The 62841-nt window shown below is 47.6% G+C and overlaps 3 protein-coding genes across 5 annotated transcripts; 2 read left to right on the forward strand and 1 right to left on the reverse strand.

The window, feature by feature from the left end:
* Positions 1 to 13930: 13930 nt before the first annotated feature.
* On the forward strand, positions 13931 to 30414 carry Mief1 (mitochondrial elongation factor 1). Of its 2 annotated transcripts, XM_027404041.2 has the most exons (6): positions 13931 to 14090; positions 15634 to 15986; positions 21588 to 21738; positions 24400 to 24577; positions 24771 to 25033; positions 26277 to 30414. In XM_027404041.2, exons 3-6 carry the CDS (start codon positions 21595 to 21597, stop codon positions 27081 to 27083), a joined length of 1392 nt encoding a protein of 463 aa, XP_027259842.1. In that variant the 5' UTR covers positions 13931 to 14090; positions 15634 to 15986; positions 21588 to 21594; the 3' UTR covers positions 27084 to 30414. The 2 variants fall into 2 exon arrangements, with proteins under 2 accessions (XP_027259842.1, XP_027259843.1); XM_027404042.2 differs by lacking the exons at positions 13931 to 14090; positions 15634 to 15986; positions 21588 to 21738 and having other exon boundaries at positions 24435 to 24577; positions 24857 to 25033.
* Positions 30415 to 33486: 3072 nt separating this feature from the next.
* Positions 33487 to 34619, forward strand: Atf4 (activating transcription factor 4). The gene is given in 2 exon segments (NM_001246812.1): positions 33487 to 33712; positions 33800 to 34619. Coding segments are annotated over 2 exon segments (1046 nt in total).
* Positions 34620 to 37614: 2995 nt separating this feature from the next.
* Rps19bp1 (ribosomal protein S19 binding protein 1) lies at positions 37615 to 40706 on the reverse strand. 2 transcript variants are annotated; one of them, XM_027404043.2, is made up of 4 exons: positions 40592 to 40706; positions 40336 to 40470; positions 38322 to 38419; positions 37615 to 38123 (listed from the first exon to the last, which is right to left on the reverse strand). In XM_027404043.2, the coding sequence occupies exons 1-4, from the start codon at positions 40641 to 40643 to the stop codon at positions 37986 to 37988; spliced, it is 423 nt and encodes a 140-aa protein (XP_027259844.1). In that variant the 5' UTR covers positions 40644 to 40706; the 3' UTR covers positions 37615 to 37985. The 2 variants fall into 2 exon arrangements, with proteins under 2 accessions (XP_027259844.1, XP_027259845.1); XM_027404044.2 differs by having other exon boundaries at positions 38052 to 38134.
* Between the last annotated feature and the right edge of the window lie 22135 nt (positions 40707 to 62841).

Raw genomic sequence — 62841 nt, forward strand, 5'->3', positions numbered from 1 at the left:
GCTATCCTCATGGCCCACATCTTTCTGCCTCTGTCTGATATGTAATTTTGCCTCCCAAAGGCTCTACACAGTGGCAGGCTCTTCAGGCCTTTACTAGGTTACTTATCTCAGCTACACCCTCCAGAGCATGGGATAGGCTGATGCTCTGGGCTTCAATGATGTCTCTAGTACTGTCTCCATTGGCCTTTCCACTTGGCCTAGAATTGCCTGTTTTTGTGTTTGTCTCTTACACTTGAGGACAAACAGATCCTGGTACAATTCAGTAGCCGTTTGTGGAGTGAATTGCCAAACAAATGAGGACAGACTGAATTTCAACACAGATCTGTCTCCAATGTAGTCCAGGGACAAATGCCCTAATACTGTTTCCAGAATGTTCCAACCCACCAGCTATGAGGCTGAGGTTCTGCCACACAAAGCCTGTAAGTCCACTGAGGGAAGTGGTCTTCTGTAGGCCATGTCTTTCCCACAGCATCAGTGGTCTCCAGTCCTCACTGGCCTAGACTTGGCACTTATGTTAAGCCTCATCCAGACTTGCCTAGTAACCTGCCTTTCTGAAGACTATGCAAGCCTCATTCTGGAAGGTTACAAGAGACACAGCGGATCCTCCTCCACACAACTGTTCATCAACCAATCAAACACCTGTAACTATCATTACCACCCATGAGTTAACCCTCCCCACGCCCTCTCTTCTCCTCTTTCAGTACTGAGGATTGAACCCATGGTAAGCAAATGATCTACCACTGAGCTACATTCTTGGCCTTTTTTTTCACTTTTTATTTATTTATTTAGGTTTTTCGAGACAGGGTTTCTTTGTGTAGCCCTTGCTGTCCTGGAATTCATTCAGTAGGCCAGATTGGCCTTGAACTCAGAGATCCGCCTGCCTCTGCCACCAAAGTGCTGGGATTAAAGGCGTGCGCCACCATTGCCCAGCTATTTGTTTTTAATTTAATTAAATTAGTTGGTTATTTTATTTTATTTTGAGACAGGGACTCAGCATGTAACTTTGGCTGATCTATAATTCACAGAAATGGGCCTGGCTCTGCTTCTCCTATGCTGGGATTAATGGCATGCAGCACCATGCCTTAATTACTTTATTTTGGATGTAGCCCTGATTGACCTGGAACTCACTGAGATCCACCTGCTTCTGCCTCTGCCTCCTGAATTCTGGGATTACAGATGTGTGTTACCATGCCTACCACACTTCTTTATTTTGAGACAGGGTCTCATTTGTATAGCTCAGGCTGACCCTAAAGTTGTGACTCCTACCTGAATGGCTGGGATTGCAGTCTGAACCATCAGGCCCAGACCCCCTGCATCTCTTGACAAGTCATCCATCAAATGTCCTTCTAAATTTTGTGTCAAACTTAACATAAGCTAGTCATTAGAGAGGAGGAAACCCTAATTGAGAAAATACTTTCATAAATCAGACTGTAGGCAATCCTGTGGGGAAATTTCTTTATTAGCTATTGATGGGGGACGACCCAGCCCATTGTGGGTGGTGCCATCCTTGGGTTGGTGGTCTTGAATTCCATAAGAAAGCAAGTAGAGTGGCACATGCCTTTAATCGCAGCACTCGGGAGGCAGAGGCAGGCGGATCTCTGTGAGTTTGAGACCAGCCTGGTCTACAAAAGCTAGTTCCAGGACAGCCTCCAAAGCCACAGAGAAACCCTGCCTCAAACAAAACAAAACAAAACAAAACAAAACAAAACAAAACAGAAAGCAAGTAGAACAAACCAGGAGGAGCAAGCCAGTACACAGTACCCCTCAATGGCCTCTGCATCAGCTTTTGTCTCCAAGTTCCTGTCCTGTTTGAGTTCCTGTCCTGACTGTTCTCAAAGATGGACTATGAGATATGGGAAGTGTAAGCCAAATAAACTCTTGCCTCCCCAACTGTTGGTCATGGTATTTCATCACTGCAATAGTACTCTGACTAAGGCATCTCTATTAATGGATCTTTTGATTCAACATCAGTTGGAGGTTAGGGCAGAAGAAAGGGGCCCTAGCAGTGGAGCAGTGGAGACCAGTTCCTAAGTGGGTTGATGTAGTGGGTACTGAAGTGGGCACCAGACTCTGTGACATTCTTAAAGGGTTGTAGGGTCCCTTGTGCATGGGGCACCTCCCTTAGAAAGTTCTCACACCAGTACAGTTGGGCATCACCCTCACCTCAAGGCATTGTGTCCTTTTTGTCTGACACCCATGGGTCCTACCTAACCTCCTTTATTCCTGTCTTTTTTTTTTTTTTTTCAACTCATGCCTGTGTTCAGTACTGGCTGCTGACTGTAAGACCAGCTCTGAAAGCAGGTCATGGTAGCATACATTTGGAATCTCAGCCTTGGAGCATCTGAAACCAGAGAGTACAATGCCAGCCCGGGCTACATAGTGAGATTCTGTCTCAAGAGAGAGGGAGGGAGGAAGGGAGGAAAGAAAAATGGGGCTGGAGTGAAGGCACAGTTGGTAGAGCGCTTGCCTAGCGTGCAGCAAGTCTTGGTTTGATCTCCCAGCAATGCATAAGCCAGGTATGAGGGTGCATGCGTGCAATTCCAGCACTCAGGAGATGGAAGACAAACAGGGATCCAAGATCATCCTCAGCAAGTTTGAGGCCAGCCTGAACTGCCAGGTTAAGCTCAGCCTGCAGAACCTTGGTACTGCTGTCATTATGGGCCAAGCTCACTCTTTATCATGGAGCTGTCAGGTGGCAAGTTATTAGCAGTGTCCTAGCCTCTGACGGCTAGATGCCAGTGCAAGACCGCCCCCCTGCCCTGCAGCATGACAACCAACTCTTGTCTTTAGACATTGCAAAATGTCCTGTCCAGTTTAGAGCTGGGTAGAGTGTTAAGCCTTAGGGAAGTAGCTCTCAACTATGGGTTGTGACCCCTTTAGGGAGGGGGGGGGTTGGCTAAGACCATCGGAAAACACAGATATTTACATTATGATCCAAAATAGTAGCAAAATTAGTTATGAAGTAGCAACAAAAATAATTTCATGGTTGGGGGTCACAACAACACGAGGAACTGTATTAAAGGGTCACAGCATTAGGAAGGTTGAGAACTACTGCTCTAGAGGGAACCAACAATATAGACAGGCAGAAGCTGAGGCAGGAGGGGCCAGTTCAAGGCGAGCCCTGGCTACAGTGTGAGTCACTGTCTCAAAACAAAACAAACAGCAGGGTGTGGTGGTGTCTGCCATTAATCCTAGCACCCAGGAGGCAGAGACAGGTAAATTTCTGTTGAGTTCTAGGCCAGAGAGGGCTACATAGAAAGACCCTGCCTCAAAAAACCAAAAACAGCCGGGCGTTGGTGGCACACGTCTTTAATCCCAGCACTCAGGAGGCACAGGCCTCCTGAGGCACAGGTAGATCTCTGTGAATTCGAGGCCAGCCTGTTCTACAGAGCGAGTGCCAGGATAGGCTCCAAAGCTACACAGAGAAACCCTGTCTCGAAAAAACAAACAAACAAACCCCAAAATACAAAAGCCAAAACCAAACCAGAAAGGGGAAGCGGTCTTCCAGGTGCTTCGCACAAATGGTGAGCTAATTATCTCTGAGGGAGCCTGGGCACTGAGTGGGGTGGAGCAGGTTTCTCCATTTTCCAGCACAGACAGCACACACTAACACAACTGTGGCCTCTTCCCTCTGTGCTGTGCTGCCTCCTGGTGGGGAGTAGAGGCCTCAGGCAGCATACCTGCTTCTGCCAGCTCCCTCTCCCTTCTTTCTTCCTTGTACCAGAAGGACTTGAAGCAGCTCATTCAAATACATAGCCAGTGGGCCGATGAGATAGTTCAGTGAGTAAACACACTTGCTGCCAAGCTGGACAGCCTGCGTTCCATCCCTGGTACCCAAATGCTGGATGGAAAGAACTGACTCTTGCAAGTTGCTCTTTAGCCACATGCAAGCAATAAATAAACAAATAAACATAGTATAAAAACAAACAGTAGCTGGGTAGTGGTGGCACACACCTTTAGTCCTAGCACTCCAGAGGCAGAGGCAGGCGGATCTCTGTGTCTACAGGAGTTCCAGGACAGGCTCCAAAGTTACGTAGAGAAGCAAACCCTGTCTCAAAAACAAAAAACAAAATAAAACAAAACAAAACAAAACAAAAAACCCAAACAGGACTGGAGTGGTGGCCCTGTGGTTGGGCTGTAAGTGGAAACTCAGAACTGTCTGAAGCCAATAAGATCAAATAGCAACAAAATAAAATTGTGTATAGGTATACCAGTATCTCAGTTGTAACCACTTTGTGGCTTTAAGAAAGCACTTATATGTGTGGATATTTAACTGTATTTAAAAGAAAGATTCATTTCTTTTTATTTTATGTGTATTGGTGTTTTGCCTGCAGGTATGTCTGTGTGCCATTTTCATGCAGTACATGTAATGGCCAAAAGAGGGTGGGACTGGAGTTGCAGATGGTTGTCACACTCCATGTGGGTAGGCGCTGGGAAATGAACCCCTGTCTTCTACAAGAGCAGCCTAGAGGAGCAGCCAGAGCTTTTAACCACCAAGCCATTTCTCCAGCCACTTTAAGTGTTTTTTGCTTTTTTTTTTTTTTTTTTTTCCCCAAGACAGGGTTTCTGTGTGTTAACAGCCCTGACTGGGTGAGAACTGTTGTGCCCAAGTTTCAAAGATCCCCAGAGACCACGAGGGAGACAGACCCACTGAACTGTAAAAGCAAAGTTTTATTGTTCATCCAACCCTGATAGGGACCCCCATCTGGCTAGGTGACACAGCCAGAGGGAGGGAAGTTCCCTGTCTACTGCTAGGTTTTAAAGACAAAAGTTACAGGATTACATCAGTAGGTACAGGTTGGTTTCTGATTGGTTGACATTTGGGAACAATCAGGAGAATTTTTCATAGTCATATTTTGGTACGAAATGCCTGTGTACCAATTATTCCTATTGGTCAGTACTGAGAGGGAACATTCTGTGGTTTATATGGCTTTGTCTTGTTACTTCCAGGTGGCCTGTTGTACATAGATACCAATACTTTTCAGAATTGTATCCTGGAGACTATAGGGGAGGTTTTGGTCTATCCTGGAGTTTCTTTTGTGGCCAAACAGTTCCTAGGAACCAAGTATCTAGGAGGCAGGGGTGGGGGCTGGGGGGCATCTGGAGTTTCCTTGTGTTCAGTTTTGGCCCTAAGCTTTGGGAGGCCAGAGGATCTGGAATTTCCTTGTGTCAGAGGCCTGTGTGTCTTTTCTGTAGCCTGTCATGGCTGCTAAAGCAGGGGGTTGAGTGAGAGTCTTGTCCCTTCAGGAACTTGGTTTGTAAATTAGACTGGCCTTGAACTCACAGAGATCCACTTGCCTCTGCCTCCTGAGTGCTGGAATTAAAGGTGTGTACCACCACTGCCACTCCTGGCTATATATAATTTATTTTTATGTTCATTAGTGTTTTACTTGAATATATGTACATTCGAGGGTGTCGAAAGCTCTGGAATTTGAGTTACAGACAGGTGTGAGCTGCCATGTGGGTGCTGGGAATTGAACCCAGGTTCTCTGGAAGAACAGCTCTTAACCTGTGAGCCATCTCTGCAGCTTCTTTTAAATGTATTTTAATTACATGCACTTCAGTGGCCAGCCCAGATTATTCAATTTTTAAACATGATCATTTTTCACCTCCTTTGACTGAAATAAAATTAAACCTAGATTTTCAAATACAAAGTGGATATAATGGGGGAAAAAACAGAAAAAGCAATGTAAGTAAATGCAATTAATACATAATTATATTTTCTATAATTTGTAACTATCACTATTAGTACTTCCAAACATTTTACTCATTGATGTTTATATCTGACAAAGAAGGGTAGTATTGAAGTATTATTTAGACATAAACTGATGGGGAATTTAATTTATAAATAACAGTGGGAGCCAGGCAGTGATGGCTCAGCCTTTAATCCCTGCTCTCAAGAGGCAGAGGCAGGTGGATCTCTGTGAATTCGAGGCCAGCCTGGTCTACAGAGGGGTTCTCCAGGTCAGCCAGGGCTACACAGAGAAACCCTGTCTCAAAAAAAAAAAGACAGACAGACAGACAGAGAGAGAGAGAGAGAGAGACAGACAGACAGACAGACAGACAATGTACTGCTCTCCTAGAGGACCTAAGGTTGGTTCTCAGCACCCATGTGAGATAGCCGGAACTGGTTATCATTCCAAACCTAGGGGATCAGATGCCTCTGCCCTCATAGCCACCTGCACTCCTGTGTACACTGTCTCCCCATATACTTACAATTTAAAAATAATAATAATAAATATGGCTGGGCGGTGGTGGTGCATGCCTTTCATCCCAACATGGGGGTTGCAGATGCAGGTGGATCTCTGTGAGTTCAAGGCCAGCCTGGTCTACAGATCAAGTTCCAGGCCAGGCTCCAAAGCAATACAGAGAAACCCTGTCTTGAAAAACAAACAAATAAAAGTAATCCTTGCCGGGTGTTGGTAGCACACAGCTTTCATCCCAACATGGGGGTTGCAGAGGCAGGTGGATCTCTGTGAATTCGAGGCTAGCCTGGTCTATAAAGTGCACAGCCAGGGCTGTTACACAGAGAAATCCTGTCTCAGAAAAAAAAGCTATAAAAAAATCTATTCCCCTCCCCAAAAGCCAAATAGGTAGGGAATATACAAATACTTGAATCATGGAACCCTAGGAAGCTCAAATAAAACCAAGCCTAGGAAATAATGCAGAATGAAGAGGTAGAAAGAAAGGATTTGTCTTCCTTTCTTCTTTCATAGATAAGAAAGTTCCAGAATTTTCTAGGAGATGGCCAGTCTTTGAATATATTCAGCAATGGTATCCATCCATTCAAGTGTGTTCTTTCCTTGGTGCTGAGCTCTAGTGGCAGGAAGCGCCCAGGGCTAGTCACTGTCCCTTGGAGGACCTGTCTCCAGGATCTGGAGCTTGAATGGTTAGTAACCTTGCATGTTGACTTCTACCTTTCCCCTGGCCTTGCCTCTAAAGAGGCTCTAAGAGCCCTGCTCTCTGGCAAGCCTAGGGCAGCCACTCTCCTGAAGGATTCCTGAGGGTTTGAGTCCAGCTGGGCAAAGGGCAGTCCAGGTTACATATCGAGATCCTGGGAGGGAGAGAGAGAGAGAGAGAGAGAGAGAGAGAGAGAGAGAGAGAGAGAGAGAGAGAGAGAGAGAGAGAGAGAGAGATTCAGTTTTGAGACAAGGTCATATGTAGCCAGGCTGCTTTCTGCTCTCTGCTGTGGATGTAACTAGCTACTTCAAGTGCTTGTCTTGACTTTCTTACAACAATGGATTGTAACCTGGAATTGTGAGAGGAAATAACCCCTTTCTCCTCTAGGTTGCTTTTTATAAAGATTTTATCATAACACCAGAAATGAAACTAAGACATAAGGAATGAAACTAAGGAAAGGACAGAGAACATGTGTAAACCTCACAGTTGATTACATCTGCTTTACATTCTGGGATCCCCACATCTTGTCCATTCTCTGCAGTAAGCTGTACCTCAATTCCAGGATCAAATCCCTTCAGTCCATGTCTTTTCCCTCAGTCTTCTCAGTCTTCCTGTCCCTTTCTTTCTTACTTCCATTTATTTTAGATCAGGTCTTTCTATGTAGCTCTAGCTGGTGTAGAACACACTCTAGCCCATGCTGGCCTCTCAGTGATCCTCTTGCTCCTGTCTCCCAAGTATTGGAACTGTAGGTGAGCCTCTATGTCTAGTCTTGTCTTCTAGTCTTGACTGACACACAGGGCAGCCACCAGTTCACACGAACTTCTGTGCTGATTAGGAAAGGCTATCTCCTCCAAACATTTGATTTCTGTCTATTGTAATGTTGGCAGTGCTATTCTTAGAATAGCAAACCCCTTCTGCTAAACAAATACCTTAAGAAATATACAAGACCACATGGTCAAAGTTGTGAAAGGGGTCCCTTGGGTGTGAAGTCCTTGTGTAATATGTAACATGAACAACATACTCAGTGACTCTGTGTCTCCACTCTACCACACAGACTCTCCTCCTTTGTGTAACAGCTCTGGCTGTCCTAGAACTCACTTTGTAGATGAGGCTGTCCTCAAACTCACAGAGGTCTACCTGCCTCTGCCTCCTGAGTGCTGGGATTAAATGCATGTGCCTCCATGGACTCTCCTCCTCAAAGTAGCCAATGCTCTTTCCTTCACCACAATGCCAAGGCAGTCATTTGTACAGCCTCAGGGAATCCCTGGTATCCCATCGTGATGTCAGGCTGCCCTCTTGGACTGAGATGAACTACTGACTACAAGGCAGGCAGAGGAACACTGGCCAGGAAATGGAGCCATGTTGGGGGCAGAGAACTGTGTGCCCATCAGAGGAGGAGAGGGATGGAAAGCTGTGAAGACACCAGGCTACAGCACCTGGTTCTGAAGGGTCCCTGGGACAAACCCAGGCCAAGAAGTCTAAAGAGCTGTTGTCATGAACTTCGGCAGTCCTGCCAGTGTGTGACTTTGGAAGTCTGAGGAATCAGCAAAGTTAAGTTTTGCACCATAGTCTCAAGATATAGAAAAGTTTTTGCTTTTCCCTGATTTGTTTCTGTCAAGGGTATGTGATGGTTTTACTGTTTTTATTGTTGTTTGGTTTTTCAAGACAGGGTTTCTCTGTGTAAGCCTGGCTGTCCTGGAACTCTCTCTTTAGACCAGGCTGGTCTTGAACTTCAAGATCTGCCTACCTCTGCCTCAGGAGTGCTGAGACTAAAGGCATGTGCTGCCACAAGCCACCTTTTAATTTTCTTTTCTTAAATGTACTCCTGGCTAGCTTGGAACTCAGTGCATAGGCTACGGTAGCCTAAAATGTACACTTGTGCCTTCTGAGTGCTGGGATTTTAGGTATATGCCACCAAGCCTGGCACTGAAAAATTTAAACCGGAAGAAAGATAATCTGTGAAATACATTGGGTTTGTCAAAATTAGCAGCTGATTGACTTTAAAATATTTTGAAGTAACAGTATTAGTATTGTGTTAGTATTGCTGTATGGGACTGAACCCAAGACATTACCATGGAGCTACATCCCTAGTTCTGATCCCTCCTTCCCTCCCTCCCTCCCTCCCTCCCTCCTCCCTCCCTCCCTCCCTCCCTGCTTCCCTCCCTCCTTCCCTCCCTTCTCTCCCTTCCTTCTCTCTCTTTCTCTTCCTTCCTCCCTTTCTTCCTTTTCTTCTTTCTTTTCCTCTCTCCCTCCTTTCTTTTTTTCTTCAGGTAAGATCTATGTAACCCAGGTTGGCCCTGAACCTGACATCCTCCTGCCTCAGCTTCCTGAATGATGGCATTGCATGTGTGTATCTCTACACTTAGCAGCAATTCTGCCAGTCCTTATGTGAGGGTCTAGTGCTTTGTGACAGACACTGGTGGCCATCACTCTGGCTCCCTTACCTTCTAGCTGGAAGAGAAACCCTACAAGGTCTTGGATGATTACAAGAGTTCCATGGGCTACATTAAAGATTGAGCATCAGATGGGGAATGGTGGCGCATGCCTTTGATCCTGGTACTCAGGAGGCAGAGGATTTCTGAGTTCAAGGCCACCCTGGTCTACATAGTGAGTTCCAGGACAGTCAAGGATACATAGAGAGACCATGTCTTGAGGGAAAAAGGAAAAAAAAAAAAAGAGTGAGCATCCCCTGAGGGGAGCATAGAAGGGCAAGATGTGGGCTGGAGAGATGGCTCAGAGGTTAAGAGCACTGACTGCTCTTCCATAGGTCCTGAGTTCAATTCCCAGCAACCACATGGTGGCTAACAAATATCCATTATGAGATCTGGTGCCCTCTTCTGGCATGCAGATATACATGGAAGCAGAATGTTGTATACATAATAAATAAATAAAATCTTTTAAAAAAAGAGCCAGGAGTCAAAGGTGCAGGAAGTCCAAGAATACCAGACCCTCTAATGCAGCAGTTCTCAACCTGTGGGTCGACCTCTTTGGGGGTTATATATCAGATATTCAGCATATTAGATATTTACATTACGATTTATAATAACAGCAAAGTTACAGTTATAAAGTAGCAATGAAATAATCTTATAGTTGGGGTCACCAGAACATGAGGAATTGTTTAAAGGGTTGCAGCATTAGGAAGCACTGCTCTAGTGATTTTAATGAACCTGGAACACTGTCTCAGTTATTACTCTGTGTCTAACCAATCTGCTTGCATTACCAGTGGCAGTCTTGGAGCATCTCAGTATATAGGTGTTTTATTTTTTTATTTTTAAAGATTTTATTTATTTATTATGTATACAACATTCTGCTTCCATGTCTATCTGCAACCATGTCTATCTCATAACGGATGGTTGTGAGCCATCATGTGGTTGCTGGGAATTGAACTCAGGACCTCTGGTAGAGCAGTCAGTGCTCTTAACCACTGAGCCATCTCTCCAGCCCGCATATAGGTGTTTTACTGGCTGGTTTTTATCAACGTGACACAACTAGTGTCATCAGAGAGGAAGCAGCCTTGGTTGAAGAAATGCCTCCATGAGATACAGCTGTAAGGCATTTTCTCAATTAGTGTTCAATGGGCCCATCCCATTGTGGGTGGTGCCATCCCTGGGCTGGTAGTCCTGGGTCCATGGTCTCCGCATCAGCTCCTGCGTCTAGGCTTCAGCCCTTCTTGAGTTCCTGCCCTGACTTCCTCCAATGATGGACTATGACCTAGAAGTATAAGCCAAATAAACTGTTTCTTCCCCAACTTGCTTTTTGGTCATGGTGTTTCGTTGCAATAATAGAAATCCTAACTAAGGCCGGGCGGTGGTGGCACATGCCTTTAATCCCAGCACTCGGGAGGCAGAGGCAGGCAGATTTATGTGAGTTCAAGACTAGCCTGGTCTACAAGAGCTAGTTCCAGGACAGCCTCCAAAGCCACAGAGAAACCCTGTCTTGAGAAAAAAAAAAAAAAAAAAAGAAATCCTAACTAAGACAGGTGTCCAATTTGCCCTCTGAGGAGGCAACACAGTAAGGCCTCGTCTAAAAAAGATATGCTCTGGTACCTGGTCCTCTCAGGACTACAGTGGGGACAGAGGGGATGGAGAAGGAATAAGAAAGCCATCTGTCATTCATGCAGCAACCAGTGTGGTCTCTGCAATATACAGCCTTTCAATCCTCTCTTTGGCCCTGAATCTCACAGGAGTTGCACAGGTAGGACGGGGGTATGGGGTCTGGGGTTTGGGACCAGAGCCTGCAGCTGTGCCCACACCAGTTCCTCTATCTGCTTGTCCTAACATGCCTGGGCACAGTATAGCCAGCAGATTTCTCTCTCCTATCGGTGGGTACTGGATCTAGTGACTACAGAGTTGATGACCTCTAATGACAGCAAGCAGATGGCTCTCTCTGTGATAGTGATGTCTGGGTCCTAGGCTGACTCACTCTCCAGAGCATCACTACTCTGGTTATAGCCATTTCCTCCATTGCTCCATCCACCTGGGTCATCTCCTGAGAGGGGTGGGGCAGCGGGCTGGACTGAATGTTCTGTCTTGTCATTCGTATTTCCTAATTTCCCACTATTTCAGGTCAACAGGCATTTCCCGAGGAGCTCAGTTTCATAAGACAACCTACTAGGCACAGTAAAGGAATGTGACATTTAAACCAGAGACTTCTGTCCTCCATGGGAGCAGGGTTGCTTTTCCAGGAAGAGAACCTGGTTGTTCTTTCACTCTTCCCCTGTCCCCTATGTGCCACAGAAGTTCCCCTCATTCTAGCTTATTCAAACTTCCTTCCCAAAACTGGCTCCTGTGCCCTTCCCCGCAGTAGGCTAGAACAAGAGTCACTAACCCCAAGCAAAAATCAGCTGGGCACAGGATACACATTTGGCTCTTGTCCTTCTCCATCTGTCCTTTCATCCTGTTCTTTTACTTCCCAACACAATCTCCAATTCCCCCTGGACTTCCTATTCATTCTGCAGCCCCCAGGCTTCCACCCCTTTCCTCTCTGAATCAGCTAGCTACAGACAGGATATTGTCCTATTGAGGAGGACAATATCCAATGCCCAGGGACACTTACTTGCCTTTGTGACCATACCCACATCTCCCTTGGAGACCATGCCTCCCTTTGTGACTATGCCTCCCCTCCCTCCTCCAGCCTTTGATAGTCAGTCTTCTGATTGTCCCTTCTCAGTTTGTCTCTTCAGTGTTAGTTCAGTCTCTCCTTGTCCTTCCCTGTCCTGAGTGACTTCATTTGTTCTGTGGATCTTTCAGAGCTCCAGATCTGAGTTCGGATCTCACTCCTACTATTCAGAGCTCCTTAATGCCAGCATTGTACTTCCAGCACTGGGGAGGCTGAGACAGCAAGAGCTGGAGTTTGAGGCTGGAGCTGGGGAGGTGGTTCAGTTGGTAAAGTGTTTGACACATGGAGGACCTGCCTTTGGATCCCCAGTACCCATGTAAGAGCCTAGCACACTGGAACACTTTTGTAATCCCTTTGCTGGGGAGGCAGAAAGAAGGACTGGGGGGGGGCTTGCTGGCAGCCCATCAAGCAGAATAGCTAATCTTCAGATTTAGTGAGGAACCCTGTCCCAAAATAGAGAATAGTTAGGAAGACATCTGACATTGACCTCTGGCTTTTCTGCACACATGTGCATTTGCAACTGAACACAGCCCCCTTGCCACCCCCACATGCACACGTACACACAAGGCTATATAACAAGACATTGCCTTACATAAAAAATTTAAAGGTCCTATTTCCTGGATGTTTTGGGGGATGATGCCAGTTCTGCTTGCAGATCTGTGTTGACGACTAGACAAACTGCTGCATCTGAGTGCCAATCCCAGGTAAAGTGTGCTGTTGTCACTCAAGTCCTAGGGACTGATCTCCTTCAGGGCTCAGCCCACCTATCCAGTCCTCACAAAGCAGCCAAGGCTGGTCTTTTCTAGACACAAGCCTGGCCATGGCAGGAATTTCTCACTGTTGTTAGGACCAGGGCCAACATTGGGGCTATGGTCTGGCAAGGTCATGTCAGCACTGCACCTTCACCTGGCACTGGAACCCTCGGCCACAGGTGTAATCCTCCTTGCAGATAGTCCCATTGTCCTGCTCATCTCTCCTTTAGTTGTCATGAGTCAATTTCAAATTCTGATGACGTGGGTGTTCTATCATTTTGAGACAGGGTCTTTTGTAGCTCAGGCTGGTTTGGGACTCAGTATGTAGCCAAGTATGACCTGAATGTCCAGATCCTGCTGCCATCACTTCCTGGGTATGTGGGTTACAGGTATGTCTACCAAACTCTAAAGGTGTACAGACTGAGGCCTGGAGCTACTGAGGACCTTGCCAATGTCACCTAGCTGTCAGGTAGCAGGGTTCATCTCCAAGACTGATCCAGAATGAGCCAAAGCACACCCAGGTAGTTAGTTATAGATCGCTCCCCCCCCCCCCAGCAACCTTGGCCCGGGAGGATGTCCAGCTCATGTCTCACCCCTCATCACCCGCCCTGTACATACAACATTGCCCCGAGCCTCTGTATGGCTCAGCCCTCAGTACAAACGACCCAGCCTCTCTAGACCTTGATTTTCCCATCTGTAAAACTGGAATAATGATGCCTACCAAACAGGAAGGTTGGGTTGGACAAAATGCAGTGTGAGGTATCCAGTCCAGTGTCTGGAACACAGTAGGTGTTTCATGAAGGCATCTCCTGATGTTGGTCCAGTCTGAGTTTGTTAACTACTGAACTGTCATCTCACCAGTCAAGCTGGGGCGGGGGCAGATTGCTAAACTCCCGAACTCCACATCCACGTCTGGTCAGAGTCCCTCCCAGGCTAGCGGAGGGCGAGGACTCGCAGCTCCCTCCCTTAGCCCGTACCCACCCAGCGCATGGCCTACACAGACCGCACAGCGACGCTTTAGGAGGCGGGGCCCACAGGGGTTAGGTGACGTCACTCAAGGAGGCGGGGCTACTTCTATGGGTGGAGCCCCGAGAGGGTCAGGGCCCGACTAAGTTCCCGGCTCCGCCTCCGGAGGGAGGCTGCGGAGGGGCAGACCGGAAGTCCTACCGCCTCCGCCCGCCTCCGTGATCACTACCTCGTCTCTGTCGGCCCGATGAACGAGGTCGTGCCCCGGAAGTAAAGGGGCCATGTTGATGGGTGACCCCGAAAGAGGTACTGGGCGAGTGGAGAGTCCTGAGGAGAGGTAGCGCGTGGCCCGCGGTGAGTGAGGGAGCGAATCAGGGCGGTCGGGGATCGCCCTCTTGCGCTCGGGCCGGCCGGGGCTACCGGCTCCCTACGGAGCCTCCAAGCCTCGCCCAGCCCCAGACCGGGGTTCATCAAGCCTGCCTGGCCCCGGGTCCCCGTCCCCGCCCTCCGGGAGTTGTACCCCGGCCTGGCCTATAGTCGGTCACTCAGAGATCTTGTTCTAGCCCCTGCGTGACGCTCTCCTTCCAGCCCTCTGTTGTTTTTCTGCATCTCTTGCATCACCGGAGACCCTTAGGGCCGAGGGGAGCTGCTCTACACTTACCGGGAAATAGACAGACGGTGGCTTGCCCAGGTTCGCGCTGGAAGTTAGCGAGTCGAAGGCTGTTGCTCCTGTCTTGGGCCCAAAGTCCAGATCATTTTTTCTTTTCCAGCCAAATACTCTCTTCACTCCTCAAAACACATTTAAGCTCATACAATGATCGTTTCTTCCACGTAGGGATTTCGGGAGGATTCCTCCTTCCAGCATAGTTATGAGCCGGGTGTGCCTTGGGCCCTGGCTGGGAAAGTTTGCCGAACACCCGGAAGTGCTGTACACATATAAGACCCCCTCATTCCAGAGGGTTAGAGTCTGGATGGTTGTGGCCGGTGGGCAAATTACTTTCTTTTGGGAACGTCGTCAGTTATCTGTCGAACACCTTTAATCTCAGCTTTCAGGAGGCAGAGGCAGGCGGATCTCAGTTCAAGGCCAGCTTGGTCTCCAGAGTGAGTTCCAGGACAGCCAGGGCTCTACAGAGGGATCCTGTCTCAAAAAACAAAACAAAACAAAAACAAAAACAAAACAAACCTAACAGAAGCAAAAACAAAAAAAAAATTTCAAAGGGATAGAGGGATGGCTCTGTGGTTAAGAGCATCAGCTGCTCTTCAGAGAACCCGATTTCAATTCTCAGCACCTACATGTTGGCTCACAACCACCTATAACTTCAGTGTCAGGGGATCTGACACAGATTCTGAAGGCAGCAGGTATACAGTGGTGTACAGACAAACATTCAGCAAATACACATAAAGTAAAAAATAAAAACTAATTAAAACAACGAAGAAAGCCTTTCAAGGTAATGTTCCTCATATGGTGTTGCCCGGGTGCAGATATGGCTGAATCCTTGTCTTTAACCATTCTCGGCCATACCTTCTGGTTGAGTTCCGTTACAGGTTCTTTTCAGAAGCACTTCTTAAAATAACCTTATATAGGAGGTATTCTCATGATGTCATCGATATCCCTGTTTTACAGTGAGGAAGTTGATACTCAGTGGGGTTATGTATTTTGTACTAAGTGCCTTGGTAATGGGATGGCACAGCCAGGACTCAGGCAGCCTACTTCTTCAGCCCTGGTGAACCATATGAGCGTCCCTAGGAGGGGCTGTTAAGAGATAGGAGGAGTCTGATCCTAGCCACCATGAAATCCTTAGAAGTCACCAAATCTGACATTAAGACCCACACAGTGTCTAAGGCCCTGCTGTCATCAATTCTGATTCTAGGCTTCTGTGTTTTCTCTTTTGTTTAGAGTGTTACGGTTAGTACTTGTCAGTCCCCCATGGCCCCGTGGAGCCGAGAGGCGGTTCTGAGTCTATACCGGGCTCTGTTGCGCCAAGGCCGAGAGCTTCGCTACACTGATCGAGACTTCTACTTTGCTTCCATCCGCCGTGAATTCAGGAAAAATCAGAAGCTTGAGGATCTAGAGGCTCGGGAGAAGCAGCTGGAGAAGGGCCTGGCCTTCCTCCATAGCAAACTTGGAGGCCTTATTTAGGGTCCTCCCTTTTCCCTTCCTACCCTACTTCCAAGAAGAGGACAAAGGTGCCTTCAGTAGACACTTGTGGCTCCCCCACCCCACCTCACAGATGCATTAGGAAGCCTCAGGTAGGTAGATCCCTTGATCCTGGAGGTTTTTCTTTTTCTGATGCAAGAAGCTAGGAAAGGGGCTACCTTTCCTTTATCATCAAAGTGTGTCCGTTACTCTCTAAAACTCATTGGATAAGATAAACATGTCCATAGAAGTGGGTCCTATTACTGAGAAACATGGGCCTTGGAGTACAAGCCACACCAAAACAGATTTGGCATCATTTTATTTCATACACAATTTTGTATATGAGAATATTAGAAAAGGTAGTGGTTAAAGTCATTAGAGTTCAGTTCCGAGCCAGCTTGTCTACTTAGTTTATATTGTATTACACCATGTTTCCTGAAACAGAAGTTTATCAAATGACTGAATAATTAGTATAGCAATCATGATACTTGGTGTCTGCTTTCAAATTCTGGTACTGCTAACTAGTAGCTGTGGATAACAGGGCAAGTCTCTAAGCCTTCCCAGGCCTTCATTTCATCATTTGTGAACTAGAAGTAATAGTACTTAATCTCTTTAGGTTTGGTGAGAATTGACCTAGACAGTGTACACACAGCACTGCAAAATGGTACTTGGCAGGTGGAATATTAGTCCTTTATTTTCTTAAATTAAAAGTTACATTTGTTTATTATGGGTGTGGGTACATGTGCTATAGCATTCATGTGGAGGTCATAAGACTTAGGGGAGTTGGTTCTCTCTGTCTATTTTGGGGGTCTTGGGGATTAAACCCTGGTCTTCAGGCTTGTCAGCAAATGTGTTTATCCACTGAGCCGTCTCACTGACCCTAGCTCTATTTACTCTTGAAGACATTGACATCAGGGAGCTCCACTGCGGCATAATAGCCATGTTTAATTCAGGAACCTTTTGGAGGTTCCTTTTTATACCTAGGCTCTGGGGATAGAGAAGAAAGATAGGTCCACTAAGAACTTTAGACTAGGGCTGGAGACATGGTTCAGTGGTTATGAGAACTTGTTGTTTTTGCAGAAGATGCAGATTCGATTCCCAGCACCCAGAAGATGGCTCATTACTATCCATAACTCCAGTTCCAAGGGATCCAATGACCCTTCTGTTATAGGCACCAGGCATGCACATGGGCCAGAGACATTATATTGCAAAGCAAATGCACATATATAAAGTAAATCTTAACAACAACAACAACAACAACAAAAACCAATCTAAGGAGGAGTTTTGTGGGAAATAATTCTAGTATGAATAGTGCTATGCTAAACACTGTATAAAAAGCTTTGGGCCAGGCGTTGGTGGCGCACGCCTTTAGTCCTGGCATTTGGGAGGCAGAGGCAGGCAGATCTCTGTGAGATCGAGGCCAGCCTGGTCTCTAGAGCGAGTGCCAGGATAGGCTCCAAAACTACACAGAGAAACCCTGTCTCAAAAAAACAAAATAAATAAATAAATAAATAAATAAATAAATAAATAAAGCTTTGGAAGCCAGGTGGTGGTGGTGCACAGCTTTAGACCCAGCACTCAGGAGGCAGAGTCAGCGGATCTCTGTGAGTTCAAGGTCAGCCAGAGCTGTTACACAGAGAAACCCTGTCTCAAAAAACCAAATAAACAAACAAAAAAAGCTAGGAGACAGGAGTGAAGATGGCTTGCTCTTGGTTTGGATGGTAGGAGAGAATTGTGTTGGTTACAGAAAGGACTTTTGAGGTCTGCCTCAAATGAGAAGCAGAAACTTGCTGCAGTGGGAATAGACAAATACCTGGATGTGGGAACTGTACGCTAGGAAACATGTCTGGTGTGGCTAGAATGGTGTAGGGAGTGTGACTGGAGCTGACGTTGGGCTAGGGATGGAAGGACAGTGAATTCCCTGTTATGGAGCCAATAGCTGACTAAGACGGGAATGATGGGGGCATTTGTGTCTTGGAATGTGCCAGGGTAGTGTGGAAAATAATTGAGAGACACTAGAGGCAGAGAATTTGGTCAGATGATAGAGGTACTGAGGTGCCACATGTAACTAACAGTGTAAACAACTGTAGGGCTTGGTGGCCACTGAGAGAAGGGGAAGAGGCTAAAACATAATGTTTGGGCATGGTTGTACATGCTGGTTAATTCCAGCACTCAGAATACTGAGGTAGGAGTTTAGTTTAGCCTAGGCAACATATTTGTTTCAAAACAAGGAAAAGAAAGAAAGGCAAAGAGTATGGCTATGGTATAAGGCTTGCTAGTTGGGTAGAGGGTAATGCTTACTGAGACAGAAACAGGAACCTTATGTAATGACCCTTAGTGCTCAGTCCCTTTGATTGGAAGACCTCCTTTTGCAGTACAGGGCCAGAGTTAGGAACCCTTCATGCACAGGGAGGGGCAGTGGGTCTGAAGAAGTGGGGAGTTACCAAATGCATTCTAATGTTTTGATTGTGAATTGTTAAATCTTGCCATCAAGGGAAAATAAAAAGCTAGGTATGGTGGTACAGACCTGCAAACCTAGTACTCAGGAAGCTGAGAGCAGAGGACCACAAGTTCAAAGTTAGCCTGGGACAGGTAGTCAATTTCAGGTCAGCTTGGGCTATACAATAGATTATGTCTGAAAAAGTTTGGAACAGGTATTAAATTTTTCACCCTGGGCTAAAGAATTGCCTGTGTCTGGAAGAAATGACCAAACAAAACTCTCAAATGTCATTCATTACAGTAGACAATGTGTCAAACATTACATTCTTTTTTTTGTTTTTTGAGACAGGGTTTCTCTGTGTAGCTTTGGAGCCTATCCTGGCACTTGCTCTGTAGACCAGGCTGGCCTCAAACTCAGAGATCCACCTGCCTCTGCCTCCCGAGTGCTGGGATTAAAGGCGTGCACCACCAAAGCCCAGGAGAACATTACATTCTTGTAGCAGTGAATGTGCCAGAATGCTCCCATGAAGCTATAGTGGTAAGAAGTCTAGTGGGTAGAGATGAGCCGTGAGATGGTGGTGCAGGCTTTTTGCAATTCATGGATTGGTTTTCCCAGCAGCATAAGCTCTGGGTTCAAACCCTGGGCGCACACTTTATTGATGACTAAGATATTCTGGGCTAGTTACTGAACATGTACTTCAATTTCTTCATCTTTAAATTGGAGATACAGCCAGGTATGATCACACATGCCTGTAATCACAGCGCTTAGAGGAGGCAGGAGGATTAGGAGTTTGAGACCAGCTTGGGTGACATGGTTCTAGGGAGGGACTCATGGTTGATACCCTGTAAGAAAAAGATTAAATAAAACGTGCTTGAAGTGTTCAGAGTGTGATTCTTCCCAGCCTTCTGCCAGATCAATGTTTTCTTTTCTCTCCTTCCCTCCCTCTCCCTCCCCTCCCCCTCCCTCTTTCTTTCTCTCTCTCTCCCTCTCTCTCTCTTTCTTTCAGCCATCTTAGGGGCTGGAGACATGGCTTAGCAGTTAGAACACTGGCTGCTCTCCAAAGGACCTGGGCAGTTTACAACTGTCTTTAACTTCCCTTCCAGGCGATCTCATATAGACATACATGCAGGCAAATCTCCAATGTACATTTAAATAACTAAATAAGTCTTCAAAAAACCAAACAAACCCAGCCATCTTGGGTGGTTTAAGTGCACAGATCAGTTGTATCATACAGGAGGTTTCCAGAACTTTATCTGGCTAATCTCAAACTGTACCTGTTAGAAATAGGGCTCCTCCTTGCTTGTCTTGAGGAACCAAGCCTGATTCTCCTTACCAGGGGAGCTCATGTCTTCTGGAGCTTGAAGGCATCAGAGTCCGTAGATGCTGGAGGAGGAGTAACCCAAATAAGGAAGGTTTAGTATAAGGACCTGTCTCTCTGTTGGAGCTTGTGAGTGCTCTCTTCCAGGTCATCAAGTCTATGATGCCACTTGGTCCTGGGGTAGGGATGAGAGTATTGAAGTAGATTGTCAGGGAAGCCTTCAGCAAGCCTGCTCTGCTTACCAGTTCTGAGCTCAGGCACAGGAGAGTTTCAGTGTGTTTTGGAGGCTGTTTGAGCTTCGTTCCCAAGACATGCAGTGTAACTGGACAGTCTGTTGCAGCCCTTCTCTCTAGTGGATGGAAATCTTGATGTAATGACAGCTGGATTTACAGTGGATGAAGTAGCTGCATTCAGTGTTAGAACCAATGCTCTTTCTCACTACAACCCTGTGATTTGGGCCATGTCATGATCCTCCTTTCATAGCTGAGGGGATAAAGGATTCATTTGGGTCACCCAGCAAATTAGCTCAGGCCCAAGGAAGGTACTCAGCTCTCAGAATTTCTGTCCCTAAAACTCATGTTGTATTGTTACCCTGTTCCCACCTTGATCCTTCAGTCATCAGCAGGGCCAAGGACTGATAGGCTCAATAAGCCTCTGCTGGCTTCAACTTGGAAGGAAGAGGTACCCTCTGGTCCTGCTGTTAGTTTAAAGGATGTTTTAGTGGGTTCTGCCTCCAGTGCCTCTCCTTGTCATAAATCCATCCATCCATCCATCCATCCATCCATCCATCCATCCATCCATCCATCCATATTTTCTTTTTTGAGACAGGGTTCCTATGTGTAGACCAAACTGGCCTCCAACTCAGAGATCCGCCTGCCTCTTCCCCCCAAGTGCTGGGATTAAAGGTGTGTCACCACTGGGCCTTGTAAATCTCTTTGGAAAGGTTTTTCTTAGAACAGAGGTCATTGTAAGTTGTGTGGAAATGTGAGAGTCCTGCCTTTCCTGATAAGAATCCTCTGCCTCCACTGGGTTTCTGATACCCATCTCTTTTACAGTGGCAGCTGGAAGGATGGTTAAGATCTGTCTTACCTGACCCCACACAGACATACTTGTTTAACCCTTGTTTGGCTTGCTTACTCTATGCATTTGAAGTAGGAATATATATATATTCATATATATATATATATTCATATATATATATATATACATATATATATATATATATAGTTTTTTGTTTTGTTTTGTTTTTTGAGACAGGGTTTCTCTGTGTAGCTTTGGAGCCTATCCTGGCACTGGCTCTGGAGACCAGGCTGGCCTCTCAGAGATCTGCCTGCCTCTGCTTCCCGAGTGCTGGGATCAAAGATGTGCGCCACCAACGCCCAGCGGAAGTAGAAATATATTTTAATTGACCAGATAATCCCTCATTATATCCCTGAACCTGCAGCTTTAATAGAAAGTAAAAGGTAGAGAAAAGCAAAGTGCCACAGTGTGAGTACAGTGAGGGAAAGAACAGTTTTGGATTTGCCATTGAGTTTTTTTTTTTCATGTGGCTTCTGTTGTGCTGACTATAAGCATGTGTCACATGCCTGTCTGTTTCTTCTAATATTCCCAAAGCAGTGGCTAAAGAAGGAAGACCCTATCTTCCTATCGACACCACAATGTAAAGGAGTAGGGAGGCTTGTATTGTATGGTAGGATACTTTACTCCAGTACAAAAATAGGATTGATAATGAACTTAACGTTTGTTATAGTCTCAGGTCTGTTGAAAGATTTTTCTACAGCATACACTAGCATTTCTTTTCCTGTGTATCAAGGTGAGTCACAGGACATGGTACCCTCCCCCTCTGGACTCCAGAGTGTGCAGTCCTAGATTTTGCATGCAATAACCTTGACTGTGGTGCAAAGGTACAGAAAGGAATGGTTCTTGTGGTGATGGCTGTGTTGTCTTCATTCTCAGGTGAGCAATGGCAGGCGCTGGTGAGCGCAAAGGCAAGAAGGATGACAATGGCATCGGCACTGCCATTGATTTTGTGCTCTCCAATGCCCGGCTGGTGCTGGGTGTGGGTGGAGCAGCGATGTTGGGCATTGCCACCCTGGCAGTTAAGCGGGTAAGTTTGTGCAGCTGGGTCCCAGAATGGGAGGTGGTGAGTTGCCTCTACAAAGTGGGACTCTCGTGAGGGAGACTCTGACACACTAATGAGAGGATAATTTGCTCATCTGGCAGTCTGCTTCTAGACTTCTGCCATAAAGAGTTCACTGGAGATGTAAAGAAATGTATCCCAGCAAGTAAAACACAGCAACTAACCCAACTGCCCTTCCCCGATGACCTGATTTAAAATACTAACCACACATATACTTCTGTTTCCTTTTCTTTTACTTTTAAAACATTTATCTCTGTCTGCATACTTTGTGTTGAACTTCACCATTTGGGTAGACTGGACACACCTAGAAACTTAGAACAGTGCTTAGTGTATTCTCTTACATACAGACAACCCTCTTAGTCTGTGAGTCCATAGCACAGCTTCAGCCAACCAGATTGAAAATACTATATTTTAAAAATTGCATTTGCAGGCTGGAGAGGTGGCTCAGAGGTTAAGAGCACTGGCTGTTCTTCCTGAGGTCTTGCGTTCTAATTCCCAGCAACCACATAGTGTCTCACAACTGTGAGATCTGGTGCCCTCTTCTGGCCTGCAGGGATACATGCCAACAGAACACTGTATACTAAATAGATAAACCTGTTTAAAAAAAAAATGGTAGGGTAGTATATATTTTTAAAAAATTGCAGTTGCATGGCCAGGTGTGGTGGTGCACAACCTTTAATCCCAGTGCTCAGAAGGCAGAGTCAAGCTGGTCTCTGAGTTCCAGGACAGCCAGAGAAACCCTGACTTGAAAAACAAACAAAAAAATTGTATTTACACTGAATAGGTACAGTTTTTTTTTTTTTTGGGGGGGTCATTCCTTAAGCAATCAGGATAATTATTTCTATAGTATTTCTATTGTATTAGATAATATAAATAATATAAAATTTAAAATACACATAAAGCTGTGCACAGGTTATATGCAAGTACAATGACTTTTGTTTGTTTGTTTCTCGAGACAGGGTTTCTCTGTGACTTTGGAGGCTGTTCTGGAACTAGCTCTTGTAGACCCGGCTGGTCTAGAACTCACAGAGATCCTCTGGGACTAAAGGCGTGCGCCACCACTGCCCAGCACAATGACTTTTTAGAAAAATTATTTTATTGGTGTGATACTTGTGTGTAGCTGCACAGGACAACTTTGTGGAGTGGGTTTTCACCGTCTGCCTTGCACTGTTGGGGAGCAGGTGCCTTTACCCATTGGATATTCCCTCCCTCCCCTGTTGTTTTGAGATAAGGTTTCACACTTATAGCCTGCCTGTCTGGGAACTCATTATATAGTCTTGAACTTCAAATCTTCCTGCCTTTGCCTCCTGACCACTGAAAGTTTAGACATGGATCACTATACCCAGCTACAGTGCCATTTCATGTAAGGACCTGAGACATCTAAGGATTTTGGTATGCTTGTAGTGTCCTGGGACTAACCCTCTGGTGATACTGAGGAACAGCTGGTAGTTACTTCTGGACTGAATAAACCTATGTTCAACATGGAGTGTTAGGTAAGCACTCTGCTGCTGAACGACATTCCCAGCCCTTTCACATGGAATATTCTTAAAGAAAATGTTATATAATCAGAAAATACTGAAGCATCTTTGGTGATTGGAAGAAATGACCAAAAAAAGGACACAAGGTTTCAGGAGTCTATAGAGTCTGGGCTCTCTAGGTAAAGGTGCTTGCTCCAAGCCAGATAACCAGAGTTTGATCCTGGGGACCCATATGGTGGAAGGAAAGAACTGACTCCTGAAAGTTATTGTCTGGTGTTCACACACATGCTGTGGTGTACATATGCACATACATATACCCACGTACAAAATAAAAAACTCAGATCTAAGGGGGAAAATGTCTGATCATGATGGCATAAGTATCTCCAGAAAGAAATATGACATACATTAATAGTTTTCTGTGGATTTTAGCATTGTGGATAAATTATTTCTTGTAGCATTTGGTATTTCCTGAGCTTTTCTGTATGGATCAGTATATTCTATAGTTTAGACTAAAACAAGTTATTTAAAGAAAAATATTGGCTAAAGAGAGAGTGGGATGCCTGTCTTTGGATCATGCCATTTGTGGTGTTCAATAACCATGATCGAATTAAAAATGGGTGGTTTGAAGCTACACAGAGAAATCCTGTCTTGAAAAATTTAAAGAAAAAAAAAAGATGGTCTGTTTATTATTTGTTTATTTGTTTTGTTTTTAAGATGGTTTTTCTGTGTAGCCTTGGCTGTCCTGGAACTCGCTCTGTAGACCAGGCTGGCCTGGAACTCACAGAGATCCTCCTGCCTCTGCCTCCCAAATGCTGGGATTAAAGGCGAGCACCACCACCTTCTGGCATGTGTACTATAATTCATACACCAGAATTCAAATCATGAATGGCTAACAGTGATTTTGTTAGACAGTCCTCATTTAACTAAAACTGAATTGTAGTAAAGTGGAAAACAATTGTCTGGGATGTAATTCAGTGGTAGAATGTTTACCCAGCATGTACAAGGACCTGGGTTTCATCCCCAGTACCACCATCAGCTAAAACAACAAAAAACTTGTTGAACTTATTAATAGGGCAGAGAGTTTGGGGGACGAGGAGTGTCAAGAAGGAGGAGGGCTGGTATATGTCCTGGGTCCTCTCTGGTATTGCAGATGTATGATCGGGCAATCAGTGCTCCTACCAGTCCCACCCGCCTGAGCCATTCTGGGAAGAGGAGCTGGGAAGAGCCAAACTGGATGGGCTCCCCTCGACTGTTGAACAAGGATATGAAGACAGGCCTGAGCAGGTCTTTGCAGACTCTTCCCACAGACTCCTCTACCTTTGACACAGGTAAGACACTCTTTGAACTTTCTGGGATTATTTCTGGACTTAGAGAGATACTGTGGTGGGGAGACACTTCCCAGCACTGAATGTCAGGCAACTTGCCCTTTGTGCCAAGTCCTTTTCCTTCCTGGGACTAGGACTGTTGTGGACTAAGCAAGCTTGGGCAGAGCTTACATGCCTCTTTCTCTTGCCTTGGCAGATACATTCTGCCCACCCCGGCCCAAACCATTGGCCAGGAGGGGCCAGGTAGACTTGAAGAAGTCACGACTCCGCATGTCCCTGCAGGAGAAACTTCTTTCTTACTACCGGAACCGGGCAGCCATCCCTGCTGGAGAGCAGGCTCGGGCCAAGCAAGCTGCAGTGGACATCTGTGCAGAGCTCCGGAGCTTCCTGCGGGCCAAACTGCCTGATATGCCACTTCGGGACATGTACTTGAGTGGCAGCCTCTATGATGATCTGCAGGTAACACAGTCCTTATGAAGGGTGGGGCTGGGTACAGACAGACACTTCTCAGTATTGTGGTTGTTTAAGAAAGTCATTGTGGGGGCATGGAGAGATTGCTCAGCGGTTAAGAGCACTGGCTGCTCTTCCAGAGGTCCTGAGTTCAAAATTCCCAGCAATCACATGGTGGCTCACAACCATCTGTAATGAGATCTGGTGCCCTGCAGGCATACATGCAATAAATCTTTAAAAAAAAGAAAGAGAGAAAAGAAAGAAAGAAAGAAAGAAAGAAAGAAAGAAAGAAAGAAAGAAAAGACTGTGTCTGGGACTCAGCTGGAAAGTCCCTTGCTTGTAAATCCTGTCCCACATCCATATTTATTTCTCTGCTCCATCCTTTCTCACTTCTTAGTCATACCTACACTTTTAAGAAGCTATAGGGGTCAGGGATGTGACTCAGTTGATATAGCCTAGTTGTATTAGGCCCTGGGTTCAATCCCCAGTATTGCATAAAATAGACATAGTGACACAGACTTGTCATCTCAGCACTTAGGAGGCAGAAAGATCAGAAGGTTAGGATCATTCTCAGCTATGTAGTTTGAGGCCAGCCTGGGTTATATGACACTCTACCTCAAAATAAATAATAAAAAGTAGATAGATAGATAGATAGATAGATAAAGCCCAAGGTAGGGAGGGTATTGTATTCTTGTCCTGTTTCCTGTGTGCTAATTGAATGATTAGTTTCTATTATTGTTGGCAACTGCAAGATGTTAGGACCTATGTTGTAGGTAGCATACATTTTATGAATAATAAAGCTCTTTATTTTTATTTATTTATTTATTTATTTATTATATGTACAGTGTTCTGCCAGCATGTCTGCTTATAGGCCAGAAGAGGGCACCAGATCTCATTGTAGATAGTTGTGAACCTCAATGTATGTGGTTGCTGGGAACTGAATTCAGAACCTCTGGAAGATCAACCAGTGCTTTTAACCTCTGAGCCATCTCTCCAGCTCCCGTAAAGCCCTTTAAAACCTCTTTTAATTGTGGGGCCAGTGAGGTGACTCAGCAGATAAAGATGCTTGCCACCAAATCTGATGACCTGAGTTCAGTCCCCGAGTCCCACATGGTGGAAGGAGAGAACTGACTCCTGTGAGTTATCTCTGACCTCCGCATGCCCTGATACATTACATGTGTGCACATGCACACAAACAGCTATAATAAAAAATCGAAAACAAAACCAACCCTTTTTAATTCTGCTCTGGCAGGTGGTGACAGCTGACCATATCCAACTCATTGTCCCCCTTGTGCTGGAGCAGAACCTGTGGTCGTGCATACCTGGTGAGGACACCATCATGAATGTCCCTGGATTCTTCCTGGTCCGTCGTGAGAACCCAGAGTACTTTCCTCGTGGTAGCAGTTACTGGGACCGCTGTGTTGTAGGTGGCTACCTCTCCCCAAAGACAGTGGCAGACACATTTGAGAAGGTAGTGGCAGGCTCTATCAACTGGCCAGCCATAGGGTCCCTCCTGGACTATGTGATCCGACCAGCACCACCCCCAGAGGCCCTGACACTAGAAGTGCAGTATGAGAGGGACAAACATCTTGTCATTGACTTCTTGCCATCAGTGACCCTTGGTGACACTGTCTTGGTGGCCAGACCACACCGCTTAGCTCAGTATGACAACCTGTGGCGGCTGAGCTTGCGTCCTGCTGAGACAGCACGCTTACGGGCTTTGGACCAGGCTGACTCGGGCTGCCGATCTCTGTGCCTCAAAATCCTCAAGGCCATATGCAAGTCCACTCCAGCACTGGGCCACCTCACTGCCAGCCAGCTAACCAATGTCATCCTCCACTTGGCCCAGGAGGAGGCTGACTGGTCTTCAGACATGCTGGCTGACCGCTTCCTACAGGCCCTGAGGGGACTCATTAGCTACTTGGAGGCTGGAGTCTTGCCCAGTGCCCTGAACCCCAAGGTGAACCTATTTGCAGAGCTCACTCCTCAAGAAATAGACGAATTGGGATATACTCTCTACTCCTCGTTGTCTGAGCCGGAGGTGCTGCTGCAGACGTAGGGCAGGTGAAGGCTGGAGTGGGCGTCGGGTGATCAGACCCAGAGTCTCCGTTAGAAACACTTGGCTACATGGTTGGTGCCTCACAGGGTCCCTAGGTGCCTCCTGTCTGCTGGTCATTGTCCTGTTCACTTCATGCTGATTAGAATGACATCCCTTCGGTTTTCCCACCCATCCCTATTTTTGTTACCAAACACTGTGCTCCCTATTGCCGCCTTGCTCTAGGCTGATTTTTTCTGGAACAGAGAAGGTGGAGTGCTGGCCTCAGCTGTTGGGTGTTTTGTTTTTGTTTTTGTTTTTTGCCCTAAATTCCTTGCTCTTCTGTCTGCACTGTTCTGCCCTTTGGCCTCTTACTCTCTGTCTTTCCCTTTTTTGGTCACACCTGTTTGCTCATGCCCCTGGAGCACATTTGCCTAATGAAGATGTTGCCTGTGGTGTCACAGAAGAGCTGATTGCATGTTTTCAAGCTGCACTCTGCAGAGTGATGAGACAGTATTTAGATTTGCGGAGGGGGTGGGAGTTGACAAAGAGTCTCTGCCCTGGCAAATCAGCCTTTGACTCTGGTTCCTGGGAAGCAAGCGCCCTTCTCCTCCCCTTCCCCAAGCAACTCCTGTGTTAAGACTTTTTCACCTGGGGCTAGTGCATTGACCCCATACAGGAGGAGCTGGTCCAGTTATTTTATTGGACATTGTGCTTCTTTATGGCTGTCAGTTGAGAGCACAGGGGGAAGGGGTTCTGTGTTCCCACTGTCTGTTTCTGTCTGTAGTTACTAAAGTCACTGACAGGGAAGGCTTGCGGGCTTCACAGGTAGCACCTCCAGGGATGCTGGCTTCCTTTATTGCCAACAGAAGAAGGCCTTGCTTTAGCAGTAGAGGTCAAGGGAAGGCAGTAAGTGGCTGAGTGTCAGCTAAAACCCATGACCATGTTTTCTTCTTGACAGGCTCTACCTTTCTTAAATGTTGCCTTAGAGCAAGAATACACCCAGGGCCAATACCTCCTACCCAACCCCTCTTCTCAACGACCTGAGAGAGTGTTTAATGAATACTATAGGTACCTCCACAGGCCAGAGGGGACATGAAGCCCTTGTCCTTCGCCTGTCTCCTGGGGAGATTGGTGCTACCTAGGAAGAGAATACATAGATAAGACACACAGGAAAGAGTTGGGGCTTCCCACATTGCTTCTAAGACCGATATTTATGGCCATGTAATTGTATCCTATGGGTGGGGGAAGGGAGGTGTTTAGTATGTCATGTCAGTGTGTCTTCCGTTCATGACAAGAGTCAGCCTGGTTCAAAACCTGTAACTCTGGTTCTGATTTGCTCATCTAGCATTTTGTTCTCCCATCAAGTCTTTCTATTTTATCTATTCTTGCTACCTCTAACAGTGTGATTCTGGTGACACACTCTGCAGCTGTGTTGGCCCTTCCTAATGAGGGTGACATGAAGTGACTATAAATAGCACTGACCCTGAAGCAACCCACTTGAAATTAGGGTAGCATAGATAACCTGCCTTTTTTTTTTCCTCTTCCCATAGGTTAGGAGGTTGAGCCAGGCTATATTTAGCCTTTCTGCCTCTTCTCCCATATATATATATATATAAAGACTCCTTCAGGAATTTCTTTTTGATTTGTGTAAGATAGTACGAGAAACTTGAAAGAGATAAAGCCAAGCACCTTAACTGAAACGTGACCTGCTGGCTGTTTATAATAATGAAACTGGAGTTGAAGACATGTGTTGCCTAGGTTGGACTGAGCAGATATAGAAGGGCTGTTTTGAGGGGGTTCAAGGTTCTAGCTGGTGCCTATTGGGGCTGTGGTTGGTAGATGGCTTCAAACCAGATTTTGTTTAGATAGCTTTGGATTTCCTGTCATAAGTATTATAAGACTTTCCCACACTGTCGTCTCTGAACTGATTCCATTTAAGATACCAGAGAGAGTGCAAATGAAACACTAAAGTTTGAAGATGCTCCCCCTTTTAAATGTCCCAAATAATCACAGCCATATGTCATTATGAACTTAAGAAAAGGACTTTGGACTGTGCTTTGCAAAAACCAAAATCTTGACTTGGCCATCTTACAAGCAAGAGCCTCTTAGAAGTCCTCAGAGCAAGGAGAAGTGGGAACAGTTCTGTCCTGTGGGCTTGTTGATTAGCTGGGTAGGCCTTCCTCTTTGCTGTCATTTTCTTTGTCATAAAGTATGGGAGGTGGCCAAATGCTCTGGGATGCTTGGATGGAAGAAAATATTCTGTTCCTCCTCCCCTCTATCACATGTCAAAGACCCAGTGGCTGCCCCGCCACTCTGCCTTTCTCGTAAGTAACTCCCGAAACTGCATACTTGATACCTAAAACTGTACACATTACCTTAATAACCAAGCAAATCCCAATTTTATTTTGGTTCTTCTCTGTTCTCCTTTCTCAAAAACAGAATTCAGGATAGCAGTATTTTTCTTCATATTAACAGTTGAGTCTTTTTAAAGAAATAAAGATGGAAAAACTGTTGGAGACCCATTATCTTCTTGGGCGTGGCCCTGACTGATTTTACTCCACTGTAATCCTCCAAAGAGCTCAGATAGTTAAAGTGAATCAGCTTCAGGAACAAGGGCCCTTGCTCTCCATGTGTTCGGAGCCTTCTGCCAAGGTAGACTTCCCTTGGGATTATGACTTGATTGGACTGAGAGGATATGCTACACTTTTAGCTTTTTTTTTTTTGTTTGTTTGTTTTTGCTTTTTGAGACAGGGTTTCTCTGTGTAGCTTTGGTGCCTGTCCTGGAACTCGCTCTGTAAACCAAGCTGGCCTCGAACTCACAGAGATCTGCCTGCTTCTGCCTCCTGAGTGCTGGGATGAAAGGCGTGCATCACCAAAGCCCGGCAATTCTAGCATTTTTTGCTTAAAGCTCAAGACTAAGGTAAATGATGAGGCAGTGGGGGACTAGAGTTGACCCTTTCACCAGGCTGGAAGGTTGTAAACCTCTTAGATTTATAAATGGCCAAAATACCAGGATTGTAGGTTCAGTATTTAACTGCAGACTTGGGGGTGAGATTCGTGTTAACTTTTATTTTGATCACCTTCTAGTCTTTAAACTCTTGGTCTCTGAGGCCAGGTCCACAACTTGCCTTCTTCCCTGCCTTTCCAGGGTGGTCAGTGTGTTAAGCTGGTAGAATGGAATCAGTCACCAATCTTTGTGTCTTGTCTTGGCTGGGTCCATATAGGAGCAGCTTAGTTTTGAGGCCCAGAGAACTTTATTCCTTTTTCTCCTTGAAGGAGGAAACTCAACTGGGGAAAATAGCACTTCTGCAGCACGGGAAGAAGAAAATAAAAATCTCCTTTCCAACAACTCTGATGTGTGTATGTGGTATGAAGTATTTTCTTACATGGGTGAAAGTCTGTTTTCTGTTTAAAGCATTTGCCATGGATCTCTGTAGTAGAATGGGGCTGGGGGGGGGCACCAGACATTGTCCTGTGACCTCTGTAGTGTCAAATCAGGGTTAGTGTTTCTTAACCTTTTGCATGGCCTTTTGTCAGGAGCCTTCATAGAGCAAAGGACGACGACATAGTTAACGCTCTTGGTGCCTTTGTATGTAAGGACAACACAATTTCTCTATGTCTGCACATGTACTGAAGATTTCTTTGGGGATAAGAAACATCTACCCCATTATGTAGGGCTTGTGCATTGTCGTTATATTTTTTGTTTTGTTTATTTTGTGTTTTACTTTGTAGCCTTGGCTGTCCAGAAACTCACTCTAGACGAGGCTGTCTCCTGAGTGCTGGGATTAAAGATGGTGCACCACCATCATCTGACTTTAATGAGTTTAAAATTTTTTTCTCCTAAGTTTTTAAAACATTTTATTTTATGTGTATGGGTGCCTTGCCTGCATGCATGCATGTGTAGTACATGCATGTGCCTAGTGACCACAGAGGTCAGAAAAGGGCATCAGATTCCCTGAAACTGGAATTAGGGATGGTTGTGAGCCACCGTGTGGTCTTGGGTCTGAACAGCCAGTGCTCTTAGCTGGGGCTATCTCTCCAGCTCTGAATTCTGGTGTTTATAGTTGGGTTAGTCTCAGTCAATAGTAAAACATCCTCTGAGGAAGCAGGATGAATCATGGAGTAGGGGCTTGAGAAATAATGAGGTCAGAGTCAGAGTTCTGAGTTTTAATAGCAATAGCAATCAAAATTACTCCTACCCCCTTCCATGTAGCTCAGATTAGTCTCAACCATGTAGTCAAGGATGACCTTGAACTATGGTACTCTGGAGGCCTTTTGAGTGCTAGGATTGTGTGTGCTATTGTACGTGGCTTGCAAATAATTATTGAGCAGTTAAGTGGTAGGCCCTGTGCCAATTGTTTTACTTGTTTGTTTCTTAGTACAAGGAGAGACAACTTCCTCTTGCAGATAAGGAAACAGACTCAGTGGATGTCATTTAGCCAAATGCCCCAATGACTGAGCCAGCCGTTGTAGAAGAGCATATCGTGTGAGTCACTTCAACAGAAGTGGAAACTCAAGATTTCTGCCTTTAAGGGGCGAGAGTGTGGAAAAGGGACTCTCAGCACTCCCAAAACAGCACCCTTTATGGAGGGTTGGCTTCATCACTTATCGAGTGTCAGTCTGGATGACTTCTTGGGAAGGTTATGCCTGGAGTTATTCAAAACTACCCTGGGGCTTGAGAGCCAGTTGAACAAAACATGATCAACTGACCCTATATAAACCAGCAGTAAGCACCCTTATGATAGCAGAATGGGAATGTTTAGATTAGGTTAGACCTGAGGTTAGGTATTTTTTTCCCAGTACTGAGTTCAGAGGAAAGATGTAGGGCTAAGAGGAACCGGAATATCCTCCCAATGAGGCTCCGACATGCGCCCCTGCTCTGTCCCTCCCTCAAAGGGCGGTCCCTTGACCGCGAGACTGAAGGCTCGGACCGTGTAACTCCGCAGGGCCTCTACAGGCCGGAAACCTGCCCTTTCGGTCCTGAGAACACCAAATATAGGGAAGGAGGGCTTCCAGAGGGGAACTGTTTGCTGCGTGCTAGACCAAAGCTGCTTAGGAGCGATGCATGAGACAGCCATTATAGCAGGGTCACCCCTGACAAGAGCCGGAATTTGGCGGCGGGAACCTGTTGTGGCCCCACCCTTCCTGCACAGTGCTTGTGCTCTTACAGTGCTCAGGTTCGGAACCAATAGAAACTTGAAGTTTACATGACTCGCCACGCTTGGGCCAATCAGCTCGACGCGGGCTCCATCGGCGTCTCGCGTGATAACCGGGCAGCTTAGGCTTTGACCATAATAGCTTTGGCGAAGTGCTTCTCCCCGCCCTGTGAGCTAACACCGGAAGTTCGGTGTGGAGAGATCCCTCCGCGGCGACACGTGACTTCGTTTAGCCGTAAACCTGTAAAGCAGTGTACATTTCTCCTTTCCTGGGGCCTTCAGAATATCTCTCAACCTCACAGCTACTCCCCGAGCACAGTGGAGGGGGTAAGGGAGGGCCAGGACCTCAATGGGACGCGGCTGGGTGGGTCTGCGGCAGGGTCACGTGGTCACGGCGGGAGGATGCGCGGGGTGCTGCGTCTCTCGCTCAGCATATAAGAGGCGTGTGCAGGGCGTGTCGCAGCCATTTCTACTTGCTCCCCGGCAGATGAGTGTGTGTGCGCTGTTGTCCCTCTCCTCCCCTCCCGCAGGGTTTGCGGCCACCATGGCGTATTAGAGGCAGCAGTGCCTGCGGCAGCGTTGGCCTTTGCAGCGGCGGCAGCAGCACCAGGCTCTGCAGCGGCACCCCCCACCGGCTTAAGCCATGGCGTGAGTACTGGGCCGGTTGCGCAGGGCGTGTGCTTTGCTGGGGCAGGGCGCGGCCTGTGGCCGTGGCGCGTTGACCACCGTACGCCGCTTTACGAGCGGCCGGACGCGTCGGCCTTGTTTGCGTGGCTCCGAGACGCCGGCGCTCGCAGGCGGCGGGGTGGGGTGGGGAAGCGCTGCCTATAACGCTGCTGCTTCCTTTGGGTAGTCTGGCAGCTCAACCGCGGCCTCGCCCGGTTCCTGGTGACATCCTGTGAACGTGGCGCGGCCAAGATGGCGGCGGGGCATGGGTGTGAGTCACAGGGGCGGGGCACCACGGTCATGGCCGTATTAGGCGAGGACAAGCTGCTTCCTCTGGGTGGCTGGTGAAGCAAGGCTGAGCCTCCATCTTGTGCAACCTGAGCCGGCCGCCGGGGAGGCTCACACAATGGCCTTGGGCCCACGAGCTTCCCATTCACAGGCTTCTGGGATTTGGCCATCCTGCATTTTAGATAGGAAGATGATGGGACTTGCTTTTGGATTCTTACTCAGGTTTTTCACGGAATCCAGCAGCAGCGTTGCTGTAACGGACAAAGACAGCTTCGATTTAAGCACATTCCTCGATTCCAGCAAAGCCCTACAACATGACCGAGATGAGCTTCCTGAACAGCGAAGTGTTGGCTGGGGACTTGATGTCCCCCTTCGACCAGTCGGGTTTGGGGGCTGAAGAAAGCCTAGGGCTCTTAGATGACTACCTGGAGGTGGCCAAGCACTTCAAACCTCATGGGTTCTCCAGCGACAAGGCTAAGGCGGGCTCCTCCGAATGGCTGGCTGTGGATGGGTTGGTCAGTGCCTCAGACACCGGCAAGGGTGAGTGGGCCATTTGTTCCAGAATGGTCTTTTCATGTGGGTCTGGTGTTGTAATGGGTTTTAATATGTTTTTTTTTTTTTTTCCAGAGGATGCATTCTCCGGGACAGACTGGATGTTGGAGAAAATGGATCTTAAAGAGTTTGACTTTGATGCTCTGTTTCGAATGGATGACCTGGATACCATGCCAGATGAGCTTTTGGCCACGTTGGATGACACATGTGATCTTTTTGCCCCTCTAGTCCAAGAGACTAACAAGGAGCCCATGACAGTGAACCCAATTGGCCATCTCCCAGAAAGTGCAACAAAAATAGACCAGGTTGCCCCCTTTGCATTCTTGCAACCTTTTCCCTGTTCCCCAGGGGTCCTGTCTTCCACTCCAGATCATTCCTTCAGTTTAGAGTTAGGCAGTGAAGTTGATATCTCTGAAGGAGACAGGAAGCCTGACTCTGCTTATATTACTCTAATCCCCCAGTGTGTAAAGGATGAAGACACCCCCTCAGATAATGACAGTGGCATCTGTATGAGCCCTGAGTCCTACCTGGGCTCCCCCCAGCATAGCCCCTCCACCTCCAGGGGATCACCAAGCAGTCTGCCCTCTCCAGTTGTTACCCGTGGGTCACCAAGACCCAAACCTTATGACCCCCCTGGAGTTACTTTAACAGCTAAAGTGAAAATTGAAAAGTTGGATAAGAAGCTAAAAAAAATGGAGCAAAACAAGACAGCAGCCACTAGATACCGACAGAAGAAGCGGGCTGAACAGGAAGCCCTGACAGGCGAGTGTAGAGAGCTAGAAAAGAAGAATGAAGCTCTAAAAGAGAAGGCAGATTCTCTTGCCAAAGAGATCCAATATCTGAAAGATCTGATAGAAGAGGTCCGGAAGGCAAGGGGGAAGAAGAGAGCTCCCTAGTAGGGTAGTGCTTTGTGCTTGTATATATAGTCTTGTGATGAAGCTGTGTTTGCTGTAATAAATTATTTTGTAGTAAAGTACCAGTGCAGGTTTGCTGTGTTCTATTTTCTGCTGAGTGGCAGGTGCGTAGTTGAGTGGGTACTTCAATACAGGTCTGAGCTGTTTAGGTAATAAAAGCGGTGTGTATACTGTCAGCTAGTCGGACAAACTGGATTACTGAAGGGGAGCCGCCTGAACTCCATCTGTTAATAATTGGCTTTTTGCCAGACATCCGCCATGTAGGCACCTAGATAAGGCACTGTAGTACTTGAGCACATAAGCTAAGCTGATTAGATTTCTCCCCTGTTGATGGCAGAAAAAACAATTACCGATGAAGGGCTTGCCTGGGAAGCTGGGCTGTTTCCACCTGGGTTAACATTAACAGGCTGGGTGTGATTAAGCAATGGTTGGGCACTGTCTCTACAGGGTAGGAAATGTGCATACAAGGAAGAATTTACCCCAGATCTGAGTTTGAGGACAGTGAAAACTACACGTAGAAACAGTCTTGGGGGAGGGATTGGGAATTGGGGCAGAAAGCTGGAATGGGAAGCCATGACTCCTGCTCCAGGGTACTGGATCTGGGTTATGCTTCCTAAACTTGTAAAGTGGATTAAGGCCTTGGGGTTAAGAGTGATTTCCCTGACTATCCTTCCCGGTCCCTACAGATTCACCTGAGTGCTAGCTGTTGGAATGAATGTAGTCCTTTGAATCTGCTCTAGGATCTGGAATTCCTAAATATGGGTCTCCCAGCCTCACACTAAGGGATCCACCCACATATAGTCTTTGACTAAGAGCGGAGGAAGTTCTAGAAACACTGGTTTTGTTTTTACTTTGGGCGGTGACCTTGGAGTCCTTCCTCATATTTGTATTCCATAGCCATTATGTTAGGCTTTAAAGATCCAGTGTGGTCCCCCAGCCCATCTGAACAGCTGAACTCGAGATTTTTTTTCAGTGGTATGAACTCAGCCATGTTTATTTCTACTGATAAATTCTATACTGGGTGTTCTTTAAACATGTTACAAGTGTCCTAGTTATTTGATTTTCATTTACTTGGTATCTTGTTTTTGGATGAAGGAAGCAGGACTGTCTTGGCCAGTAAGGTTGTGGAGTAGGGTTTGGAGAGAGAAAAGCCCAAGAAGAGTAAGTCTGCAGTGAGACCCAAGTGCTGAGCACCTCCCCAGGTACTCTTGGCGATGGTGGATGGCAGGTAAATGCTCAAAAGTGACTTCAGAGACAGGCCAGCTTAGGTTGGGGAAATCTCCCCAGTGCAGACTGCTGGCTCTCCTGACGAGGCCTTTAAGAATGGGGAAACTTTGCCGGCCTGGTCTCCAGAGCGAGTGCTCCAAAGCTACACAGAGAAACCCTGTCTCGAAAAACCAAAAGAAAAAAAAAGAATGGGGAAACTTTATGAAAAGGGAGAGCACCCCGGCCCACCTATCCTGAACCTAGCTCTAGTTGGGTCTTGGGCTCAGCTTTCTCCAGCCCCCAAGTTAGACCACTCTAGCAGTCCTGTTGCACTCTATCCAGCAGTGTGGATGGCTCAGCCTACAGCAGGAACTACAGGAAGCATGAGGGATTGGGGTAGGGGACTGGCCCAAATGTTCTGGTAGCCTTTGCAGCTGTTTAGGATGCCTTAGTTGGGGGTAGCCTCCCTCTGCTAGGCTCCTTTGGCTTGAATGTAACAACTAGTATCCTCTTACTGGGCCACTGGTTGGTAGAGATTAGGATAATGGTCAGGACTCCATCCTTGGCAGCAGGTCAAGGCCTTATACCAGGAAAGGGATCTCTGCTGGCATCCTCTACATAATCGTGACCACAGGTGTGTGCTCCCTAGAAAGGGGATTTTAGAGCCCTTCATCACCCCTCTACAAGAGTCAAGTGGCTTATTTAAGATGGAGGAAATGAGTCCCCAAGGTCACCTGAATTTGCAAGCAGGAAGGAGGGGGGTGAAGGGTTTGAAAACCAGCACCCATGTCCCTTTGAACCGCCCACACAGGAACCAGAGCTCCCAATCACTAGCTTATAGTCACAGACCCTCCCTCCCTCCCGTTCAACCTCCTGGATGGATGGCCATGCTTCCCATCAGGCAGATGCCACATGAAGGTAGGATACACTCTTACTTGCTATAGGTAGTTTTGTGTCCCCAAGTAAAGATACAACACTGTTTAAAGGCAAAAGAGAGATGCCTGGGGTGGGGGCAGTGAACCCTGTTCTCTCATTGAGGACAAAGTTCAACCACTGTCTTGCAGGGGCTCATCAATACCCTTCTGCTACTAGAAGCTCTGGGATGTGCCGAGTCCAGGAGTCCCATGACCTAAGGAACCCCTGGGCTGAAAATGGAAAGGCAGGCTCAGGGGAGAAGATGGCTGTTTGAAGGCCATCAGTTTTCTCCTTAGGATTTCATCTAGCTCCATTGAAGGGTGTCCTGGTCTCTGTGACAGGTCATCTCTTCTCCACTGGAGAGAAGCCGTTTGTGCCATGCTTTCCATAGTGTGTTCATTCCATATAACCTTCCCTTTGCCACCTGTGTGGCACTGTTTCCTGTAAAGTTTGCCCTGAGATGGCACAACCCTTGCTTTCACTGCTGTCCTTGGCTGGGGGTACAGACTTAAATGTCAATGTTTGCTTAGGATGACTCCTGAAACCCTGACCTATGCCCCTATCCCATGTGTCATAAGCATCCAGCTGGCTTTTCCCTCTCTACTGGTGTCAGAGCAGACCCAAGCTACAAGAGGGCTGAGGCAGCTCCACTTCTGCACTCCCAGACCTTCTGTCCACTTCCTACGCAATGCTAGCAGCTAGGGGCCATGCCCAGAGAGGAGGGCATTGCTGGTGGAAGGCTTCCTATGACTCCTACTGGGCCTAAACTGGGGGACTTGTGACATGGAGCACCTGGATCCACATTGGGATGGGAGATACAAGTCACACCAACAGCGTGCATGCACACACATCACACATTTGCTCAAATCCACATTTACTTGAACCCAACAGCTGACATGCAGTTCTTGGAGGTACGGTCTGAGAGGGCGACGTATCTAGCCCTCTAGATACGTAAAGAGCCCCAGGGTCCTGTCCTGTTCAAAGCTCACAGGGCAGACTCTTCTGGCAGGGCATAGATGGCTCCAACCAAACCAGCACAAATCCACTTCAATTTGAGGGCAAATTTGCCCCAGGGCTTGCAGCTCTATTCCAGTGTCCCTGGGATGACAGCTCTAGAGCTTCCTGAGCCAGGTTATATTGCATTGCCACCTGCTGGTCACCCATGGCACAGAGACAGGCAGTCAAGGGAGGATAGAGCTTTTTGTCCCCACTATTCCTCAGGAAGCCTAGCTGCCAAAATATTCCCTCTGGAATTTCTGGAAGTCTTCTTCAGTGAACACAGTGCCTTCAGCCTTCTTTTTCTTCTTCTTTGTCTTGGTCACTACCCGGTCACAAGCTTTGCGGCCCTGGCTCTGCTGCAGAATCTGGAAAGGTTCTGGAGTAAGAGCAAAGGACTTCCATTTTTGGAAGCACAGGTGGACACCCTTCAGATCACATGGCTCAGGGCAGGGCTGGACCAACTCCACATTGTATTCAGGGCTGAGACAGATCCACACAGATCCTCAAAACAGCCTTGGCTATCATCCCAGGTCCCTTCCTATAGCTTGCACCCCCAGACAAACCTGCTGGGTCACAGACTCTGGCACGGTGCTTCTCACGCTGGTCATAAACTTCAGGTTTGCTTTGAGGTGGTCTTGACACTGTCGTTTCTGGTACTCAGCTGTGGGTGGCAGGCAGGGTATGTCATTTCAGACTCATCATACTATAGAAGCCTTCTGGGTCCCTGCCCCTGCCATAGGCCCCACTGTCTCTTTCCTAATTATTTTAATAGTCTGGGCTCTTTTCAGCCAAATCTACTTGGTTTGCTCAAAGTCCCTGCCTACAGAATGGCTTTCAGCTAGTCATATAACGCAATCAATCAACAACTATGTCTTAAGCCAGGCATGCTGGTATACATACACCTGTGATTCCAGCACTTAGGAGGCTGAGACAGAAAGACTGCTCCTAACTACATAGCAAGAACCAGATCAGACAGCATTATGTAGCAAGACTGTTAAAAAAACAACACACCAAAAGCCCATCACCACAAACGAATAAAAACAGGTATGTCCTGAGCACAACTATGCACCAAGCTCTAATTGTTATAGAAGCAGGACACACACAGAACCCCTGGTCTCATTTTTACAGGAAAAGGACTGAGAAGTATGATAATGAGAATTTTAGAGGGCTATCTATCCATTTTTTTTCCTTGGGGGTGGAGGGAATCCCATTCTGTAGACCAGGTTGGCCTCAAATTCAGAGATTCTCCTGCCTTGTTCTCCTGAATGCAGTCTAGTCAGGGTTATCAACCATACAAAGAAAAACTGAGCAGGAACAGAAAAAGGGAGTGCCAGAAGTGGAGGGTTGAAATTTAATAAAGTCCTAAGATGGCCTCACTGAAGACTGGAAAGTCAGAGTTGTCAAACATCTACAGCAGTGGTTCTCAACCTTCCTAATACTGCAACCCTTTAATACAATTCCTCATGTTGTGGTGACCCCAACCATAAATTATTTTATTTTAGTTGGTCTTTCGTAATTGTGATTTTGCTACTGTTATGAATTGCAATGTAAATATCTGTGTTTTCTGATGGTCTTAGGTGACCCCTGTAAAAGGGTCATTTGACCCCCAGGAATTTCAATCTACAGGTTGAGAACCAATCATCTAGAGAAAGGGCATCTGGGGACAGATGGAAAACAGTGTTAAAACCCTGAAGTGAAAGATGGGTGGGTCTCTCTCAGTTCAAGGCCAGTCTGGTCTACAAAGCAAGTTCTAGGATAGTCAAAGCTATTACACACACACCACACCCACAGAGAGAAGAGAAGAGAAAAAGAGAAGAGAAGAGGAGGGAGGGAGGGAGGGAGGGAGAGAGAGGGAGAGAGAGACAGACAGACAGACCAACCGACCCACCGGCCCAGGTCCTCTGCAAGAGCAAGTACTCTTAACCATTGAGTCAGTCTTCTTGCCCTGATGGACACTCCATCTTGACTCTTGTTCACAACACATTTACTCTGTTAGCCTTCTTTCTTCCAAATTCTCAAGCCTTTCTGGATAATGCTCCCCACCCCTCACCTGGCAGCTTGCTCAGCCTTAATTTGGCTTGTTACTTTGACTCTCCTTTGGAGCACCGTAGAGTCTTTTATATCACAAGCCTCACACACTTACCAAAAACTTACATGCTAGTTTGGGACTCTCTGATGCTTCTCTTCCCACTAAGGCTATATATAGTTCATAAGTACCTGGACCTTGCGTTTCATTCACCTTCACGGGCATGCTTGCCTTGAGCTCCCACGCAGCCAGGAATGACGACACTGAACTTCTGGTCCTCCTACCCCTACCTCCAAAGTGCTGGCATTACAGGTGTGTCACCACTCCAGGCTCTTTCACTTTCTCTCATTCTGTTAGCAGCTACATTGCAAAGACTCGCAGCTGAGAGTCCAGACTTGGGAGTTAGACTGCTGGGTTCGAAACCTGTCCCCCACCATTTCAACTATCTTCTTGCCTTTTTCTTGTTGAGTCTCGGGTAATGTTTGGAACCCTGCCTCGAAGGCGATGCTCCCTAACCCTGCGAAGCACTCGCAGACTCTTCCCCCACTCACCTAGCGCGGACTTAGGCACCTTTCCCTTCGCTGAGTTCCGTAGTTTCAGGGCCTGGGAGGCCTTTGCCCTCGCCCTCCGGGTCCGCTTCACCGGAGCTCCGCTCGTCTTGGCCTGGCCGGGGGCGGCACGAGAGGCTGTAGGGAAAGGCGGCGAAGGACCGAGTCGGAGGGTGTGCACCACCCCGTTTCCACCCTCCCAGTCACTTCCCTCGAGGCCTCCTGCACAGCGCGACGTCTCAAGGGTGGCGGTACTCACCCTCCGATGCGGCCAGAAGCTCCAGGCCGCGCCGCAGCAACGCCGCCGACATGCTGCCGAGCCCTGCCCACACGCCCAGCCTTACTTCCGCTCTGGTAGTGTTGTTTCTTCGGTGGAAAGCGGAGCCGGAACCTAAGGTTCCGCAGCGGGCGGAAGTACGCCCTTAGGGCTCCTCTAACTTGGGAGGAGCAGGAACTGGAGGCATGTACAAGGCGCTGAAGCCACATTAGTTGTCTAATTCCTTTTGTGAGCCAGGCTATGCCTTCTTTGACAGCTTCCGCTTCCAGCCTCACTGGTCAGTTTTGTCCAGGGCCCAAGTATTGAAAAGTCTCAGTTCCTAGAAAGGAAACTGTAAGGTTGGGGTGGCCATGAATTCACTGTGTAGCTGAGGATAACTTTGAAGTCCTGATCTTCCTCTCTTTGCCTTCCAAGAGCCGGAATTACAGACCTAAGCCACTCTGCCAGGCTTAGACCGTTTTTCATGAACTTCAAAGCAACACACAAATATTTTTATTTATTTTTATCTTTTTGGTTTTTCGAGACAGGGTTTCTCTGTGTAGCTTTGGAGCCTATCCTGGCACTCGTGCTGGAGACCAGGCTGGCCTCGAACTCACAGAGATCCGCCTGCCTCTGCCTCCCAAGTGCTGGGATTAAAGGCGTGCGCCACCAACGCCCCTTGCAACACACAAATCTTGTGCACCGTGAAACTCTAGCTGGTTTCCACTAAGCCAGTCACATTAAAGACATTTGCCAGAGAGGCGAGGTGTCACACACTTGTAACCTTTTAAAAAATGATTTATTTTTATTTTATGTTTATTGGTGTTTTGCCTGCATGTATGTCTGAGTGAAGGTGTAAGATCTTGGAGTGCTGGGAATTAAACCCGGGTCCTCTGGAAGAACAGCTAGTGCTCTTAACCACTGAGTCATCTCTTCAGGTCCCCCAAGTATTCATCTTAATACTTGGGAAACTTAACTGGGAGTATTGCTGAGAGTTCCAGGCCAACCTGGACTGCATACAAGACCCTGTCTCAAAAAAACTAAATAGATAAAGAAATAAAGACATTTGCAAATGACATGTTTTGAAAAATAGATTTACTGCAAAATGATGTTTCTGTTGTTAAGCAATGAGTTGGTTGTTGAATGAGTCAGTGAATACTGCTGGGCATAATGGTATAACATCTATAATACCAGCCCTTGGGAGGCTGGTCAGCTTGCATAGCTACATACCAAGCTCTAGGCCAGTCTGGGCTACTGACGAGCTAGGATGTATTAATAGCTTGGTGGTAGAATGCTTGAATTTAATCCCTAATATTGAAAAAAGTCACTTTTTAATAAAGCATACATCAGTAAATATTACACATGGATGTTCTTGGGTACTGAGCTTTTGTTTTTGTTTTTATTTTTTAAAAATGTGTATGGATGTTTTTGCCTGTGTGCAGGTATATTCACCATATGTGTCCCTGGTGCCGTGGAGGCCAGAAGTGAGCATCAGATCCCCTGGAAATGGAGTTACAGACTTCTGTGAGCCATAGTTTAGGTCCATTGGAAGAGCAGCCAGTGCTCTTAACCCCTGAGCCATCTCTCCTGCCCAGACTTTAAAGAATGAAAAGGGCTGCTTAAACAACAACAACAACAAAAAATTGAGCCGGGCGTTGGTGGTGCATGCCTTTAATCCCAGCACTTGGGAGGCAGAGGCAGGCGGATCTCTGCGAGTTCGAGACCAGCCTGGTCAACAAGAGCTAGTTCCAGGATAGCCTCCAAAGCCACAGAGAAACCCTGTCTCGAAAAACCAAAAAAAAAAAAAAAAAAAAAAAGAGAGACTCTCTAGTCTGGAAGTGTCTCTTCTTCACCGTTTCGGTTTGTTTTGTTGGTGATCAAAAGCAGGGCCTCTTGAGTTCCTGGCAGGCTTTCTACCTCCAAACCCAGAAGAGACTTCTTTTTGCAGCGGGGAGAAGTGCTGCCTGGTTTATTTCTCTCTTGGAGGCTCCTACCAGTACCTGGAATGTGGGAGCCATGTAGCACAAGCAAGTTGGTGAATGGGGAGTGAAAAGGGACATCTGAACTCACTGGGCCAAAATGTACTGAGGGTTTTGCATACCTGATGCTGTAGAATGTGGGCTACAAAAAAAAGCTGATTGTCCCTAGACAGTCCTCATCATCCAAACTCTACTAACTGATCCAGAAAGGACACACCCATTATAACAAACCCTAACAAGCGTCAAGTTCCTGTTGTGTTTCACATGCATTAATTCCATTCACTGCGGTAGGAACTGTCCCATTTTACTGATCTGGAGGATAGGCAATCAATTCATCATCCAGTGTGGCTGTCCACATTTCGACTATGTGACCATTAGGTGGCGCTAAAGGACAGGTTTCTTGGCCCGCATGCTCCACTGCTAGGATCTTAGTGTGGTTGGATGTGAGAGGTCCAGCACTCCTGGGCTGGCTCCCTGCCCTCTCTGTGGTGCAGCCAACCCAGCCGCAGCAAGGTGATTTTCTCTGGTCTTGTCTGGATGGGGAAGCTGAGGCAGAGCCAACAAGCTGGGCTGCCCAGGATAGAGGCTAGGTCTACTATCCAGAAAAGTGTGCAAGAGTGACTGGGTGTCCACTGCTGAGGGGACTGCAGAGGGCTGTGTGACCCTAGGCAAATCCATAGCAAAAAGCACCTTGGTTTCCTCATCTGTTAAACAGGGCATGGGAGCAGCTTCTTTATATGGTAGCCACCTATGATCAATGAAGCACCTCCAAGGAGAGCGGGTACTGCCTGGAACTGCTTGCGGGCAATATTGTAGGCATAGTCTGTGCTGGCATTCTTTATCCTCCCACTCTGGAATGAACAGATGGGCAGGGACACCCATAGGTGTTTGCGTCCTACCACACTTGTCCTGAGCCCTTAAAGGTTAGGTTCAGGGCGGCTGGAGAGACGGCTCGGTGGTTAAGAGCACCGGCTGCTCTTCCAGAGGTCCTGAGTTCAATTCCCAGCAACCACATGGTGGCTCACAACCATCTGTAGTGAGATCTGGTGCCCTCTTCTGGTGTGCAGATGTACATAATAAATAAATAAAATCTTTAAAAAACAAAAAAACAAAAAAACAAGTGACCTGAAACACAGTTGAAGACTATGAGTGTCCACACACATCTGTGCACACACACACACACACACACACACACACACACACACACACACACACTAGTGCATGCCTGTGCTGGCACACACTTGTTCCTGCTCACACATCCATGCAACCTGCTCACACTCACTCATGCTCTGGACTTGTAGCACTGGCCTCTAGACCTGGCTCTGTAGGAAATGCTTGTGACTTTCTAGAAAATTCCTCCCTCAGAGGAAAGTCAAGGCAAAGCTAATCCCCAATGGGCCAAAGGATTCAGCGATGGGGTTCTAAAGTAGCCAGGACTAGAAAATGGCTGATTATACTGTTTTCCTGAACCTAATCTTTTTTTTTTAATGTATTTATTTCTATTTTATGTACATTGGTGTTTTGCCATGGGTACCAGAAAAGATTGAGAGACAATCTTATGTAGACCAGGCTGACTTCAAACTGATGCATAGCTGAGCATGACCCTGAACTCCTGATCCCCTGACTCTACCTTCTGAGTGCTGGGATTACAGGCATAAGCCATTATGTCCCTAATTTGTTAAAAAAATTTTTTTTTTTGAGACAGTGTTTCTCTGTAGCTCTGACTGTTCTGGAACTTGCTGGACCAGGCTGACTTCAAACTTAGAGATCTGCTTGTCTCTGCCTCTTGAGTGCTGGGATTAAAGGGGTGTGTCACCCCTGCCTTTGTTTAGATTTTTTTTAAAGATTTTATTTTTTATGCATACAGTCTTCTGCCTGCATGCCAGCAGAGGGCACCAGATCTCATTCAAGGTGGTTATGAGCCACCATGTGGTTTCCGGGAATTGAACTCAGGACCTTTGGAAGAGCAGACAGTGCTCTTAACAGCTGAGCCATCTCTCCAGCCCCCTTTGTTTAGGTTTTTAAAATGTTATAATTATTGGGGCTGGGGAGATAGCTCAGTGGGCAGAGTGCTCATTGGGTGAGGACCCAAGTTTGTTTCTACAGCTCTCATCTAAAAAGCCAGGTGTTAGTATGCACACGTGTAAGGAGGATCACAGGGGCCTTCAGTGCCTGCCCAGTTCCAGGTTCAGTGAGAGGCCCTGCCTCAAGATAATAAACGGGATCAATAGAGCAGGACATCCAACATCTTCCTCTGACCTCTGCAAGGACATATGCCCCAGAATGCTCATATGTCCATGTTATGAGAGAGAGAGAGAGAGAGAGAGAGAGAGAGAGAGAGAGAGAGAGAGAGAGAGAGAGAGAGAACAGAGAACTGCTGGGCATGCTGGCTCACAACTGCAATCCTAGCACTTGGTAGGCTGAGGCAGGGAGATTCTCTTCAGACTGAGACTAGGTTGGGCAACAGAGTGAGTTCCAGGCTAGCCTGGACTACAGAGTGAGACTTGCTCCCACCCCAATAAAACAAATGGCTTATTAAAGCATATTAATTGAACTGTGCGTGGAGTTCATAGTACATCTCTCCACACACACACATCTCATGTTTTTGAGGACCAGGGCATGGCAGCCACTCTGCTCAGACATCTTTCCATGTCTGTGTTTTCACTTCCTCCTCCTGACTCTATCCTTTCCTATCTTTGCACACTGTCCCTGATTCTATCTTTTTATGTCTATGACTTTCCCCCTTGAGGTCTCTGCTTGCCATCCTCAACCCTCTGACTCTGTCTCTTGGGATCTCTGTTGTTTCTGACTTTGTGTCTCTGACTCTGTCTTTCGGGTCTCCCTCTTCCATTTCTCTCTTTCCCTTTCTGACTCCAAATTCTCCTCTGCCAGTCCCTCAGCCCCTGGCCTCTCTCCACTTTGAAATTGAAAACCAAATAGAATTTCCAGTTGCCTTTTCCACAGGCTGCAAATACCCTGGTCTCCTGTTTCCTCCTTGTCACGTCCATGGCCAGCCTCCTGACCCTCTCGCAGATCCTGACCTGGCTTGTTGATGCTACGAGGCCACCGACTAGATGGAGACTTGTGTGCAACTAAGCACTGCTGGGAGCCCGGGCCCTGCCTGCCTCTGAGACCCTCCACTCTTCATCTGGGACTTTCCTCCTTGGAAGATATTCCACAGCCCATGCTGTCACAGCCATCATGCTTCCTCAGAGATTTGAGAACCCTGTGGTCGGGGACCAGAGTGATGGGAGACTGGGTTTCTAGGGTGTGGGGTTACCATAGGGATTCAGCTCACACACCATGTGCTCACAAACAAGCCACCTTTTTCTCTGGCCTCCTCTGAGAACTGACTTTTGAGCAATGTCCTCACCTTCTCTGGGGCTGCTCTTACCATCTGCTCTTACCATCTCAGGCAGGACAGAGGAGGGAGGAGGAGTTAGATACACATCTTGGGTTTTCTGGAGACTGAGCCCACCTCTCCCCAGTTTTGTCTTGTAATAGTCTCCTTAAACCCAGGCCGTTGGTGGAGCCTAATCTCTGTTCCCACAGGGCATCCATCTTCACACTCTGTTAGGATCGCTGTTACAGGGATGGGAGATGGCTCAGCAGTTAAGAGCACCTCCTGCTCTTCTAGAGGACCTGAGTTCAGTTCCCAGCATCCACATCAGGCTTTTCACAACTGTCTCTAATACCAGCTTTAAGAGAGAGAGCTCACAACTGTTAACACCAGCTTTAGGGGATCTGATCCCCTTCTGATACCTTTTCAGTCTTTATGGGCCTCAAATTCCCATGAATATATACATGGATACTCACTGAAACAAATTAAAAACTCTGTTGCATGCGCAGCAAGTGAAGGGCTGCACATGTCTCAGGGCTGGCCTGGTTCAGGTGGCACTCACCACCTGCAGTAGGACCCTAGGTCAGCCACCCCAGTCAAGGTCTGGGCTGGGCAGGGTGATACATGTGGCCACTACTGCTGCTCCCTCCTCCTCCCTTCCTCTCTCCTCGTCTTGTTTTGTTTTTCTGAGGCAGAGTCTCACTATATAGCTTAGATTAGTCTCCAACTCATGGCGATCCTCTTGCCTCAGCCCCCTGAGTTCTGGAATTACAGGTGTACATACACCACCATACCCAGCTCCAGCTCCATGACTTCTTTTCAATATCTTTCGATTTTGGGGGAGGCTAGAAGATGCTTCTGGAACTTTTTTTTTTTTTTTTTTTGAGATCTGGGATTGGACAGTGACCCAGGTAGGGTCGAAGGTGGGCCTCTGAAAGCCAGGCTCTGCCACCAGGTTGCTTTGTGACTTCAGTAGCTGTGTTTTCTTCCTGGGTCTTAGTGGCCCTGGGGGAAAATGGGCAGGTTCCTACTCCTGCTAGACTCCATGGCTCGTGAGAGGTCATGGAACACTCAGATGCTGTAGGCAGAGTGGGTGGAGTTTGGAATCTGACATGTGATCTCACCGTGGGGTCCTGGGTCAGTCTGTCCTCTGCTATGTGCCTCAGTGCTCCCATCTGAGCAGTGAGGATGTCCTGCCTCCTCCCCCCAGCCCAGGTAGGGTACAAGTGTTCTGTGGGTGTCACTAAAGGTTTGGAGAGGGTCAAGTTGGGAATGGGTTGATTCTGGTCCTCGGTGGATTCTGGGTGGGGGAGTCTGGATTCCACAGGGGGTGTGTGGGGAGTACCCAGGCTCTTCCAGCCTCAGCCTTTCCTTCTAATTACGTCTCTATTAAAATGCAAATATCCTACAATGCTGGGAATGGAGGCCTTGTTGTCATAGCAACTAGGGGAGAGGAGACTGGTCTCCATCTTCCATCTTCACACCCTTTTAGAACAAACTGGGCCTGCCTGGAAGTACCTCTTTCCCCTGCTCATCACCCAAGGCTTAGGGGCTTTTGTCCTAAGGTAGATATCCAGGGACATGGACACGGGCAGCCCTGCACAAACCACCTCCCTTTCTTTGCCTCACTTTCCCCATTGTGACTTAGGAATAACTAGACCTGTCTTGCAGAGTTGTTTTGAATTCTGACTCCATGCTGAGCCATCATGGAGATGGTCTGCCTTTAGATGCCCTTCCAGGCACCCAGGAAGCTGTGGTCCATCCCAGGACCCCAAAATGAGTGACCATCAATGCCTTCTTCAGGCCAAAACCCTATTCACACTCATCCTGTAGCCATTTAACTTGACAATATTTCTCCCTTGCAAAGGGGGGCATAGATATAAAAAAGGGGTGGAGTCATCCGCTATAGATCTAAAAACCAAGGAAGAGTAAAGAGAAGGACATTTAGGAAGGGAAGAGAGCTAATAAAAGCAGCAGAAAGGGGCGAGAAGCCCCCCAACCCCTGCTATTATGAGGCTCAGCTAGGAAGTGTTATCCACTGTCACAACTGTAACTTATTACTTAATTGTATAGCACCTCTGTTTCTCAGCCCGAAATGCATTCCCTTCAACTTCCCAGTGCCTCCAGCTCATTCCTGGTCCTTAAATGATTTCTGGCCTTTTATTTTAACTTTTAAAGAAATCCTCTTTAGAAATAGCTGAGCATATGTATTATAAACTAGCAATTATGGGAGAGAGAGAGAGAGAGAGAGAGAGAGAGAGAGAGAGAGAGAGAGAGAGAGATTGAGAGGTATGCTCTGTGCAGACCTTGTGTACCAACCCCCCCTTCTCACCTGTGTTCCACTCTGCCTGCTCCATTAGGAGAGCAGCACCGCAGGACCCCTGCATATCTTGTTCTTCACCAAATACTGTCTGGTCAATGCCCTACTGTGTGTCCATCATCATTGTTGATTGAATTTAGCTTATGAAAAATGTGTTGAATACCTACTATGTCCCAGAAACTGTTTGAAATGCAGACTGAGAAGACAAGGTGACAGTGTGGACAAAGATAGCAACTTCCAGGGAGGAACTGGGGTGTAGACTCAAGGGCAGATGGGCAGGAGGAACAGGCTGGGAAATGGGAGTGTGCCTTAGCTGTGTGGCTGTGATTTGTTATGGGAGATGACCTTAATACAGCTGTTCTCCTTCAGCTAGGATGCTGTCAGCCCTCAGAGCTGTTTTTGAGAGGTGTCTGGTCTGAATCTGGGCATATTGGTAGCCTCAGTCCAGGAGGGAGCTTTGAGGTGGTCACTCTCCTGGGGCCTGGGACTGGATGTCAGAAGGACCTGGCCAGAGGACTCTGAATACCTTCATCTAACCCCTCTTCTGGAAAATGGGTCCCAAGAGGCTGTGGAGTCCATGGACTCTAGGGTTGCATGGTTTCCAGGTCAGTTCAGACCTCTCACTAACCCCTAATGATGTGTCCCCATAGGCTCCTGGACATATCTTCTGTGTCCCTACAATAGGACTAGTGTGCAATCCATGCCTGCCTCCTCTCCTCCATCCCACCTAAGTCAGAAATGGGCTGTTCTTCATACTCCCTGCTGCCTCCCACCCCTCAGCTGTGCTGTCAGGCCTGTCTGTCTAACCTCTTGTGTTATTTTCAGACCCTCCCCTACCCCTTCGATATATATATATATATATATATATTATATATATATATATATAGTGTTCCATCTGCATGTTGCCTGCAGGCCAGAAGAGGGCACCAGATCTCATTACAGATGGCTGTGAGCCACCATGTGGTTTCTGGGAATTGAACTCAGGATCCCTGGAAGAACAGTCAGTGCTCTTAACCTCTGAGCCATCTCTCCAACCCAATATATATATTGAGACAGATAGCCCTGTCTATCCTGGAACTTGCTCTGCAAATCAGGCTGACCTCAAACTCAGAGATCCTCCTGCCTCTAACCTCCTGAGTGTTGGGAGACCCATCTGGATCCTAGGAGCCTACAGGAACCTTCTGCCTGTCCAGTTGATGGCCCTCTGCTATCCTCTCTCCTGCCCTGGGTGACGCCCAACGAGCCTGAGACTCCATAGCCTGACAGGACTCACTGGTCCTGAGACAAGCAGAATGTTACTTGGCTTTGGTTCCAAGAGTGTTTTCTGCTCTACCCCTCTCCTCTCTTACTCTCTGACAAGTGGCCTCTTCTACTGTCATGGGTCTGGCTGCTGGCTCCATTCCTCTTCCCTGGATATGGAGGTGGCTGCAAGGATTAAATGAGTAGACTCTCATGAAGGGAGCTCTTTGGTCTTCTGTGCTGTTGGAGTCAGCTTCTTGTTACTATAACAAATACTTGAGATGTTCAACTTAAGAAGAAGAAAGGTTTCATTTACCTCATAGTTTAGAGGCTTTCATCCATGACCAGGTGCCCTGCGGTGACAGTACATCATAGCAGGAGTGTGAAGTGGAGCAAAGCCATGGCTGGGTGAGAGAGACAGACAGAGAGGGGGTAATAGTCAAGCTGGTGCCACAGACCCCTTCAAATAGATGACTTCCTACTAGATTCCATCTCCTAAAGACCTGTCACCTCTCAAAAGTGCCACACTGGGGACAGTCTTTAGGGGAACATTCCTAACCCAAACTCTGGCTGTTCCCATGCATCTGTGTCTTCCTCTGATATCTTCACCCTCATTGGATTCTGGGATACTGTGTCTGGACATCTGGGCGATATGGAGATGGAATACTGGACCTGTTCCATGCAGAGGAGAGGCTAAGGCATGAGAGTCACACTGGGTGTGAGTATAAGCTCAGCTACATTTGTGTCCCTGAGGGGTGACTTGCTTCCCAAGCCAGGTCGTCTCCTCCTCCTTCTTGGCTTTTTTCTTTCTTTCTTTTTATCAAATGATTTATTTATTTTTTCTCTGTGTGCATTGGTGTTTTGCCTGTGTATATGTCTGTGTGAGGTGTTGGGTTCCCTGGAATTGGAGTTACAGACAGTTGTGAGCTGCCATGTTGGTGTTGGGAATTGAAAACGGGTCCTCTGAAGGAACAGCCAGTGCTCTTACCCACTGAGACATCTCTCCAGCACACACCTCTTTTTTCAAGTCAGGTTTCTCTGTGTAGTCCTGACTCTCCTGGAACTCCCTCTGTAGACCAGGCTGGCCTCAAATTCAGAGATCTATATGCTTCTGCCTCCCAAGTGCTGGGATTAAAGACTTGTGCTACCATGCCTGGTCCAGATTCCCTTTTTTAGAAATGGGTTGTTCTCATCCCTTTGCAGGGTTCTGGGGACTTATTGTTTCTGGTTGGGGGACCTTTCAGCAAGTGACTTGCCTTGTTGGGCTTTTGGCCCCTCATCTGCAAGGTGGGCAGGGAGAAGTAGCATCCACCTTGTAGGGTGTATGAGGATGACATGAGCTCATATGTGAAAAGTGCTTAGAAAAGCCCTAGAACATTCTAGAAGCCCAGACATTACCTAGTACCATCAAAATCATCAGCACCCTCATCATTGCATTTTTGTTATGTGAAATTTGCATATATGTAAACCCTCCTAGAAGGTTCATTGACCTGTTGGTGCTGGCCCTTTGACTAGACATGTCCTGGATTCCTTGCCGCAGAAACCATGGTTGTCAGAAGCTTCCACTGAGGCTTCCAGCCAAGAGGAGAATTTGGAAGATCTAGGTCTGCCTCTTTCCTCTCCTCTGAGCCTTAGATCCTCGTTTGTAAAAGGAGATGGTAAGGGCTGGGGTATGGTTCAGTTGGTAGAGCACTTGTCTAGCATCCAGGAAGTTCTGGGTCAGATCCTTGTGCCACATAGCCTGGGTGTGATGGTACACATGTGTAATCTCAGCACTGTGGAGGTGGAGGCATGAAGATTAAAATTTCAAGGTTATTCTTGGGCACAGAGTTCAAGGCCAGTTTGGGCTTCATGAGGCCCTATTTCAAAAAATGAAACAAAGCTGGGCATGGTGGTGCAAATCTTTAATCCCAGTACTCAATAAGCAGAGGCAGGTAGATCTGTCAGTTCAAGGTCAGCCTGGTCTACAAAGTGAGTTCAGGACAGATAGAACTGTTACATAGAGAAACCCTGTCTTGAGAAACAAACAAAACAAAACAACTCCCACTCCAAGCAACCATCCAACCAATCAACCAAAAACAAACAAACAAACAAACAAAAACAAGTAAAGCCCGGCAGTCGTGGCTCATGCCTTTAATCCCAGCAGGTAGATCTGTGAGTTCAAGGCCAACCTGGTCTACAAAGTGAGTTCCAGGACAGGCTCCAAAGCTACACAGAGAAAACTCTGTCTGGAAAAAACAAAACAAAAACAAACAAACAAACAAACAAGTAAATAAAAAGTAGGTGGTAGTAGGTTGAAGAAAATACCCAATAAATGACAGTGGGAATGCTGCTGACACCTGGCAAAACAGGTCAGAGACAGTCCCTGCAGATGCTGTGCTTTTCAAAACAGCTGGCAAGGGGTGGGGGTGGGGAGAGTTTGCTTTCCTTGTGGCCCCTCACTCTCTGCAACCGGACTCCCTGGCTCTCTCTAGCACCTTGCAGGGCAGGCAGGGGATACACAGAGGAAGAGATCAATACCCTTCCCCACCCTTCCCCTCAAACAGAGGAAGAAATCCTCCCTCCCTCTCGGGAACTATTGAGCGACTCCTCAGACTGCAGCTTGCAGCTCCTTGGAGACCCAGATGAATTAAAGATGTAATTAAATTAGGAATCGTTCATTATTTGGAGGCTAGGATCCTCTGTCAGGTGGGGTGGTGGAAGAAAAAAGATGGAACCATTTTCCTGCTGTGTCCAAAGGTTCTCTCCTGGGTGTGTGGGTTGGTCAGAACTGGCCCAAGGACCTGGGAATGAATGTTGCACACCCCTTTCTTCTGCCTCTGTCTCTTCTTCCTCTTCCTTCTCCTTTTCATTCTTCAAAAGATCTCCCTGCACTCATGGGGAGCCTTAGGGTGCCTACTAGGTCTTACTCACTCTACAGACAACCTTGTACCAGGCTCTCCTTTGCTTAGTCTCAGTGTTCTCATCTGCAAAATGGGGGAAAGCCTGTTGTATTTTTCTTTCTTTTTCTTTTTTCCAGAGACAGGGTTTCTCTGTAGCTTTGGAGCCTGTCCTGGAACTTGCTCTGTAGACCAGTCTTGGCCTCAAACTCATGGAGATCTGCCTGTCTCTTCTGGGATTAAAGGAGTGTACCACCACCACCCGGCTTGTATTTTTGTTAAGGTGGCTTAAAGCAATACATTCTGGCCTATGAATATAGTGTGCTTAGTTGGCAGGATGCTTGCTTAGTGTGTATGAAGCCCTGTATTAGATCACCAGCACCACACAGGCAGGTATAGTGGCACATATCTATAATATAGAGGCAGGAAGATCAGAAACCTAACACCATCTTTGGCTCCACAGAGCGTTCCAGGCTAGCTTAGGCTACATAAGACACTGTCTCAAAAAAAAAAGTCCTAAGTTTCTAGCTAATACACAGAGTTCCCTCAGGTCCACCTGCAATACCTTTCTTACTTGGGAACCTGCTGGGTACACTCAGTTAGCCCTGGAAAGGAAAACAATGGAAGAAGCCAGGTCATCCTGGTGCCAACTGTGGGGGCTCTGAGGTGACCTTGGCCTTTCATCTTTCCAGCAGCTGGGCCTTGAAGAAGAAAGGGACAAGGAAGATGCCTATGCTGTGGGGAATGACATGTGCAGAGGCCTGGAGGCAGGAGCCAAGCTAGGGACAGGAGAGTAACTGAGCCACTGGGGGGCAGGTGTGGGTCGGGGAGCGAGGCCCAGGGTGCAACTTGTGATGGAGAGGGAGGGGCTAACACTTCTCTACTTCCCAGAGAAAAATAAAATTTTCGAACCTGTCAGCTATGCGATGGAGCTGTCAAGAGTACATGAAACAACAGTGCACCTGGGAAACGGAAGTCACGGTTCTGTTTGTTCTGTGTCAGTGTGAAAACTCACAACCTTTTCATCGAGAAGGGTAACAAGAACACAGGTATTAGAAGCACTCTGTTCAACTCTGAGGCTGAGGTTGTTACTTCAAGCCTGCCCAACCCTGCCTTCCAGCCTCCATCCATTTGTGCGAGTCAACAGTTTCGTGGAGCTGGGCACACAGACTGTCATCTGGCTCAGCTTGCCCCATCTGTCAGTTCTCTCCTTGAAAGTCTATGGCTTCCTTACACTTCCTGTCCTTTGTCACTTCTTTGCTTTCCTGTGGCTACAGTCTCCTCCCTCAGTCCAAGACTGCAGATATGACCGCCATCTAGGGCTGGAAGAGCAATGCAGGGTCAGCACCACGGACAGCGACACACATGCATCCTTCCTGGTCTGAGGCAGAGGTCCTTGAAAATTCACCCTGGAAATCAGGGTGCAGGGAACTACATCTGGGTCTGATAACTCTGGGGGAGCTACCTGGGAGCCCAAGGTGGGCATTTTAAATGGAATTGTCTGTTTTCAAAATCCCTGATAACTGACCTCCAACTCCAATTGATTCCTTGTGCCTGCTTGTGCAGCCTCCCCCTGCCTGCTCTTGGGGACACAGTAACTTTCCCAGGCCCTTGCCCCTTCTCCTGCAGAAAGATTCTGGTCTGGCAGCCTTGAAAACTTTGGCGTGGAACATCTACTTCATGCTGAATGGCCTTGGGCAAGCACTGCATCCTCCCACCCAACCTTCTGACTTTAGAAAGAGGCCGTTTGCACCATGTTTATTTCTGAGTGTGAAGCCAAACCCCATGGTCAGCTCCTACCAGCTGATGCCCTGGAGGGGAGAGCTGTGTGAGGGCTGATGTGGTTAGTGGCCTCAGGAGGCAGGGGCTGTGTGTGTGTGTGTGTGTGTGTGTGTGTGTGTGTGTGTGTGTGTGTGTGTTGGAGGGAGGGGGTGAGGGCAGGGAGGAGAACACAAGGAACTGCTGGACCAGAACAGAAGAACCCCTCAGCCTGTATATTTAGCTCGTGAAGGTATATAAACAGAAAACTGGAGCCGGCTCAGCGCTCCCCCCAAGTGTGAGTCATCCTTGCTCTGCAGCTAAAGTTAGGCTCCAATCACAGAGCCCTCCTGCTCCCTCCTCTTCCTCCTCCCGGCTGCCTCCTATCGCCTTATCTTTCCCTCTCTCCTCTCCCATCCTTCTACCATAATCTCTCCTCTCTGTTCTGCTGAACTTGCTTGTTCCCCACCAGTCAAGCCCCAACCCTCCCCACCCTTTCCTCAGTTTTCCCACCATTCTTCTCTCTGCCTCCCTTTCCCTCTGCTTCTCACTGTGGATAATTCTCCCTTCGTGAGTGCAGCTTGGGGGAGGTTACATTTGCACTTGTGTCTTTGTGAGTGTGGGCTTAATAATAACACGCATGTGTCTGTGTGTACTTGAGAGGCATGTGAATGTGTGTGAATCTGTGTCTCACAAGAGTGCATTTAATTGTAACATATTTGTTTGGGTATACACGTGACAGTTTGTGTGAACTTGTGTTTCTCTCTCTCTCTCTCTCTCTCTCTCTCTCTCTCTGTGTGTGTGTGTGTGTGTGTGTGTGTACACGCGTGCGTGCACGTGTGCGTGCCCAGACAGGAGTGTAAAGACTGTTGGTGTCTGCATATTTTCTCCTTTGGGAAGGATGGCTCTGTATTCTAGAAATGAATGTTCAAGCACTGGACAAGCTCAAAATTTTCTCTGGAGGGTCAGGTCACAGGAGGACCCATGGGCTTCTATGACCTGTAGGTCATATGGGCTTAGGCAGGCTGGGGAGAGTGGAGTGGACATAGACTTGGCTTTTGGACCTTGCTTTCATACCTTCACACTTCCTGCTGGGTGAACTTGGCCAAGGCTTTTGTTTTGTTTTGTTTTTTTCCTTGCTTTGCATCTGTCAGGGGTATGTGATAGTCCCATTCACCTCTCCAGCTTGGGCATGTGTGGGTTACTGGGTGGCAGTGAGAACATACTGGCCACCTAGGACAGATGTGAGGCCTCTCTCTGGCTTCTGCTTCAGTGTGGGATGGTCCACGTTGATTCCTCACTGTTTACATAGATTTGACACTGATTTTCAAATGGAGTCAGCAACAAGGTTCCCTTCCAGCAGGGTTCACCTTCCTAACCCGAGGATGAGGATGGTCACTTGAGCTTGCAAAGCACATCTTGCAAACTGCTCTGTAGGAAGCCACCTAGATCATCCCTAGGGTGTGCACGGCCTCCTCCAGTCCCCTCATGTCAGCCTGTGTGTGCCTTTGTGATTCCTGGAAAGATCTCAGGGAAGGTGTGTGTGTGGGGGTGTGGGGTTGGTGAGACAGGTCTGGCTAGCTTGAGACCCAGCCTCTGCTTCAGAATGGAGGATGGGTCAATACCTCAGCTGGTCAGTGTTGTCTATGGCAGGGAGCCCCTTGACAACAAGTGCCCAAGAGCAGGAGTGTGTGTGTGTGTGTGTGTGTGTGTGTGTGTGTGTGTGTGTGTGTGTGTAGATGCCACACATGCTCTCTTCAGCCATGCTCTTCACAGGATTCAGGGCCTTTGTTAAAACATCAGAGTGTCATTGATACTTCTGCATTTAAAATAACAACCCTGGGGCTGGGGGTGTGGCTCAGTGTTGGAGTACATGCTTAGCATGCACGAGGCTTGACCTGAATACTTAGTGATTAAAACGTAATAAGAGGACAATCCTATCTTCATTCTCTGTCTATTTCTCTTTCTTTATTTTCCCCTATAGGCTGGTCACCCTCTGATTCACTAGATGTTTATCATCTATAGTTTCTAACTCCCTAATCTATTTTCCTCTTTTTTTTTCTAACTCCCTCATTAAGGTATAAGTTCTCCAAATAAAAAACCGGCTTAGTTCCATGATGACCCATCACTCCCTCCTTGCTGTGATCATTGCTCATTCATTTATTCATGCATGCATGCATTCATTTATTCGGCAGACCTCTAAGAGGTGACTCTAGGCCGAGCTCTGGTCTGAACAGACAGGTATGGTAGAGGCAGGCCAGCAAGACAGAGTGGGGGTCTGGAGCCAGGAAGACTGGTGGTCAGAGCTTGACTGAGGCTGTGTCAGAGCAGGGCCGAGGGAAGCAAGGCAGAAGCCTTACGTGTGGCCTTTACTATCCACCATGAGACCAGAGCTGGAGAGATGGCTCAGGGGTTAAGAGCGCTGGCTGCTCTTCCAGAGGTCCTGGGTTCAATTCCCAGCACCCACACAGCAGCTTACAGCTGTCTGTCCTGGGGGATCCAACACCTTCTTCTGACCTATGCAGTGGCCTCTGTGGGCACTACATGCACACGTGCACAGATGTACATTCAAGCAAACACTCATACACATAAGAGAAAAGATCGAAACCTTAAAACAAAGCACCCTTGATGAGAGACCCCCCACCCTGTTTCTGAGCGAAGCTTACATGCCTATAGTGCCCACAGTACCCAGCAGAGTTGTCGGGCAGGGGTGCAGGGTGGGGGGAGAAGCTGCAGGGCTGGGGTCAGGGCTTATATTCTGGAGACCATGACAATGGCCAGCCCAGGTCCTGCTCCTACCCCACTTTGCTGCACTGCACTGTCTCTCCTTGATGGTGGTGTTGGAGGCAGCTTCCTGGAGATCTGATTGCTGGAGCCAGCTTCAGAGTTGCCAGTTCTATTATTCTTTCTTTAAGCAGCAGGATCCGTTGAGAAAACAGAGAGGATCTGCTTTTGTGTATGAGACTTACACATGCAGCCCCAGGACAGGGAGAGAAAGGCAGGCAAAGGTGGAGCTAAGGAGACGGACGAAGAGGTAGAGAAAAGTGGTGGTTGCTCTGCACCCATCTTCCCATGGTGATCCTTCATCAATCTTGCCCCATCCCTCTCTCCTCTTCTTGTCCTTGGCTCTCCAGGCCTTTGCTCTTGCTGTTACCTTATTGGGGATGACCTTCCTCTACTCAAAAGGGGCCATCCAGGCCAAGATGTCACTCTGCAGTTGTGATCCCCTTCCACATCTAGGATTCCGTGCTCTCTTCTACAAATATTCAAGTTGTTCAGACATGGTTGTCTCCCTGCCGGGCTACATCTCTGTGTACCTGGCACCTGGCATACGGCAGGAATACAAGAAACAGTACTGAGTGACCAGTTGGCTTGTCATAGGACAATCCACCTCATCTGCTTTTTTTTTATTTCTTAAGGTTTTCTTTTGAATAACATTTTAAGTGTGTGTGTGTGTGTGTGTGTGTGTGTGTGTGTGTGTGTGTGTGTGGTGTGTGGCTTGTGGGAATTGGTTCTCTCTTTCCACTGTATGGGTTCCAGGAATTGAACTCAGGCATCAGCTGAGCCATCTTACCAGTTGTCCATCTCCATTTCTTTACCAGTAAATAAGTCTGGAAGTGACTTCTACCGAGTTTGTGTTCAAGAAAGGCAAACAAAGGGCTCGGGGATGTGGCTCAGTTCACCCCTCAGTACTGCAGAAACCCCCACCTGGTGTCCATGCCTGTCATCCAAGCTCTCTGCTGGCTGAGGTAGGACGACCTTACGTTCAAGGTCATCTTCAGCTACAAAGCAAGTTTGAGGTCACTTGAGCTACTTAAAACTGTCTTAAAAAGAAAACAGAGAGGCACCCAGCAAATACTGAGTGCCTATTGTATGCTGGAGCCTAGGACAGTGTGAGGCAAAAAGAAAACAGTCTGCCAACTGTCAAGTGCAGTTTTGGGGGAATGCCTGGTGTTTTTGACTGGGTGGAGGTCTGAGCAGTTCTTCCTTGTCACTCTTCTCTCCCTTGCCAGTGGCAGAAGCTGGGTGCCAGGCAGCCCTTTCAGATGTGTCCTGACTGGATGTTTTAGACCTTATCCAGCAAGCTTGTAGGTCATCAACTGTCCTATTTGGTTGAATGTCAAGCCTGGCAAGCCTTTACAGCCCCCCCTTGCCCTCTGTCCCTTCCTTCTTGTATCTTGAGGAAGTAGGAGAAGGACCACCCCTTCCCACGCCTGCACACACTCACCCTTGTTCACCCTGGCATAGAATCCAGTTTTTGCTGCTCATTTGCCATGTGACCCTGGGCAATTCATTTAATTTTGATGGGCTCAGGCTCTCTCAATCATTTGTGGAGGTTCCCAATCCCATCACCTTGGGCTGTGGGAGGTTAAGTGGACTAATGAGGCAAGTAGATACCAGCCAGAGCAGAGGAGGCATCCCTACTCCTTAGCCGGGTGAGCCAGCTGCATCTCACTCTCTCTGGGCCCTGCCTTTGGCTCTTTGCTTCTGCTGGCTGGCCCATTCAGGGGTGGGGTACACTGGCTGACACACCCAGAGTTGTTCTTGGCTATATTGGTTTGGAGGGGACTGGTGGATGTCCCCACTAGACAGACACTTGTATGTCTCTCTGATATTCTTGAGACCTTGTGGGAAGGGACAACACTGTAACTACATAAATAGGCTCAAGTCTCATCAGGAGCCTTGAAGTCCTGGGCCCCTTTGGGGTTCTCTTTGGACACCTCTCCCTCCATTGTATATTCTCTTCTTCCCCCTCTCTTCATTTATTCCTCTACCCTAAATAGTGGATTCTGAGGCCTCAAGGGCCTCTATGGGCTCCATGAGATGTCAGTTCACTCTGTCCATCCCATATGGAAAGCTAGTCCCTTCCTCCCTCCCTCTCTTCCTCCCCCCTCCCTCTTTCCCTCCTTCCCTCTCTCCCTCTCTTAGTGTCTGGCTCCAAACCTCCTCCTTGTTTCCCCTGTAGTCAGCACTTCCAGGATTTTCCATCCGAAATTTCCTCCACCCTGGATCAGACCCAGAACCCAGCAGGAGCATTGGGAAGGTTGAAGTTCAGTTTACACTGTGAATGCCTGCTTTCCTGTAATGCGCTACTTTCAGGGTCTTGCTAGTGGGCCCCAGAACTCCTGTCTGGACCAAGTTTGTAGGTGTCAGGTTACATCTCTGCTTGGAGGGTAACTGGGAGGGGGATGGGGACTGAGCAGTGCCCATCAGGGCACCCCTCTTTACACCCATACCCCATGGGCCAGGAGTCTCTCTTCTTTAGTTGTCAAAGCCACTCTTGGTTTGGAGCCATGGAAAGCTTGACTATGGGAGTTTTTAAAAAATCTTGCATTTCTATTTGTCTATTTAATGTATGTGTGTGTGCCACAGTATGTGTGTAGAGGTCAGATGACAAACTGAGAATTGGTTTTCCTTCCACCATATGGGTCCTGGGGATCGAACTCAGGTTGTCAGAATTGGCAGCGAGTGCCTTATCCCGCTGAGACATCTTGCTGGCCTGCTTTTGAGTGCTTTGAATTTGGAATTCTAGTTAAGAAAAGATGCTCCAAATTTAAGTCCCAGCTCTACCACTTAGTTATGTGACCTCCAACATGTCACCTTACCTCTCCGTACCAGTTGACCTTCACCTGAAAAATAGAAGCAAGGATTTTACAAGATTGTGGCAAGGATTAAAAGTGTTAGTGCTTGCAAGGAGCTCCCATCAGAGCCAGGTACAGATAGATTAAATGGTCTGTGAGTAGCTGAGAGACAAATCTGCATGATTGTGGGGATATTGAAATATCTATCTCCATGCCCTTATGATCTTTAAGTCCAGAAAGGACCTGATTTTAGATCCTAGGGTCAAAATTCTTCCCCAGCTTCCTTCAGTCACAGCAATAGGTGACTGGCTTTTGCAGTTGTGAGAAAGTTCTCCAGCAGGGTGACTCTGTGTGTGTGTGTGTGTGTGTGTGTGTGTGTGTGTGTGTGTGTGTGTGTGCTCTGTCCATTGGCACTAGAGTACCGAGCAAACTAGGCTAGGCTTTGTCCCTGGGAGGCAGCTTGTGCAGAAGCAATGGGGAGCCTGCAGACTGCCAGGTGGGTATGTTGGGGGACCTCAGGCCACCATCTACTTCACCCACCTCCTGGCAGGACTTGGCAGGATCAGTTCCCAGAGCATGGTGGGGGCCTAATGAGTGTGTGCGGCTGATGCAGCCTTCTGCAAATACCAGGCACAATATAAATAGCAATAATGAATAAATGAAGCTCCCGCAGCCAGCCAGCGAGGCCTCTGAGAGGGACTGCCCCAACCTTGCTTCTTGTGGAGACAGGAGTTGCACTCCTAGCCTGTAGTAGGTCGATGGCTCCTCTTTCTCCTACTTCCATCCTGGTCTCTATTTGAATCCTCAATGTCTCTGGGATCCACTCACTGTTCTGGGGGTGGGGTAGGATAGACTGCGTGTATTGAGGATCAGTGGTGCTTAGAGAAACAAAGGAGTTGTCTGGAAGGAAGTACATCACCCTGGGAGCACAATCTAGGGCTCGGTAGCCCTTCAGGAGCCTGTGCTGAGGTACTAGACCTGCAAGCCTACTACCTGGTGAGTTCTCAAAGTCCCACGGGACCACCGGAATGTTACAACAGTGTTGTCAGGAGAGAACGGCTGGGATTTTCTTTCCACCCTGAAGGTTTTCATTCTCCATGCCCTGGTGTTTTCAGCTGTGCAATCCTGCTGGCCAGGGCTGGGTGTGCCTGCCCTTACCGTGTACTCCTGCCTCAGTGTCCTTCCTTTCCCTTGCCACTGTTCCATCCATCTCTTCCCCTGACTCAGTCTTGAATAGCCTCCAAAGCCCAGTGCACATGTCTCACCTTTGGTGAGCCATCCTGGGAATCCATGATGATCTGAAGTCTTCCTACCCAGCTCGGGCTACTGTCTGGATGGATCAGTTCACACTGCAGGACACCTCCTAGCTTTGTGTGCACTTACTGGACCTTTCATTAGAGTCTCACCTCCATACTCAGGCCCCTCTGCCAGAACAACTGGTCCCTAGGGCAGTCACTGTATCTTTCCTGGAGCCCCAGCCTCTTGAAGAGACCCTGTCATACACTCTCCATGGAAGTTGGAAGGGCTGAGCAGGGTGACCTATCCTGCATGGGGTGGTGATGGGGAGCTGGGTGTTTTTTTATATTTTTTTTTTGTATTTTTTTCAACTTGACACAAACTAGAGTTTGTGGAAGAGGGAAGCCCAGCTGGGAAACTTCCTCCTTAAATTGGCCTGTGGACATATCTATGGGGGTGTTTCCTTGATTAATGATTGACTACTACTCTTGGGACAGGTGGTCCTGAGTTGTATAAGAAAGCAAGCTAAGCAAGCAGCCAGGAGCAAGGCAGTAAGCAGCATTCCTCCATGGCCTCTGCTTCAGCTCCTCCCTTCATGATGGATGTGTAAGCCAAATCAACACTTCCCTTCCCAAGTTGGTTAGCATTTCATCACAGCAGTAGAAAGCTAATAAGACAAGCAGAGAGTGGGTATGGATTGGAGAGTACCCAGTGCATGCATAGGGTGGCTGCTTCCCAGGTGCGTGGACCTCTGGCTTAACATTTATCTCTGGCCTCAGTTTTGTTGGCAGTAAAATGAGGTGTCCTGCCACAATGCCAAAAACAAAACAAAACAAAAAACAAAACACAAAACAAAACAAAACAGCATTTGATTGGCATTTGGCAGGATCTTGATGCCTTTAAGATATATACATATATCTATCTATTTTATGGACTAGGGAATATATTCCCTAGTCCATAACCTGTGGTGCAGGGAGATGGGGCCACTTGCTATGAGGGCATGGGATTGGGAAACAGGTGATGCAAAATAAAGGAGATGGGTGCCCATTTCATGGACAAGGCTGGCCTCTCGGGCTGCCCAGAGGGTGGTGAGGCTGAGGGTTGCCCTTGCAGCTGGGTAAAGATAGGCATCTACCCCACTCCTGTGGAAGGGGAGGGTGGTGGAGGTCACTGGGAAGCCTAAATGGAGGTAGTCTTTGTTGTTGTTGCTGTTGTTTTGATTTTTCGAGACAGGGGTTTTCTGTGGAGCTTTGGAGCCTGTCCTGGAACTTGCTCTGTAGACAAGGCTGGCCTCGAACTCCCAGACATCTGCCTGCCTTTACCTCCCCAGTGCTGGGATTAAAGGCATGCGCCATTACCGCCCAGCGAGACTGGATATGTAGCCTGGAACTGGCTTTGTGGACCAAGGCTGGTCTCAAATTTACAGAGATCTGCCTGCTTCTGCTGGGATTACAAGCATGCAACATCACTGCTGGGATTATAAGCATGCAACATCACTGCTGGTGGTCTTTGAGTCAGTCTTGAAGGACAGGAAGAAAAGGGACCGAAATGGGAAGCTTGGTGGGAACTTGTGTCTCTGAGGGACCTTTGGAGACCTGCGAGGCTGAGTTCCATCGCTAAGCTGATGACCCCTCACTGGGCAGTGGAGCAAGCAGCCCAACTGGAAACCCAGTGAGAATCTGAAGTGTGGCAAAACCATCAAGCACTCGGCACCTGGGCCGCTCATTCATAGGGTCTTTGGTTTTTTCGCATGACGCAGTCCAGTGCCAAAGGGGCCAAGACCCTCCCCAAGGGCGCGACCCTAAATTGTCGGGAGGAGGCAGCCCTCCCGGGGGCTCCCGCCCCTCCTGAGGGGGCTCGCTTGTCGCCGCCGTCACTCAGTCTGTCGCCCGCACGCCTCCCCCTCCAGCGCCCCAAGCC

The sequence above is a fragment of the Cricetulus griseus genome, chromosome 2 (assembly GCF_003668045.3).
Source record: "Cricetulus griseus strain 17A/GY chromosome 2, alternate assembly CriGri-PICRH-1.0, whole genome shotgun sequence".
NCBI lineage: Eukaryota > Metazoa > Chordata > Mammalia > Rodentia > Cricetidae > Cricetulus > Cricetulus griseus.

Coding starts and splice junctions, on each gene's coding strand:
- Rps19bp1 (XM_027404043.2), bottom strand. CDS start 40,643: ATGTCGGCGGCGTTGCTGCGGCGCGGCCTGGAGCTTCTGGCCGCATCG. Junction 40,471..40,591: donor GCTTCTGGCCGCATCGGAGG/GTGAGTACCGCC, acceptor CTTTCCCTACAG/CCTCTCGTGCCGCCCCCGGC. Junction 38,124..38,321: donor CAGAGTCTGTGACCCAGCAG/GTTTGTCTGGGG, acceptor GAACCTTTCCAG/ATTCTGCAGCAGAGCCAGGG.
- Mief1 (XM_027404041.2), top strand. CDS start 21,595: ATGGCAGGCGCTGGTGAGCGCAAAGGCAAGAAGGATGACAATGGCATC. Junction 21,739..24,399: donor CCACCCTGGCAGTTAAGCGG/GTAAGTTTGTGC, acceptor CTGGTATTGCAG/ATGTATGATCGGGCAATCAG. Junction 24,578..24,770: donor CTCCTCTACCTTTGACACAG/GTAAGACACTCT, acceptor TTGCCTTGGCAG/ATACATTCTGCCCACCCCGG.